Source organism: Nicotiana tabacum, chromosome 13 (genome assembly GCF_000715075.1).
Source record: "Nicotiana tabacum cultivar K326 chromosome 13, ASM71507v2, whole genome shotgun sequence".
Classification (NCBI taxonomy): Eukaryota; Viridiplantae; Streptophyta; class Magnoliopsida; order Solanales; family Solanaceae; genus Nicotiana; species Nicotiana tabacum.
Genome location: NC_134092.1, coordinates 75,287,751 through 75,359,839, shown reverse-complemented (window position 1 = coordinate 75,359,839; position 72,089 = coordinate 75,287,751).

Genomic DNA, 72,089 nt, shown 5'->3' with positions numbered 1-72,089 from the left:
AAAAATATAAAATGCTATTTTGACATAAATAATATAAATAAAGAGCATTTATGTATGAATAAGGGTTATTACTGTAAAATTGTGCAAATAGCCTTTAAAATACTAATGTAATTATATAAAAATATGAAGTAAAATATTTGAAACCTGTGTTAAGGTGTAAATAATAATTTTAGGTAACTAACAACAACAACAACAACCCAGTAAAATCCCACTAATGGGGTCTTGGGAGGGTAGTGTGTACGCAGACCTTACCCCTACCCCGAAGGAGTAGGAAGGCTATTTCCGAAAGACCCTCGGCTCAAGAAAACAAAAAGACAAAAGGACAAAAGGAGACAATATTAGTATCACCACAGCAATCATAGGAAAAATAGGAACACCATGAAATGCAGAAGAAAGATGCAAAGCAAAAACGATAGCTAGTAAATATGATATGCACTAAAAAGCGAAGTAGTAAAACACAACATTGTCACTAGCTATCTTAGACAAAAACCCTACCTGGCTAGTCCCATAATGATACGAAGTAAGGCAAGACTCAACTACATCCTAACCTACAACTCTAATACTCGACCTCCACATCTTCCTATCAAGTATCATGTCCTCGGAAATCTGGAGCCTCGCCATATCCTGTCTGATCACCTCTCCCCAATACTTCTAAGGCCGCCCTCAACATCTTATCGTGCCCTCCACAACCAGTCGCTCACACCTCTGTACCGAAGCATCTAGGCTTCTCCTTTGAACATGTCCGAACCATCTAAGCCTCGCTTCCCGCATCTTGTCATCAATTGGAGCCACATGCACCTTCTCCCGAATAACATCATTCCTAATCTTATCTATCCTAGTGTGCCCGCACATGAACCTCAACATCCTCATTTCTGCTACTTTCATCTTCTGGATATGTGAGTTCTTAACAGGCCAACGCTCAGCCCCATACATCATGGCCGGTCTAACCACCGCTTTATAGAACTTACCTTTGAGTATTGGTGGCACTCTCTTGTCACACAGGACTTCAAATGCTAACCTCCACTTCATCCATCCTACCCCAATACGGTGTGTGACATCCTCGTCAATCTCCCCTCCCCCCTGGATAACCAAACCAAGGTACTTGAAGCTGCCTCTACTCGGGATGACCTGTGATTCAAGCCTCACATCCACGCCTACTTCCCCCAACTCAGCGCTGAACTTACACTCCAGGTATTCCGTCTTCATCCTTCTCAGCTTGAAACCCTTAGACTCAAGAGCCTGTCTCCAAACATCCATCCTCTCGTTAACACCGGCTCGCGACTCATCAATCAGAACTATGTCATCGGCGAATAACGTGCATCATGATACTCCCTTTGAATATGGTGTGTTAACGCGTCGATCACCAGGGCGAATAAGAACGGACTGAGCGCAGAACCTTGGTGTAACCCCATTACAACCGGAAGCCCCATCATACATGTCCTTAATCGCAATAAGGTAGGGAACCGACATACCTTTTGCCTCCAGGTATCTCCAGAGAACTTCTCTAGGAACCTTGTCATACGCTTTCTCTATGTCAATAAAGACCATGTGCAGATTCTTCTTCCTCTCTCTGTACAGTTCCACCAACTTCCTAACAAGGTGTATAGCTTCTGTAGTCTAACGACCCGGCATGAACCCGAATTGGTTGTCGGATACAGACATTATCATCCTCACCCTCACTTCAACCACCCTCTCCCACACTTTCATGGTATGACTCAATAATTTGATACCCCTATAATTATTACAACTCTGGATATCACCTTTGTTCTTATACAATGGGACCACCGTACTCCACCTCCACTCATCCGGCATCCTCTTCACCATAAAAACAACATTAAACAACCTAGTCAACCACTCCAAACCTGTTATACCCACACACTTCCAAAATTCCATCGGAATCTCGTCTGGCGTAGTCTGCTCCAACTCATCTTACGCATAGCTCCCACGACCTCTTCAACCTCGATACACCTGCAGTATCCAAAGTCATGGTGACTCTCGGAATGCTCCAATTCGCCTAGCACAATATCCCGATCCCCTTCTTCATTCAGAAGTTTATGAAAGTAAGTCTGCCATCTCCTCTTAATCTGGGTATCTTCCATCAATACTCTACCATCTTCTGCCTTGATGCATCTCACTTGGTCCAAATTCTGAGCCTTCCTCTCTCTCAACTTGGCTAGACGGAATAACTTCTTCTCCCCGCCTTTTTTACTCAGTTCCTCGTACATACGACCATAAGCCGCAGTCTTAGCCTCTGTGACCACCAGCTTAGCCTCCTTCCTAGCTATCTTATACCTCTCCATGCACGCTCGCCTCTCCTCCTCACCTATGCTCCCCACTAACTTCAGGTACGGCACCTTCTTCGCTTCCACTTTACCTTGGACCACTTCATTCCACCACCAGTCTCATTTTTGCCCACCAGAGACACCCATCGAGACTCATAACACCTCTCTCGTAGCCTCCCTAATATAGTCTGTTGTCGCTGAACACATAGTGCTCGCGTCACCACTGCTCCTCCAAGCTCCCATTGCCGACAACCGCCCCTCCAACTCTTGGGATTTATCCTTAGTTAAGGCTCTCCACCTAATTCTCGGTCTTCCTCGAGTAGACTTTTTCCTCCTCTTTAACATAATACCAACGTCCATCACCAAGAGCCTATGCTGAGTCACGAGTATCTCACCCGGAATCACCTTGCAATCTTTGCACAATCCTCTCTGACCCCTCCTGAGGAGGAGATAGTCAATCTGAGTCTTTGCCACCGCATTTTGAAAAGTAACCAAATGCCCCTCCCTCTTCAGAAAGCTAGAGTTCGCAATCACCAACCCAAAAGCCTTAGCGAAGTCCAACAGCTATGTACCTCCTCTGTTCCTCTCCCCAAAACCGAAGCCTCCATGAACCTCGCCATAACCACCTGTAGTCAACCCAATATGCCCATTGAAATCCCCTCATATGAATAGCTTCTCAGTAGGCGGAACCTGGCACACAATCTCATCTAACCCCTCCCAGAAGCGCCGTTTAACCTCCTCATCTAGGCCCATATGCGGCGCATAGGCGCTCACGACGTTTAGGTGCACTCTCCAACCACCAACTTAATAATTATCAATCTATCATTCACTCGTCTAACCTCGACCACAGACTCTCTAAGTTCCCTTTCCACCAATATGCCCACTCCATTCTTACCTTTCTGGACTCCTGAGTACCAAAGTTTATACCCGTCTGCGTCATTCGCCCTCGACCCTACCCACCTAGTCTCCTGGACACACGCTATATTGACCCTCCTCTTCTGGAGGATCTTCGCCAACTCTATAGACTTACCCGTCAATGTACCTACGTTCCATGACCCAATTCTCAACCTACAGACACCCTTGTTCCCTTTACCTCCCTTGCCTCCTGCCCCACCCCCTAACCCCTTCCCTACCTCCCGCCCCATCCCCCAAGGACATGACCTCACTCGACCATCCCAGACCACAATCACTATACCTACGGCAGAGTAAAGGGAATCACTATCACACACAAGGCAACAGACCAAACCAGAAGAAGACAAGTTGCAACTACAAGCACACTAATACGGTGAATAAACTAATATGAACTAAGATGATAGCAATTTAACTAACACAACAAAGGGAAACTGGAAAATGGTAGGTACCAACTCATGCGAGTCCAATATTACCAAATAGCAAATTCTAAGCAAGAACAATAGAACCTGAAGTCACAACGAGTGCCGAGAAAGGTGTTGTCCACAACAGCTATATTTTGGAAGTTCCCGCCTGCTTCGCCCGAGGCTCGCTGGAAAATTGTCTCAGCTGCCGCCGCTAGGCTACGTCAGTACGCCAGAAAATAGGGGGACCAGGGTGAAAGAGACGAGGAATAGGGGAGAGAGAAAGAAGGGTGAAGAAGAAAAGGGAAATATAAAAGGGGGGGGGAGATCTTGAAAGCAAAAGGGGGGGACAAGAAGACAAGAAAGAAAGGGAAGTAACGGGGAAGAAGAAGAAAGAAGGAGAGAGAAAGAGAGGAAAAGAAGATATGGGGTGGGGTGGGGTGGGGTGGGAGTCTTACCTGGTCCGGTGGTCGCCGGAGGTCCGGTGATAGGGATGATGGAGAGATCGGAGAAAGATGTTAGAGAGAGACGCGTTAAAGTTGGAAAGTACTTCTTGAAAATGTTTCCGAACTAAAAGATTTTAAGTTGGTGGTAATAATTAGGTAACTAAGTCATCACAAAATAATTTGAAGGAGTAATTAATAATTATTCAACTAATTTAAGTACAGGGAAATCAATTTAAAAACTCTAAAAATTATGAAAAATTATAGAAAATGCTCGTATAGATTTGTAAACTAAATAATGATGCGAAAAATGATATTTGAAAGTATATATATTATTTAAGAAAATATGAGGGTAAAATTGGGTATCAACAGCCGCCCCTCTTTACCTGGGAATGATGAAAGAGCTGTTGGGTAAAGAAAATGATGACAAATTTTGGCCGAATTGAGTGAGAAATGATTTGATCTTAAAAGTTGGGGCCGACCCCTAGTTCCTGAGTTGCCTACATATCTCTGGTGTTACGGGAATCAGGCCGTATGTAGTTCTGGATCAAACGACAAACGAAACCGAGGGAGTTGTTATAAGAATGATCGTATGTTTTTGGAAAGGGTTCTTTTGGGCATGATAGTATCGGATGTATTTATGCGAAATCATGAATGTGAATTTGAAATGTTGCAGATATATCACTAAACAAATATTTGAACGGTCATAGAGTGAAAGGCAGGAATTGATGGTGGTCGGTTATGTTTGAAATAACTGTAGGATGTGAACGTTGTGAACGGAAACTGGAGCGAAGATTGCTACCGTTTGGAGAACGGTTACCTCCTAGATTACCTGCAAAACTTAAAACATGGTGCATGCAAATATATACGGGTTATTGCGAGAATTTAAACGTTATGCAAATTCCCTTCGGACCATGAAGGTTGTCTTTGGACGGTGAGGATAATATCCTTAGACCATGACGTCCTGGGCCATGAAGCGCGTGATAAGGGATTCGCAGGCCATGAGATGGTGTCCTCGGGCTGTGAGGATGGTGCCTCTGGACTATGACGCCTTTGACTAATGGTGTGCAATTTTGAGAGATCCTCACGCCATGGAATGGTGTCTCCCGACTATGAGGATGATGCCTTCGGACTATGGCGCCTTTGGACAAACTGGCGATGTTTCAGCCCATGAAATGTAAAGATATGATGCTTGGTCATATGCGAAATGAGACAAGACAAGGCTTAGTCTTGTGTAAGATGAGGGCAGTGCATAGCCCTAGGTGAATAGAGGATAGTGCCAAGTCTTAGATAGCGTAATGGAGATAGTATTTAATCTTATGCGAGGAAAAGGCAGTACTTAGACTTATGCAATTAGTGAGGCAATGTTCAATCTCGATGCGAAGAAAGGCAGTGCTTAGCCTTATGCAATTAGGGAGGCAATGTTTAGCCTCATGCAATTAGGGAGGCAACGTTTAGCCTCATGCAAAGAGGAGACAATTCTTAGTCTCATGCAGGTAAAGGAAGTGCTTAGCCTTATGCGATTAGGGGGGCAATGCTTAACCTCATGCAAAGAGGATACAATGCTTAGTCTCATGAAGGGAAAGGCAGTGCTTAGCCTTATGCAATTAGGGAGGCAATGCTTAGCCTCATGCAAAGATGAGACAATGCTTAGTCTCATGCAGGGAAAGCAATGCTTAGCCTTATGTAATTAGGGAGGCAATGCTTAGCCTCATGCAAAGAGGAGACAATGCTTAGTCTCATGCAGGGAAAGGCAGTGCTTAGCCTTATGCAATTAGGGAGGCAATGCTTAGCCTCATGCAAAGAGGAGACAATGCTTAGTCTCATGCAGGGAAAGGCAGTGCTTAGCCTTATGCAATTAGGGAGGCAATGCTTAGCCTCATGCAAAGAGGACACAATGCTTAGTCTTATGTAGGAATACGAGACAATTCTCAGTCTCGATGCAAAGAAAGGCAGTGCTTAGCCTTATGCAATTAGGGAGGAAATGCTTAGCCTCATGCAAAGAGGAGAGGGAGCTTAATCTTTTGGAAATGATGAAAAGGCGGTGAGAAAGTAAGGTATTTCTTAGCTGGAGGTATTTGCGCTAGGTAATTTGTCGCCATGAAGGTAGTGACTTGATGTATCTGCGGATAATGTTGTTTTATCGTGCCTGCATCCAAAGAAAAATCGTAAATTTTATGGGGGGAAGGTTGGTTCGTGCTTTAGTCTTCTTGCTTTGTCTTTGCTCCTACCTTGAGATCCTGTTTGAGTTACCCTAGTTACATCTGGCTGTCATAGAAATAAAGTTTTCCAAAAAATATGCATGCATTTGATAAATATAGTTATTTGAAATGTAGTAGTATGCGATATCAAGTAATTTAGATGAACCGATGACTGTGACATATTTTAGAGACATCGTGACCTCCTTGCCTCAGAATTTTGAGGGTCCTAGTTTAAATGCATACTTTTGACAATACTTTTGGTTGTTCCGCATATGACGAAGTTGGCTGAACTTGCGATTTTGCCCCAGTTTCTAATCGGGGGGAAAATGAAGATTTTATTAAGATGTGACCGAACCCACATGGCTGCCTACGTATCCCCTCTTTAACAGGAATCAGGTCAAGCGTAGTTCAGTTACATCAAATGTAGAAATGTAAACAATCCTAAACATAGTATCTCTTGACTGCGTCTGAGTTGATAGGTTTTGGCCAAATCTCTCCGTCCATTTCTACAAATATAGGTGCTCCTCCTATTAATACTCGATGAACCATGTAGGGACCTTGCCAATTGGGTGAAAATTTCCCTTTAGCTTCATCTTGATGCGGGGAAATTTTCTTTAGCACCAATGCCCCTGTGCGAATTGCCTTGGTCTGGCCTTTTTGTTGAAAACTCTTGCCATTTTATTATGGTAGATTTTACCGTGACATACCGCATTCATTCTTTTTCCATCGATGAGATCCAGTTGTTCATATCGGCTCTGTACCCATTCTGTGTCGTTGAGCTCAGCTTCTTGTATAATTCTTAAAGAAGGGATCTCTACTTCGGCAGGAATAACCACTTCAGTACCATAAACCAATAAGTAGGGAGTTGCCCGGTTGATGTGCGAACCATTGTACGATACTTGAGCAGAGCAAATGGCAGCTTCTCGTGCCATTGTTTGTAATTGTCTACCATTTTCCTTAGTATTTTCTTGATGTTTTTGTTGGCGGCTTCTACAACTCCATTCATCTGCAGCCTGCTTTGGAGTTCTTATGCTTGATCTTGAAAGTTTCACACATGGCTTTCATTAAATCACTGTTGAGATTGGCGGCGTTGTCGGTGATGATTGACTCTGGTACTCCAAACCGACAAACAATGTGATCCCGAACAAAATCTGCGACGACCTTCTTAGTTACAACTTTGTAAGATTCGGCCTCAACACACATTGTGAAATAATCTATGGCCACTAGAATGAACCTATGCCCATTTGAAGCAGCGAGTTCGATTGGACTGATGACATTCATGCCCCAAGCGGAAAAAGGTCAGGGTGCACTTGTTGCATTGAGTTCATTGGGCGGCACTCATATCATATCAGCATGTATCTGGCACTGGTGACACTTCTGGACATACTTGATGCAGTCTGTTTCCATAGTCATCCAGAAATATCCTTCTCTTAGTATTTTCTTGGCTAAGACAAAGCCATTCATGTGCGGTCTACAGGTTCCAGCATATATTTCCTCGAGCAATTTGGATGCTTCCTTGGCATCGACACACCGTAATAATCCTAGATCTGGAGTCCTTCTATATAGAATTCCTCCGCTTTGAAAGAAATGGTTGGCTAACCTTCGGAGTGTGCGCTTCTGAGTATGAGTTGCATATTCCCGATACTCTCCCTTTGCCAAGTATTCGTTGATATCGTGGAACCAAGGATTCCCATCCCTTTCTTCTTCAACATGAGCACAATAAGTCGGTTGTTTATGAATTCCTATTGGGATAGGATCGATGAAGTTCTTGTCTAGGTGTTGTATCATGGAAGACAAAGTGGCCAATGCATCTGCAAACTCATTTTGTATCCTCGGAACATGTTTAAACTCTATGTTCGTGAACCTCTTGATCAGCTCTTGTACAAAGTACAAATATGGTAATATTTTGGTGCTCTTGGTAGCCCACCCCCGGCATAAAGGATGTAAGTACTGTCGAATAGCACTAGTATGTATAACTCAACACCCTCTCAATAGAATGACAAATAATACAAACAAGATTATCATAATGTTAATGGAAGCTTTAATCAACATCAAACCTCAATTTAGGATCAAGACAGTGTTTTAATCAATTTCCATATTTCACATTGGGAGAGTTTTAGTATCGATATACCATTGTCCACAATACCATTATTCACAATACCAATACCATTATTCACAATTCTAATACTATTATTCACAATACCAATACCATTATTCACAAATACCAATACCATTATTCACAAAACCAATACCAGTGTACTCTTAGCACGGAGTCCAATCATGACCCGATCAGCTAAGCTATCTTATTAGAGACATCAACCACAATTACTTTCAGTATCAGTACCACCGTCATTAACACGGAGTCCGATCACGACCCGATCGGATAGACTATCCATTAGGGACATCAACCATAATCACAATTTCAATTACAATTTCCAGCACAATCACCAACATGTGTGCGGCATGGTGTCCGATCACGACCCGACCGGCTAGGTTGTCTTATTTGAGACATCAACCTTTTTATATCAATCACCACATTTCACATTACTTTCACATCTTTTCGTTTTATTGGCACTAGTGGCCATAATTTATAAGATCATTCATGGCATGTTGGCCATATTCAGTATTTCATGCTCACCTTATCAATTTCAAATATCATCATCATCAACAAAAACCAATACAATTCAAATCAAGGTGTGTAGTACACATGTGAGCAATTTAGAGTCTAAGGCACATAGAGATATTTCACAAAATTTGGCGTAATAGCCTTCGTTTGAACTTGACTTAAAGTCGAAACATTATTAATGCATAGCCCATATTTTAACACATTATTAATACATAGCCCATATTTTAACACATCGCATATATTTGTGGGTTGCGCATGTGGCGAGACAAGGTGGAAACATTGTTATGCACGTGTGGTGAGACAAGACGGGCACTTACTTTATTATTGCACACGTGGCGAGACAAGGTGGGTTGTGTCAGGGATTGATTTGTGATGATTTGTGGCCTGGGGGCATTCTTGTTGTTGATATTTTTGTAGTGGTATACGTACCTGTGTGAGCTTTATTTTGTGAAAGCTGTGAGAAAATATTGTACGTGTTGGCCATTTTTTTTCCTTATGCTTATTTGCTGATATGGACTATGGTAGGACACTTGCACAAGCATACACGTAGTTAAGCACTCTTATCAGATAAGAGGTGTTCTTGATATTGTTGAGCATAGATGCTCACCCTTGTTTACTTGCCTTCTATGTGAGAATGGCTCTATTCGCACGTGAGTCGTCAGTGCGGTTATGAGATGTTATGAGGGCACAGGATGCCAAGTGTTAGGGTTCAGGTATTGAGACCCGTGAGTTGTGATTTGTCCGAGGTTCGGTACCTCGTGGAGTTGTTGACTAAAACCTAATGTAAAAGCGATTGTAGTTGCTGAGTTATTACTTGTCCTTGTTGTATTTGTGATTTCGGATTTAGGTTGTGTTCCATTCACTTTTCTGTGTCATTTTCATGATATTCCCCTGATACTTGTTGTTTCCTTCCTTATTGCCATTACTGTATTGTGAGCCATATTGCAGTCTTTATGTAGACATCATACTTCTGTTGTTCATATACTTATACATGTTCAGTTTATTAGACTAGTGGGTGTCTTGATTGTTCCTCGTCACTACTCCACTGAGGTTAGTCTGGATACTTACTAGGCACCGTTATGGTGTGCTTATTCTACACTTCTGCACATTTTTGTGCAGATCCAGGTACTTGTTCATTAGCTAGCTGTGTGTACTGTTGTTGTGGAGACTCAAGTTAAACTTGTTGCTGCGTTCGCAGGCTTCGGAGTCACCTTCAAATTTTTATTTTGCACTGTTTATTCTTATTTCTGGACAGTTGAATTTAGAAGTTTTCTAGCAAACACTCTGTAGAGCTTATGACTTGTACTACCGATTTTGGGAATTGTAAATTTAAGGGATTTCTGCTTCAAATTGTTAGATGTTATTTAAATAATGTTGTTGCTTCAATTAATGTTAGGCTTACCTATTCCCTAAGACTAGGCGCCATCACGACACCCAACGAAGGGAAAATTGGGTCGTGACATGAGGTAAGTCCGTTGTGCTTATTTTTGATCAATAATCTTGCTTTCCCATTTATTTTCCTACCTAGTTAGTGTGTATTTAAGGTGAAAATTGGGAGTTGGAGGCTAGGGATTTGAAGAGTTTGATTTGGGGTTTTGAGTGGTCATTTGAGGTCGGATTTTGATAAATTTGGTATGGTTGGACTCGTGAGTAAATGGGCTTTCGGATTTTGTGATTTTTTTTCGATTCCGAGACGTGGGCCCAGGTCGACTTTTTAGGGCAAATTTCAAACTTTTTGTTAAAGTATTGATTTCATTAATTAGATGAGTCTATTATAGTTGTATTTATGATATGCAATTGTTTTTGGCTATATTTGGGCCATTCAGAGTCGGATATTCGTGGAAAGGCATTGTTACCGATTGATTGAGCTTGGTTCGAGGTAAGTGGCTTGCCTAACCTTGTGTGGGGGAACTCTCCTTAGGATTTGGTACTGTTTTTGATATATGAGCGCCGTGTATGTGAGGTGACGAGTGCGTACACGGGCTGTTGTTGCAAAACTCCATTTTCATTAAGTAAAATACTTGTCTTCCGTTAACTGAGCTATACTAGCATATGAATTATCCTGTTTAGTCTAGGACAATATGTCTACGTGTCTTAATTGCTTATGTGAACTCTGTGCAGCATGCTTTGTGAATTTCCTGCCTCTTTCCTTGACTGGTACTTAGTCTAAATCGTAAGATTTCGTGATGTAGTTGTATTTCTATGGCTTGCGCTGCATATTTACTTTGGGACTACGGAACGGTATGCCAGTAGATCCCCCTGCTCCGCATATTTACTTTGGGACTACGGAACGGTATTCCGGTAGATCCCCCTGCTCTACATATTTACTTTGGGACTATGAAACGGTATTCCGGTAGATCCCCCTGCTCTGCATATTTACTTGGGGACTATGGAATAGTATTCCGGTAGACCCCCTGCTCTTCATATTTACTTTGGGACTACGGAACGGTATTCCGGTAGATCCCCCTGCTCTGCATATTTACTTTGAGACTAAAGAACGGTATTCTAATAGATCCCATGTTGTTATTTCAGTGTACTGAGTTGTTGACTTGCTACGATTTCATTCTTTGTTCAATTTTAGTACTTATTTTACTGCAATATTTCATTCTGTCTTAGTTTATTATATATATACCAGTAGGGCCCTGACCTGATCTCGTCATTACTCGACCGAGGTTAGGCTTGGCACTTACTGGGTACCGTTGTAGTGAACTCATGCTACTCTTCTGCACATATTTTGTGTGCAGATCCAGGTACTTCTTATCAGCCCCGCTACTAGTTGAGAGTGCTTGCTGCTGTACGGATACTTCAAGGTATATCTGCCGCGTTCGTAGACCTCGAAATCCCCCTCTATTCCCTCCTATGTCATTTACCTTCCTTACTTCTGTTATTAGACTCTGGTGTATAGAGATACTAGTTTCCTTTGTAGCTTGTGACTTATGATGTTCCGGGTTATGGAAATATTATGTATTACTGGAGTGATGGCTACTGTACATGCCAAGCGGCATTGTTACCAGTCATTTAGTTACTTGTTGCAGATAGTCGTTAAGTTTTGTTTCCATTTTGTTATTTCCGCATTTCGTTAGGCTTACCTAGTCGTAGAGACTAGGTGCCGTCACGACGTCTTACAGAAGGAGAATTGGGTCGTGACAGAATGTTTCTAAGGAGGGAAGGATGTTACACCCCTCTCACGACCCCAAAACCTAACGTGTCGTGATGGCACCTATCGGTGCTACTAGGCAAGCCGACCTTCCCAAAAATACTTCCAAACTAAATATAAAAGTAAAGTAAAGCTTTCCATATGAGGAATTTTTCGTAAAATCAAAGTTAAACTCAAATTTGGAACAAAGTGCGAAAAAACGAGCCCCAAACATCGGGGTGTCATCCAAGTCATGAGCGTCTAAGTATTTAAAACTATTACAGCCAATGTCTAAATATCAATACAAAACGGCAAGAAATGTGGAAAGAGTAACAAGGTCCTGCGGACGCTGGCTATCTTGCAGTCTCCGAAACTCAAACAGGCCTGGACTCAACAATCTTCGTGCTCAGACACACCTGGATCTGCACATGTAGTGCCGGGGTGTAGTATGAGTACAACTAACTCAGCAAGTAACAGAAATAAATAAGGAATCGAGAAGTAGTGACGAGCTATACAAAACAATTCAGTTGATAATTTTCACAGTTAAGAGTAAACATGAGTAAAAGATCAATTGCATAATTAACAATTCCAGCCAAACAATTATCAGCTAGATGCAGCAACAAAGTGAAATAGATGAAACCTCACAGACACTGTCACTCAAACCCTCAATAACTCGACACTCAACTCTCAGCCCTCAATGCACACGCTCAATAGGTACCTGCGCTCACTGGGGGTGTTCAGACTCATGAGGGACTCCTACAGCCCAGGCGCTATAATCTGCACGGACAACTCACGTGCTATAATATCATATCTGGATCCGCACGGACAACTCACGTGCTACACGGACAACTCACGTGCCATAGTATAAACATAAGGATCCGCACGGACAACACACGTGCCATATAACTGTCACGCGCCAAACTCAGGGAGCGCGACCGGCGCTCAACTGAGAGAACCCGGCCGAGCAAGCCTATTAGACTTCCTTCTACCCAAACTCATCCATGAATAAAGAGGAGATGTACTCCATTAATCAATCACTGAAAAGATTTTATTAACAACTTCCTTTTCATTCCCATGAGTAGCTCCATTCATAATTTCCAAAACATTACGAGTTTATAGAATTAATGAAAAACATAATTTCCAAGTACCAACATTTCTAGTTCAATTCCCAACATCAACCATAACCCAACCGGTCTACGGAGCCTCTAAGTACAACTGAAGAGTAATATGGAAATACCGGCAACAAGGCTCCGGCTATACCTCAACCACAAAGTACATGAGAAACAAAAGATACATGACCCCAAAATGAAGTGGGGCTCACCAAATCGGCTGAAAGGAGTGCACTACTATCACTGATCAATGCCACCTACTGTAAAACCACCTGCATCCATTATAGATGCAACGCCCCCGGCAAAAGGGACGTTAGTACTGTCGAATAGCACTAGTATGTATAGCTAGAAATCCTCTTTCAAAATAGAATGCCCATATGATCTATACGTAGAACACATAATATAATGTAATTGAAACAACCTGTACAAATAAGGACAACAAAAGGGGCACCTATTGTCTGCATTAATAATGTGTCTCATTAGACCGTCCACAGGATTTCATCACACAATATACCTATGCGTTTCATAGACCGTCCATAGGATTTCATAACACAGTATACCTATGCATTCATAGACCGTCCACAGGATTTCACAACATACTGTACCTATGCATTTCATAGACCGTCCACAGGATTACATAATACAATGTACCTATGCGTTTCATAGACCGTCCATAGGATTTCATAACACAATATACCTATGCGTTCATAGACCGTCCACAGGATTTCATAACATAATGTACCTATGCGTTTCATAGACCGTCCACAGGATTTCATAATACAATGTACCTATGCATTTCATAGACCGTCCACAGGATTTCATAACACAATATACAGGTGTTCATAGACCGTCCATAGTGTCTCACAACACATTGGAAATAAAAGTACAAATACGTACATCTCATAACCTTTCATATCACCTAATCTGTACTTTCAACCACTTACAACATTATTATTTCATTAGCTTTCTTGGCCATACATATGATTCTTTATTCATGGCACAATGGATGTATTTTATATTCCACACTTTCATTTCTTCCCTTTCATAGATCATCATCATAATTATCAACAAGTAGAATATTTCGGAAATCACAACTTTAAGTTCATTAGTAATGAAGGCTTTAAACATAATCGATTTCTTTCCAATAAATGGAGTAAAATGATTGGCAATCGAAGAACAAATTATAATCATACACAATTTTCACTCACGAATGTGTAAGAATGCAAAGCACATTGAAAATTACTTACAAAGCATAGCATTAGCTAAAACAGACACATATGGGCATCACTTGAGTTCATAAACTTTTAGCAGATTATATTGTTGAAGTAAATTTTGGAATACTTGAGTCAAAGTTCATTTCATAACCTTTCTCACATTATTTCATTACATCGGCACCATTGGCCACAAGTATACCTTTCACTATTGGCACGTTGGCCACACTTTATATTCCCAGTTCACTTATTTTACTTCCAACCATCTTTATAGGTTACCAACAATAAGACATTCCCAATCAAGACTTTAGGTACACATATGAGCAATTAAGAGTCTTAAGAATATTGAGATTTTCTCACACAATTTGGCATACTAGCTTTCTTTTGAAATACGATTCAAAGCCACAACATTCTAATACGCAACCCATACTTTGAAACTCACGGTAACATTATGGAATTCAATTCCAAGAGAGAAGGTTTAGCCAACATACCTCAATTGAGCTTTCCTTAAATTACTACAACATTCCGAAAATTCTAGCAATCCCAATCTATTTGAGACATAACAAAATTGAACCATAATTAGGAAGATATTCATGGTCTCAGCTCATTTGAGCATTTTATCACACACTAGGTGTGCAAATTTAACCACAAGGTTCACCTACAAGATTTCCTTCACTGCACAACCCAATCCTTACTTATTTAAGTTCAACAATCCTCCCACCATTCTTGTTGGTACATGCATGTATAAAGAATACTCTCATACCCATGAATCATACTCCTAATCAACCATCTTTTACCCAAATTCGAAATTGAAAATTAGGGTATGGAACCTTACCTCTTAGATAAAGAACTTGTGAGTTTCCCTTGCTAATCTTCCAGGATTTGAGCAAGACTTGAAGAACAATTATTGAACAACACCTTCTTACTCTAGGGCACTCTCTCTCACTCTAAAATATCAGATTATGTCTCAAAAATGGCACAAAGAGTGTATTTAACGAAATAGGGTCGGGTTTTAAAAACCCAAAAATGAAGCTCCAGACAGGTTCTGCGGTCGCATATGCGATCGCATATCGGTCGCATAATTGGTGTCCAAAATGACCAAAAATCTACCTAAGTTTGCGGTCATTATGCGGTCCGCATAACAGTTATGCGGTCGCATAGTCGACTGCATAATTGCTTCCAACATACCCAAACAACTGTGTCACTCTGCGGCCATTATGCGGTCCGCAGAGTGATTCTACGGTCGCATAATGGACCGCATAAATGCACAGTTGCGTCAACAATATTCCTTTACTTTCCCGTGCATTGTTCAACCAAAAAAGTCTGGGCTTCTATAATCCTCAAACACGTAAGCCTAGTCCGGCACCATGAAACATTATTTTCTTTGCAAATTTTATCGGGCTTTACACTTAAGTTCTTCAAAATTTTTCGGCGTGTTACAATAACAATACCTCACAACCAGGCCCTCGGCCTTACTCAGTCATGAACCTCTCTAGTCTCGTAGCTCTCAATAAAGAAAGAAAAAATAGACCAAATCAAAGTGTTACAGTATATCATCAGGTAAAATAGCAGAGACTGAGGTAAACATGTACAAGAATCACTATGACTGAATATAACTACCAGGAGCAGGAATATAGCCTAAGCATGATTTCTAACATGAAAGGAAGTCAAGTTCTAGTAGACAATAATGCATACAAACACAAATAAAGACTATTAGACTCACAGTCTCCCGGGACAGACCAAAGTCGCAATCCCTCACGGCGTACATCCTCACGCCCATCACCTAGCATGGGTGCCAACTCCAAACAGTCACATTATACCAAACTCCGGGTTTCACACCCTCAAGACAAGATTTAAAATTGTTACTTACCTCAACAGTGTAGAACTCCTACTCCGGAATGCTCTTTCCTCTCTAACCGGCCTCCAAATGACCCGAATCTAGCCACAAGCAATAAATACGATCAATATGAGCTAAAGAATGAATCCCACAAGGAAAATACCAAATTATAGGCCAATTCCCGAAATTCACTCAAACCCGGCCCCCGGGCCCACGTCTCGAAATCCGACAAAAGTCACAAAACCCGAAAGCCCATTCACTACGGAGTTTACCATACTAAATTCATCAAAATCCGACCTCATTTGGTCCCTCAAATCCCCAAATTACTCTCTAAAATCCCAAGCCCTAACCCCATATTTTCACCCCTAAATTCCACTAATTAGATGATGATACAATGGGAAAACACCATAGATAGGAGTATTAGAGCCCAAGCAACTTACCTCACTGAAAACCCTTGAATCTCCCTTCAAAATCACTACAAAAGCTCTAAAAACCGACTTGAAAATGGTGGAAATGAACCAAAATTCGCGAAGTGTTCTATTTATAGTTTCTGTTTCGCACCTGCGGCTAAATATGCGCACCTGCGGTGCCGCCTCTGCACAAGAACCTCCGCACCTGCAAAAAATCATTAAAACCCCCAACTTCACACCTGCGATCCATATTCACATCTGCGACCACGCAGGTGCGGAAAAGCCCTCGCACCTGCAGCCACTGCCTGACCTCCTCACTTCTGCTTCTGCTGGCACTTATCCGCATCCGCGGACTCGCAGATGCGACCTCTCCTACGCACCTGCGGACTACCTCAACACTGTACGCACCTACAAACTCCCACGTGTGCCTGCGACCTCGCAGCTACGGCTCCCCTTCCGCAGGTGTGGAAATCACCAGCAGCTTCAGAAACCAGCAAACCAGTTATCTCCCAACACCAATAAATGATCTGTTAACCACCCGAAACACACCCGAGGCCCTCTGGATCTCAACCAACCATACCAACAAGTCATATATCAACATATGAACTTAGTCGAACCTTCGAAAAACTCAAAACAACATAAAAATACCAAATTACCCTCGGATTCAAGCCTAAGAACTTTTAAACTTTCAAATTCCGCAAACGACGCTGAAACCTACCAAACCACATCTGAATGACCTCAAATTTTGTACACACGTCACAAATGACACTATGAACCTACTTCAACTTCCAAAATTCCATTCCGGCCCCGATATCAAATTTTCCACTGCCGACCAAAATTGCCAAATTTCCAACTTTCGCCAATTCAAGCCTAATTCTACTACGGACCTCCAAATCACATTCTGGACGCACTCCTAAGTCCAAAATCACCTAATGGATCTAACGGAATAATAAAAATTCAAATCCGAGATCGTTTACACATAAGTCTACATCTGATTGTCTTTTCCAACTTAAGCTTCTACTTTAGAGACTAAGTGTCTCAATCCACTCTGAAACCACTCCGGACCCGAACCAACTAACCCGGTGTAACACAATATAGCTAAATTAAATAAAAAGAAGCAGAAATGGGGGAAACAGGGCTATAACTCTCGAAACAACCGGTCGGTTCGTTACAACCCCGTACTTCAGACGTCACTATCATTATAAGATAATCTTACGTAAGCTCAAAAAATATGAAATTCTTCTACAAGGATAAGGAAGGTTTATCGAAGTCTTAAGTAAGTTAAGATGAATGAGACTTGGAAGAAAAATAAATGAGATAATTATTACATTTTGTGCATCCCAAAGTGATGTATAATGAATATGAGACTTGTTAAGCATAATTTAAATGAGTGTAAAGTCATAATATGACTATATATAATGTTTGGATATAAAATATAAAGCTTGGGAGAAATCGGATTTAACTTACGGAAAAATTGAGTTAAGATTTGCCTTGTAACGAGCCGTTTTGAGAAATAAAATTCGTAAGCTTTATGATGTCATTTTGGGACATATCTCATACCAAAATGAAGGTCTTGGAACCTATTTTTCAATGGTCCAAACCATTTATTAATACGACATCAGGGGTAGAGAAATATGAATTTTTAAAGTAGGGTCACCAAGTCACATTGCCGTACTTCGGAGAAACTGACAGGTTTATAGGCCAGGTTGCGAGGCCGTTTTCTCCCAATATATTGAGAGTTATAGGGAGATCTTTATATGGAATTAAATTCCCATGTGTCTAGTTTCCAACGCTGCAAATCATTTATCAATACAATTTTGGAGTAGAGAGATACAAGCGTCCGAAGTTTCACCGCTCAAGCTGCCAAGCAGGCAGCTTCCCCACCTGCTTGGAAAATTGAGGCGGTGGGCTTATAAGTGATCTTTTCCCATATATATCTCGTCAATATTCAGAGAACACTTACCGCAAAACACTCTCAACCTCTCCAAGGCTGTTCCAAGAAATTCCAAGCAAGATTAAGATCCCAGGTACAAAATCAAGAAGCTATAACATTAGAACGATCCCTATGATGTAAGTATCATTATACCGCCTCTCTTTTTCTTTGTAGTTTGAGTTTTGGAAGGTACTTCATAATTTAAAAAATGCTTAATTTCTATATTTAAGCTTTTAAATATCAAGGAAGGTTGATAAATTCAATTCTTAATAGTTAGAACTCACGGGACGGTGATCGACATCTGTGAGTTCGATTTATTCCACTTTTAGCGGATTGTTTTGTGTCCTCTCGTGTTGGCCTCTTGTGCTGCTGATTTATGGAGTTTAGAAGGATAAATGGCATGGAGAAACTCCACATATGGTAGGGTAGTGGGTTGGTCGCTCGTCGTTGCAATTTCAGGCTAATTGAATTTTTTTTGATTGGGTGTGTAATGGTATATTTAGGGTTTTTGTTGTATTGAAGGTCCCGAATTGTTGTTGGGTTGTTTTTGAGTAGTTGATTATATGGTGTTTGTATCTCGCCTATTATAGGTTTGAGGGAGCAGTAAAATCAGGGGGAATGCTGCCCGTTTTATTTAGAATCAAGTTATCATTTGAGATACGTGATATACTAGCGCCATCTAAGTTGTACATGTATTTCTTGGTTATAGGGATGGCGTGCTAGTTAACATAAGCTTGTTGTTGAGTTGCATTGAATACTTGAGGTATGTTAAGGCTATTCCTTCTTCCCTTTTGTCATGATCCATATGATACAAAAGAAATTAGTAAACGCACAACTTTCATAAATGGCTCTATTCATAGGAGTACTAGGAGTGCCTATATTCTTGATTCCCCGTGTGTTCTATTATTATATTATCTGTTCATGGGTCTTAGAAAAATATGTAAGTTGATAAAGTTTATCCGAGAGATTTTATTGACTTACTTCGTTATGCATTGCATTCATTTATACATGTACATTGACCATGACCAGATGGCGTTATATATGCGTATATTATATGTATATGGGATAGGAGGAAAGGTTATGGCGTTATATATGCACCACCACCTGATCATCTCGTATACGTTGATGATTTCTCCCACAGAGGCTGAGATGATATGATGGGATGCCCTCAAAGGCTTGATGATGTTAGGTACGCATATACCTATGCATGATGTGACATTTATATGCATATGCATGACATTATAAATGTTTCATGATTCACACATCTATTCAGACTTACAGGTTGAGTTCTTTACTCTATATTTCTTTCATGTCTTTTATATACCATTTTCATGCCTTACATAATCGATACTTTATTTGTACTGATGTCCTTTTTGCCTGGGGATGCTGGGTTTCATGCCCGCAGGTCCCGATAGACAGGTTGAGAGTCCTCCTAGTACGCTATCAGCTCAGCGGAAGGTGTTGGTGAACTCCACTTGCTCCAGAGTTTCCTATTTGGTTAGTTTGATTTGGACATGTAATTGATTGGTATGGCGGGGCCCTGTCCCAACCTTTATGGCATTTATGTAATCTTAGAGGCTTGTAGACAGATGTCATGTATATGAATACTTGTATGGCCTTGTCGACCTATGTTTTGAGTGTACAAATGATCATGTCGGCCTTATAGGCCTGTATGTCACATGTATAAGTTTGTATTTCATGTTGGATCGTCCTATGTCGAGTATCCCCTTATGTTTTATTCTGGTTATATCATGACGACCCTTCTTGCCACCCATGATGGTATGATAAGAAAGATACATTACGTTGGTGCTCGGTTGGGTAAGGCACCGAGTGCCCGTCGCGGTCCATCGGTTTGGGTCATGACAAAAGTGGTATCAAAGCAGTTTTGTCCTAGGGAGTCTACAAGTCGTGTCTAGTAGAGTCTTGTTTATGCACCACAGTTATAAGCATAAGGCTACAGGGCATTTAGGACTGTCACTCTTTCTTCTTACTCTAAATCGTGTGGTAAAGCTCAATTGTAAGAATTCTAAATCCTAAATTCTATTTTATTCGTAAAACAATGATACCTACATCTAGAAAAATAGCTGGTAAGAGAGTGACGGTGGCTGTGGCTGTGGCTGTGGAAGAGTTGAGTCAGAGGAACTCAATTTTGCATCAAGCTTATGATGAGTAAATGTGAGGTCTTCAGTAGATCATGTGTGTACTAAGACGTGTAAGCTTCTTGATAAGGAGCCCTAAGGCATGAATATCTATCCACCCATATGGTTTAAAGCAACGAGAGAATCAGAAGTTAGATACAAATTTCAACAAGTAAAACAAGCAAAGTGAAGAAGGGTACGAGGTACCCAATTAGTGAAGATTATCAGTATTTACAATTCAGGCAGAGAAATATAAGCATTTTGAGTTACCTTCAATTGTAACAGAGGTATGTACAATTGGCACACCCATCTCAGTTATGCTCCATGGGAGCCAACAGATGTAGTTTAAGAGAAGGACAGGATATCAGGATCCAGCTGGGGTTAGATTAACCCAAAATGGTGGATGGATTGTTAGCGTTAGCTGACATTTCCGAAGGATTTTATAATAGTCGGCATCATGAGAATTTCATAGATAGCGTTCAGGAAATAATAGAATGGATAACAAAAGAATAACCTTTAAAGTTCATTAAGAAAGATGCTTCCGTAAAGCAAGCACTGTGAGCAGAGTTAAGCTTAAGGGACTAAGTGTGCCACTTACACTAGGTGTCACCCTCGTGAATAAGAAATTTCGTAATCCTTGATATAGAAGGATTACCGCAAAGCGAGTAAGAGTAAGTGAATATGTAAAAAGATGCTAAAGATGAATAGAAGGGGAAAGATGGTGTGATATGGTATTAAGTAGGATTTATATGGTTCAGGGAACTATGGAATAGTAAAAGAAAAATGCGATAAAATGAGAAAGGGGTGAGGTTGCACTTATTCAAATCCCACAGATAGGTTACGACTCCAGAACATTACGCAAGCACGACGGTAGGAAGGGGCAGTAAAGGTTCCCGACCAGGATGTTATTGATAAATAAGTACGAATGAATACTTGATACATAAGTAGCCATTGCGAGAGGTAAGTTAAGACAAAGGACATATCCCAAGAGATATTACGCGGAATATAGATATGAGAATGGACCAACGAGTAGTTAGTAGTTAATTTAGGAAGAGCCTAGTTATGGCTAGACAAGAGGATACAGACAAATCAGTAGATCGTGCAAAATAAACATAGTGAAACCCAATATGGTGAATTCAGTCTCGCAGTTATGACATTGTAATCCTTGAGAAATATTCGGATAGGTGTTACGGAAATAAAAGAGAGTGAGTGCCACTGGGAAGACAGTCAAAATATCAGTTCAGAAACAACCCTACAAGCACAAGGGCATGGAGGTAAGTAATTAAGGATAATTATAGGCGAGGAAGAATATTAAAATATTCTGTCGAGTATACGATGTAATAAGCTCGCAGCTTTACATGAGTCAGAGGATCTCCCCTAAGTACTACAACGAAAGACTAGCTGAGGAAATAAGGAAGAAGGCTTCAACCTAAGCATAGTAACTTGAAGAAGAAATGGTTTTATAATAACAGTCTCACTACAACAACATTGTATGCACTCCATAAGAAAGTGGCACCTATCGTGACTAATGAACTGGAAGTCAAAAGTGATATTTGAGATCATATTTGTTACAGGGAATTCCAGTATTTGTGGGCACTAAGATAAGCCAAGTATCCATGCAGCAAATGGCGGGACGACCAGGAAAAATAATTGCTTACATTTAAAGACAACCGAGAAGGCACGAAAGGAAATTTATGGTGCTAGCAAGTTAAAGGAAGATTGCGAGTAGTATAAATAGATATGTGTAGGTCAGAAGCTAAAGTATGGTAGAGCGACAAGGTTTTAGGTAGATAGGAGTATGGATAAGAAAAGGTGAGTGAGAAGGTAACAAGAATAGGTAAGGCCTCAGAATTAAGCCCATCAAAATAAGAGAGCTGATGGTTTCCGTAAGTTATAAAAACTCAATACAGCTTGAATGAACTTAGAGGAGTTTAAGAGTAGGAGCATTTAAAAAATAGGGAATGCTACCCTGGTAGTAGAATAAGGGTGTAATTGTGACAAATGATGAGGGGATGAAATTTAGGCCTTCGATTGAGTAATAATTCAAAGAGAAGTCATTTCATGAATTGCACGGGATTAGAATACCCCCATTAGATGAATCACGTTGGGATGATATGAAATATGGTTATTGAAGTTTAGTATCATCCCTAGGTGGATCAGGCAAATAATTGCAGATGTTCCCGATGAGACATGAGCCCTAGTGAAAATGTATTACGTAAGAGGTTTCAAGTTATCAGTGGTAGATTATAGATCAACATTAAGGTGAATCAATAATAGATGGATAAAAGTTACAAAGTATGAGATGAGATTAGGTTGTCATTCTTAAGATGAACAGTAATGAGGAAGCATTAAAGGACTTAGATTTATACATATAGGATAAGCAGCGAGAGAGTAACTTGGAGTTGGGTAGCTGACCTCGGTAATAATAAATCGAAGTAAGTGTTATGGTATAGTCTGAACAACCTAGATGCAGTAAAGCCATAAGCATAGATAACCGAGGTTATGAAACAAGATATAGCAATAGTCGTAAGTTTGAAAAAGTACCGAGCAAATAACGTCAATACACATATAGGTGCCTAGAGGGACAACTTGTCATAGTTCTGTATATGTTTACAAAGTGAGGCCTAGATATTGGCTAAAAGCTTGAGGAAAAAGGAGAGAAAAGTTGCATAGGCGCACATACAAGGCTAGTGTCGTACAGGCTGCATCACATAAGGTAGCAACAGTTACGAGATTGGAAGAATCCCGATCACAAGTGGTAGTGTGAGAAAGAGGCCTAAAGGGGGGAATGCCCTGACCTTTGGATTTATTCACACCACAGCTGCCTAGATGGCAAAGGACAATATTAAGTATTTGTAAGAGCCATAGGTTATGAGAACGATAAGTGTATCAGCCAACATTCGAGGACGAATGTTCCAAAGGGGAGAATGATATTACGCGCCATTTTCGCAAGCCTTTAAGAGTTAACATTTGGGGACGAATGTTTCTAAGGAGGGAAGGATGTTACACCCCGTACTTCAGACGTCACTGTCATTATAAGATTATCTAATGTAAGCTCAAAAAAGATGAAATTCTTCTACAAGGATAAGGAAGGTTTATCGAAGTCTTGTAAGTTAAGATGAATGAGACTTGAAAAAAAACAAATAAGATAATTATTACATTTTGTGCATCCCAAAGTAATGTATAATGAATATGAGACTTGGTAATCATGATTTAAATGAGTATAAAGTCATAATATGACTATATATGATGTTTGAATATAAAATATAAAGTTTGAGAGAAATAAGATTTAACTTACGGAAAAATCGAGTTAAGATTTGCCTTGTAACGAGCCATTTTGAAAAATTAAATTCGTAAGTTTTATTATGTCATTTTGGGACATATCTCATACAAAATGAATGTCTTGGAACCTAGTTTCCAATGCTCCAAACCATTTATTTATACGATATCAGGGGTAGAGAAATATAAATTTTTAAAGTAGGGTCGCCAAGTCACATCGCCGCACTTCGGAGAAACTTGCAGGTTTATAGGCCAGGTTGCAAGGCCGTTTTCTCCCAATATATTGAGAGTTACAGGGATATCTTTATATGGAATTAAATACTCGTGTGTCTAAATTCCAACGCTGTAAACCGTTTGTCAATATGATATCGGAGTAGAGAGATACAAGCGTCTGAAGTTGCACCGCTCAAGCTGCCAAGCAGGCAGCTTACCCACCTACTTGGAGAATGGAGGCGGTGGGTTTAGAGAACACTTACCCCAAAACACTCTCAAGCTCTCCAAGGCTGTTTCAAGAAATTCCAAGTAAGATTAACATCCCGGGTACAAATCAAGAAGCGATAACATTAGAACGATCCCTACGACGTAAGTATCATTATACCTCCTCTCTTTTTCTTTCTACTTTGAGTTTTGGAAGGTACTTCATAGTTAAGAAAATGTCTACTTTCTGTATTTAAGCTTTTAAATATCAAGAAAGGTTGATAAATTCGTTTCCTAATAGTTAGAACTCACTGGACGGTGATCGGAAGCTGTGAGTTCGATTTATTCCACTTTTAGCGGACTGTTTTGTGGTTCACTCGTGTTGGCCTCTTGTGTTGCATATTTATGGAGTTTAGAATGATAAAGGGCGTGTAGAAAGACCACATGTGGTAGGGTAGTGCGCTGGTCGCTCGTCGTTGTAATTTTAGGCTAATTGATAACTTGTTGAGTGGCTATGTTATGGTATATTTGGGGTTTTTGTTGTATTGAAGGTCCCGAATTGTAGTTGGGTTGTTTTTGAGTTGCTGATTGTATGGTGGTTGTATCTCTCCTTTGGTAGGCTTGAGGGAACAGTAAAATCAGGGAAAATATTGCCCGTTTATTTAGAATCGAGTTATCGTTTGAGATACGTGATATACTAGCGCCATCTAAGTTGTACATTTATTTCTTTGTTATATGGATGGCGCGCTAGTTGTCATAAGCTTTTTGTTGAGTTGCATTGACGACTTGAGGTATGTTAAGGCTATCCCTTCTTCCCTTTTAGCATGATCCATATGATATAAATGAAACGAGTAAACGCACAACTTTTATAAATGGCTCTATTCGTAGAAGTATTAAGAGTGCCTATGTTCTTGATTTTCCATGTGTTCTATTATTATATTATCTATCCATGGGTCTTAGAAAAATACGTAAGTTGATAAAGTTTATCCGAGAGATCTTATTGACTTACTTCATTATGCATTGCATTCATTTATACATGTACATTGACCCATGACCAGATGGCGTTATATACGCGTATATTATATGTATATGCGATATGGGGAAAGGTTACGACGTTATATACGCACCACCACCTGATCAGTTGGTATACGTTGATGATTTCGCCCACAGAGGCCGAGATGATATGATGGGATGCCCTCAAAGGCTTGATGATGTTATGTACGCATATACCTATGCATGATATGACATTTATACGCATATTCATGACATTATAAATGTTTCATGATTCCCACAGCTATTCAGACTTACAGGTTGAGTTCTTTACTCCATGTTTCTTTCATGTCTTTTATATACTATTTTCATGTCTTACATACTCGATACTTTATTTTTACTGACGTCCCCTTTGCCTGGGGATGCTGTGTTTCATGCCTGCAGGTCCCGATAGACATGCAGAGAGTCCTCCTAGTAGGCTATTAGCTCAGCGGAAGGTGTTGGTGCACTCCACTTGCTCCGAAGTTGCTTATGTGGTCAGTATGATTAGGACATGTATTGATTAGTATAGCGGGGCCCTGTCCCGACCTTTATGATATTTATGTACTCTTAGAGGCTTGTAGACATATGTCATGTATATGGATACTTGTATGGCCTTGTCGGCCTATGTTTTGAGTGTACAAATGATCATGTCGGCCTTATTGGCCTGTATGTCACATGTATAAGTTTGTATTCCATGTTGGGTCGTCCTATGTTGAGTATCCCCTTATGTTTTATTCTGGTTATATCATGACGCCCTTCTGGCCCATTTACCCATGATGGTATGATAAGAAAGGTATGCTACGTTAGTGCTCGGTTGGGAAAGGCACCGAATGCCCATCGCGGCCCATCGATTTGGGTCATGACAATAGCTAGATCCCAATGTTATTTTAATTACTTGCCCACTTATTTTTGGAAAATTACTGAAACCGAAAAATTCATCACGAAACTTCATTAAACTCAGCATCACACATGGCCCGTTGTTCCAAGTCTTCTCAAAGAAAGCGTAGAAACTCCACTTTGTTTTTCTTTCTTCTTTTGTCTGTTTTGTCTAATTTGTCTGCGGTTCTTTGTTTAGCTCAGTTTACCAAACCTACCTAACTCTTTATTATTAACAAAAAGTAAAAATAGTAAATCTCGAAATCAATCAGTGGATAATAATTTTTTTTTAATGGCGCTCATTACTGAGTAAACGGAACATCTATTTAGAAAAGGATAATACATAATTACCACATTAGGGTTGTCCTACTTTACCAGTTGCATCCTCGTATTTTACGTGGGTCCTATGACCCTCGGTTAGGGATGTAAATGGGGCAGGGTAGGGTAGGGCAGGGCAGGGTGATAGCATCCTAGGAAGCTCAAATCTATCCAAGGACAAGAATGAAGCTTTAGAATTTCAAGGAGGGCCTTTAACAAGATGTCAAGCTAAAGAGTGGCAAAACAAGGTCATTAGACTTCAAGTGCAAATAAAGAAGTTGTTCATTATGGTGGAGAGCTCAAGAATAAAAGATATGAGTTGTCTAAGTGTTATAATAATTTTATGGCCCAAATTCATGTCTAAGAAGAGGTGGATTAGATCCCAAGAAACATCCTCTGAAGAAGGTCCAAATCAGGCCACAATTGGACCTATTTGGCACCTAAAAATGTGTTCAAACTTGCAACCCAATAAGTCCTACATGAAGCCACATTTTTATAACATAAAAAGAACTTGCTTGCTGCCCAAGAAAGGTTCAATAGGCGTGATAGAAGTTGGGTACAAGTTGCTTGCAAGTTGCCTTCAAGATTTCCAAGATCCTATCCATGATTGGTTTGGGACTTTCAAGATTCTATCCAACATTGGTTTTTAACTTATTTCCATATATTTTGGTATTATATTTATTGTTTTCCTAGGTAGTTAAGGTTATACTTTCCTTTTCCTAAGATTGTTGGAGTTACTTTCCAAGATTGACTTGATTTTTGTTTCCTAGTATTTTTTTCTTTTCCTAAGGTATTTGGACATGTTATCCAAAGTAGTTTAGGACTTTATTTTCTTAATTTTTAGGTAGGAATTTCGTGACCCCCTCTCTATATAAAGGGGTGTCTTCTTTGTTTTTAGATGTTAGATTATTATAGACAATATCAATAAAAATTGTGAGATTTTTCTTGCACTCTTGTGTGTGGCTACTCTTGGATTTATTCTTCAACCTTCAAGACTCAACTTAAGGTGGTAAGATTAAACTCTTTTGAAATCTTAGATCACTTGTACGTATTCAAGAAAGGTGATAAGTTTAGGCTTATTGTTGTGCTTGTTATTCTAAAGGGTTAGGTTTCACAATCTATCTCTTGTTTTTAATTCTCTACCAAAGGCGATTAGTTCTTTGTTAGCTAATTGTTGTTGTTAGGATTCAACTTCAAGAATAGACTTCTTGAATTCAAGCAACTCTTTCTTGAATTCAATCTATCTTTAATTTTCCGTCGGTTTTCTGTTTCTTTATTTTCTTTTAGCTTCCGCACATTTTTTGATTTTCTTTAGTAATTCTTGAACCCCTATCGTATTGTTATCAAGTGGTATCAGAGCCAGGTTAATCAAGATTTTAATCTTGATAATCTTGGAAGGTTCTTGAGCAAAACAAAACCAAAAAAAACACCAAAAAAGAAAATGAAAATCAGTCAAAAGAAAAGCTTTATGGCTCATTATTATTTGTAGAATCCAAGTGTTATTTGGTTTCCAAGTCAAGAAAGGAAACAAGAAGAGGGGATCCTAGTTCTTGAAGATTAAGGTAACTTCTTTCCTTATTCTTGTGGGTTTTGGATTTCTTAAATTCTTTCCTTATTTTTTCTACATAACCAATTCCTATTCTTGCAAGGTTTGGTCCTTCACTTTTCTTTTCTTTTTCTAACTCCACATTCTTATCACTAAGAGTTGTGACTAGTAAGGATTATTAATAAATCTATAGTTTAATGACCAAGAGTTGCTTTGAGTGAAAAAAGGCATGAGAGGCGAGAACATTAGAGGAAAAAGCCAAAGTTTAAGAGATACATAAAAGTCAAGATGTTTCAAACATGTAGTTATAGTGAAAGGAGGCGAGTTATGACTCAATAACTTGAAAAGTCAAACTTACAGTATACCGAATGGAAGGAAGACAATGGTAAAATTAATTTTCAAACAAGAGCTAAAGTGATGTCTGTGATTTGTGCCCTTAGAATTGACAAAGAGTTTGACTATAACTCAATTAGCACTTATATGGTTGAAAAATTAAACTTATCTTGTGTTGAGCATATTGAACCCTACATGTTGAGAGGAGTAAAGGTAGATAAGAGAGTGTTATTACTATTCTCTATTGGAAGGTATGAGGAAGCGATCTGGTGTGATGTGATTCCCATGAATAATTATCATATCTTGTTGGGAAAGCCATGGTATGCTTATAGAAGAGCTTCATATAATATGGTAAAAAAATAGATACTCTTTTGAGGTTAACGGGAAGAAACTTATTCCTGGACCTTTGACTCTCTCACAAATTTATGAAGATGAAAAGAATGTTAAAGAGAATATGGAAAAATATGAGAGAGAAAAGAATGAGAGGAGTAAGGGAGTGCAGGTTGACATCCCAACAGAGGAAAAAGGAGAGGTTGTATTGAGTGAAGAGAATGGGATGTCAATTGAGAAAAAAAGTGAGCTTGAGGGAAAAGAAATGAGAGAAGGCAATGAGATAAGAAAAGTCTTTAAGGTAGAGAGAGAAAAATAAGAGGGTTTGAGCAAAGAAGAAGAAAAAAAACTTTAGTGAGAGAAAAGAGGCTAAGGGTGAGGGAAAATTTAGTTTTATGATAAAAGCCAAAAAGAGTGTAAGCAAGAAAATATTTTCTTTACTTCCTAACCTATTAAATCTTTCTTGTTTTAGTTCTTGTGATTTTGTAAAACCATATGTAGAAAGACCTTTTGAAAGGGGAGGTGAGACACAAGAGATGGCAGCAAAGGATCCAATCGAATTCCAACATGAATTTAGAGAAATCAATTCTTGTTGGATGGTGGAAGATAAAAGCTTGGTTAATTTTTTTGTTGTTGAACCTTTTGACTATTTTGATCCTTATTTACAGGTTTATAACATGGAGTTCCCTAAAGGCATTGCTAAGTTAGAGCCATTGCATAAGAGAATAAAAGGTGATGTTGTTCCATTAGTAAATAAGTCCAAGTATGGTATGTATAATTGTTTCATTCACATTCTTGGCCTTTCTAGAACACCTAAAGTATGTTTGGAGGTAATGAACTATACTCTTATTTCTTATGTTGGTGACTTTATAATTTTTGTGGATGATGATATTTTGATGCATATCAAGTCATTAACTATAATATCTAAGTTAAAGTGCAAGAGTAATTTGCTTCCTTTTGAAATTGAGTATGACATAGATGATTATGCATTCCAACTTGGTGGAAAGAGGCATGAAATTTATGAGAAGAGGCTTGCTAATGAGTTAAATGTTCTTTCTTCTCTTATTCAAGTGTCTAATGAGTTTTTATGTGATAAATTGCTAGAATGTGAGTTTTGTTGTTTGATGGAAAGTCATGTTGATTGTTGATTGTGAGCCTGTAAAAGTGTTTGCTACTAGTAAAGAGGATATGCATGATTATTGTGACGTTAGTGATCAAATACTCTTTCATGAACCTATCTATGACTCTTTCTGTGACAGTTTGAGCAATTATGTAGAATCCATTGATGTTGCGAATATTATTGGGAAAAGTTATAATCATGAGCTTGAATGTATTGAAATTTGTATTTTGGAATTTATGGGTTCTTCTGACCTTTCTGAGAATTTATGTGCTTCCTTGAATTACTTACATGTAGAAGAATCCATGGGATTTACAATTGATACTTGGCTATATCATAAGAATGTCTTATTTGATACATGTGGCAGAGATACTTGTGTTAAATGGATGCATGACCAATATTTTGTAATTTTTTTGACATGCACATGTTTGGACTACCTTATTGACAAGATCACATTGCAAATTTCATTACATAGTGCATCTAAGAGAGGTTTTTATTGGACAACTCTAAGTAGGCATAAATTTTATTAGGATGATGATGTCCATATGCTTTATAAAGGAGTATTTACACCTATTAGGCTTAATTGGATTAAGTGGACACATGGTCACTATCTTGTTTTATTCCTACCATTTTTTCAGATTAGTGGATGCCATTTACTAGTGCGTGACTTCTTTTTCTTGCAAGGTCGAAACATGTAATACCAACTTATCCATAAGACATATGACCTATAAGACCAAAATGATCACTCGTACCCTTAACATAGGCCGATAAGGCCATACAATCTTTCATATACATGACATCTATCTACAAGCCTCTAAGAATACATAATTGTCATAAAGGTAGGGACAGAGCCCCGCCATACCAATCAATACATATCTTAATCATACTGACCAAATAGCAACTCCGGAGCAAATTGAGCGCACCAACACCTTCCACTGAGCTGATAGCCTACTTGGAGGACTCTTGACCTGTCTATTGGGACCTGCGGGCATGAAACGCATCGTCCCCAGGTAAAAGGGACTTCAGTACAAATAATGTACCGAGTATGTAAGGAATAAAAATCAGTAAATAAAACACAGAGAAACATGGAGTAAAAGACTCAACATGTAAGTCTAAATAGCTCTGCGAATCATTTCATATTTATAATGGCATGAATATGCATATAAATGTCGTACCATGCATAGGTATATGCGTACATAACATCATCAAGCCTCTGAGGGCATCCCATCATATCATCTCGGCCACTGTGGGCAAATCATCAACGTATACCAGCTGATCAGGTGGTGGTGTATATATAACGCCATAACCTTTTCCCATATCCCATATACATATAATATACGTGTATATAACGCCATCTGGTCATGGGTCAATGTACATGTATAAATGAATGAAATGCATATGAAATACGTTAATAAGATTTCTCGGAATGTCATAAAATCAATATGCCTTTCGGATAAACTTTATCAACTACATATTTTTCTGAGACCCATGAACAGAAAATATAATAATAATTCGCATGGGGAATCAAGAATATAGACACCCCTGGTACTTCTATTAATAGAGTCATTTATGAAAATTATGCGTTTACTCATTTCGTTTGTATCGTATGGATCATGCCAAAAGGAAGAAAGGTATAGCCTTAACATACCTGAGCCGATTCTCTTGACAATCCTTCCAACACACGTCAAATACAACAAAACATGTAACGGCGGATCGAAGTAGGGAAAAATCCGTATGATATTCTTGAGAAAGATTGTACCGTACTCTTTTAGAATTGAAAATCCCGTTGCTATTACATTACGTAGTCTCGTATTAATTTTGTGGCTTTCATCCGATAGCTTAGCAAACATAAGCATCTCACTTCTTAATGATATAGGAAAATCTTTTATAATTGTTGGTTCATAAGAGCTTTTGGGTAAAGCTACATCTGTTGCCTTCTAAACATATGTATTTTAATGACTTATGTTGGTGTCTTCTTCAAAGAGAGTGGGCCCCACTTTAAGGTGACTTAGCCACAAAAATCCTCAACATATGCCTCCTTGCTATATGATTCAAGAGTCACATAGTTGGGCTTTAATCAAGTCCCCTTGGCTGCCACATTAAAAGTTCCTTAGGCTTATCCAAGATTATCATTAATTATCCATTAATCTCTTAATTAACTAGTTAATTCCCCCATTAACCAATTATCCACATAAATAAGAATTATCTCAACTTACTTAAAATACTACTCACTTTTAACCCACTTTATATATCTTTCTATCATGGTCATGTGGTACCTTGTATGGCACTAGTCCATAAATACGGGGTATTATAGCCCGGACCGTATTCTATCCCAAATTGACAAACTTCGACGAAACTCATTTTCTTCGATTTTCTTACCCTCTCTCCTTCACGAATTTACTCATCACTTGTTTAAAATAGCATAATGCTTATAATCTCAAAATAATCTCATTCCCGAACTTACGTCGATTAACTTACGACGAAACTTTAACATACGAAAATGCGGGATGTAACATCATTCCCCCCTTTGGAACATTCGTCCTCGAATGTTGACTGATGCACTTATCATTATCATAACCTATAGTTCTTGCGAATACTTTAGTACTCTTCTTGCCATCTAGGCAACTGTTCTGTGAATAAATCCAAGGGCCAGGGCATTCCCCCTTTTAAGCCTCTTTCTCACACCACGACTTGTGGTCGGAATTCTTCTAATCTCGTAACTCTTGCTACCTTTTATTATGCAGCATGTACGACTCTGACCTCGTAAGTGCGCCTATGCGATTCTTCTCTCCTTTTTTCCTCTAGTTTTTAGCCAATCTTCAGGCCTCACTTTGTAAACATATACAGATCTTGACAAGATGTCCCTCTGGGCATCTATAGGTATACTGAAGTTCTTCGCTCGGTACTTTGTCGAACTTACAAATATTGATATATCTTATTTCGTAGGCCCGGTTATCTATCTGTATGACTTTACTGCATCTAAGTAGGTCATACTATACCATAACTCTTACCTCGATTTTTCGTTACTAAGGTCTGCTACCAAACTCCAGGTTACTTTCATTGCTTATCCTATATGTATAAATCTAAGTCCTTTAATGCTTCCTCATTACTGTTCATCTTAAGAATGACGGCCTAATCTCATCTCATACTTTGTGACTTTTCTCCATCCATTGTTGATTCACCTCAATATTGATCTACAATCTACCACTGATAACTCAAAACCTCTTATGTAATCATTAGGGCTCACGTTGCATTGGAACATTTGAAGTGATTTTCCTGATCCACCTGGGGGTGATACGATACTATACTTCCATAACCGTATTTCATAGCATCCCAATGTGATTTACCTTGCGTGATATTTTAATCCTGTACAATTCATAAAATCATTACTCAATCGAAGGCCCAAACAGTATCCTTCATCTATCACAATTACACCTTCATTCTACTACCAGGGTAGCATTCTATCTCTTCTAAATGCTACTAGTCATAGTTTCCTTTGAGTTTATTCAGGCTATACTGAGCTTTCTATAACTTAGAGAAACCATCAGCTTTCTTGTTTTCATGGGCTTAATCCTGAGGACTTATCCATTCTCATCACCTTCTCACTCTCCCTTTCTTATCCTTACTCATTTCTTCCTAAAACCTTGTCGCTTTACCATACTTAGCTTGCGACCTACACATATTCATTTATACTACTCGCAACCTTCCTTCAACTTGCTTGCACCATAGATTTCCTTATGTTATTCTAGAACATCAAGCGAGACATCACATCGTCTCAAACTCTTATTTACTCATTTAACTAGACCTCTCGATACCTAGAAACCATAGGTTGGAAGATATGCCACTAATGACACCGTTATCCTTCCTGGATACTGAATCCCAACGCTTCTAGCCCTCTATCTGAAGTATGGATTATTCACACTCTTCTGCACCTGAGTATCTCATACATTGTTCACCTTTACCTTACTTACCTTAAAATCTCGCATCACATCTTCTATCTATTTCATGACTTCCCTTCAACATAGGTATAATTCACGTCCACAACCTAAAGCTCTATTATAATACTTGCACCACTGGTGCATACACAATCCGGTTGGAGCTTCATACTGACTTCTTATAAGGCTGGTACTCTTCTAACTGGCTTTATCATAGAGCCGTTATAGACTATGGTTGTTGTACTATCTCCCTTGTACCTCTGATATTAATGGTGATCCTGTAATGTTCTCAATCACGATTTCTATAATTTCCTGGGTCCAATAATCAAACTCCCGATTTACTTGATTGATGTAACTCTTTAGTTTCCTCTTTCTTCTGATCAGCCTTTATGTAGGCTTAAGCTATCTTCCGCTCTGCGGCTCCTGGTATTAGTTATTTCTTTAGCCTTTCATGGGCTCTATGGAATATCCATGATACAATCTTCTAAAAATTCAATCCTTTATCTATGACTTGGACTCAATTCTTTCTTTTAACTTATACCGGAGTCTTCTACGGCTGTATCATTATCAACATATATGTTGCATGGATAATACTCTGAAATCTTAAGTGCGTTCATAATGTAACTAACTCTGGATCATTGATCGAATAATTCCTTTTATTCCTTCTCAACTTTCTTTAAATGTAAGCAATTACTTTTCCTGGTCGTTTTGCCATTTGTTGCATGAATACTTGGCTCATTTTAGTGCCCACACATATTGGAATTCCATACAATCCATATGATCTTGAATATCACCTTTTGATTTTTTTCTTCTTCCCGTTCATTAGCCACGATAGCTGCCACTTTCTTATGGAGTGCATACATTGTTGTTGTGAGACTATTGTTACAAGACCATTTCCTCTTTAGATCACTGTGCTTAGGTTGAAGCCTTCTTCCTTATTTACTCAACTAGTCTTTCGTTGTAGTACTTAGGTAGACCTTCTGGCTCTTGTAAAGTTACAAGCTTATCACATCGTATACTTGACGGAATTTTTGATGTTCTTCCCCGCCTATAATTATTATCCGTAGTTACTTATTTCCACGTCCTTGTACTGGTAGTGTTGCTTCTGAACTAATATTTTGACTGTCTTCACAATGGCATTCTCTTTTATTTACCTTTAACTACCCATCCTATCTGAATATATCTCAAGGATCACGATGTCATATCTGCGAGACTGAATTCCCTATGTTGGGGTTCACTGTGTTCATCTTGCACAATCTGTTGATTTGTCTGTGTCCTCTTGTTTAACTATAACTAGTCTCTTCCTGGATCAACTACTAACTACTGGTTGGCCCATTCTCATATCAATATTCCGCGTAATCTTTCTTGGGTTATCTCCTTTATCTTAACTTATGTCTCGCACTGGCTCCTTTTCTATTAATAACATCTCGGGCAGGAACCCTTACTTTCTCTCCTTGACGTCGTGTTTGCATAATGTTCTAGAATAATAGCATATCTATAGGATTTGAATAAGTGCAATCTCATTCCTTTCTCATTTTTATCGCATTCTTCCTTTACTATTCCATAGTTACTAGAACCACTTAATTCTGACTTAATGCCACATCACTCCATATTCCCCCCTTTAGGGGAGTACTAAGATTTAGTGTTACGACGAGCTACCTATAGATGTTTTATCTCTTCATCTTTGGCGTCTTTTCACATCATCGATGACCCTTACTCGCCTTGCGGTAATCCTTCTGTACCAAGGATAACAAAATTCCTTACTCGTGAGGGAGACATCTAGTGTAACTGGCACACATAGTCCCTTAAGCTTAACTTTGCTCACATTTCTTTCTTTAGGAAAGCGTCTTCCTAAATGACCTTTAAAGGTTATTCTTCTATCGTCCATTCTATTATTGCCGGAACGCAATCTGAAATTCTCATAATGTCGACTATTATCAAATCACTCAGTCCCTAATTCATGTTCAGTTTATCTTGTTCACCAACCCATACCGATTTCTATTATTCTGGGGTCTAACTTTTCCTTCTGGTAGCCGTATTGGAGTCACGAACTTATTTCTCGAAATAAGGATATGACTTTATGGCCTATACTCTTTTGTTGTCTCAAAGCCTGTCACCTCTCGTCTTTTCCTTCACTTGACTATAGACTCTATAATACTATTTTTTTTTATCTACCGTTGTTATCCATGTATCACATCTTACTCATAATGCTTCATTAACTCTCTTCTTATTTCCCTGCTAACATTTTTGTCTATTACTTTATTCAGAAAACTTCAACAAGACATCCTTTTGCTTTTAGCTCCCCTTGATCCATCCACCGGCTCTTCGGGTTGCCTAACATTCTCTCTCTACTAGGGACGGGAGCCGCACTAAGGTCATATTTATCCCTTCAAGGCTTCAATTGCCTATCTTTGTAGTACTCATATCTAGCTGTACTATTTTAGAGTGTACCATCTGGGTGTCTCACAAGGAGATCTATTAGCACATTTGCAATATCCTTCGGAAATGTCAGCTAACGCTAACAATCCATCCACCATTTTGGGTTACCCTAACCCCAACTAGATCCTGATATCCTGCCTTCTCTTATACTACTTCTGTTAGCCCCCATACGGCATAAATGAGATGGGTGTGGCCAATTGTACATACCTCTGTTATTGTTGAAGGTAACTCAAAAGGCTTATATTCCTCCGCGATAATCTTCATTAGCTGGGTACCTCGTACCCTTTTTCATCTTGCTTCTTTTACTTGCTGAAACTTGTGTCTACCTTCCGATTCTCTTATTCCTTTTTACCGTAAGAGTGGATAGACATTCTTGCTTTAGGGATCCTTACCAAGAAGCTTACACATCTTAGTACACACATGATTTGCTGAATACCTCATATTTATCCATCATAAGCATGATGCAAAAATTGAGTTCCTCTGACTCAATTCTTCCACAACTATATTTCTTACCAACCATCTTTCTGGATGTAGGCATCGTCGTATTATGAATAATATAGAGTTTAGGAAATTGAGTTCTTATAACTAAGCTCTACCACATGATCTAGAGTAAGAAGCAAGAGTGATAGTCCTAAATGCCCTATAGCCTCCTACTTATAAGTGTGGTGCACAACACACCCATAAACAAGACTCTACTAGACACGGCTTGTAGAACTGCTCTGATACCACTTTTGTCACGACCCAAACCGATGGGCCACGACGGGCACTCGGTACCTTACTCAACCGAGTACCAACATAATGTATCTTTTTGTATCATACTATCATAGGAAAATGAGATGGAAAGGCTTCCACGAGATAACTAGAATAAAACATATAATACCAACTTAAACATAAGACATACGACATATAAGATCAAAATGATCACTCGTACACTGAACATAGGCCGATAAGGCCATACAATCTTTCATATACATGACATTTGTCTACAAGCCTCTAAGAATACATAATTATTGTCACGCCCCAAAACCGAGGAGCGCGACCGGCGCTCAACCGACTGAGCAAGCCTATTAGATTTCCTTCTACCCAAACTCATCCACAAATGGGGATAATACATATTTTCATTAATTAGACAAAAGGTGTTCACGTCTACAATACCAATTCATTTCCAATAGTTTCATCATTTTTAAAGTCTCAAATGGACAAGTAATACAACCACAACATAATATATATTTTGACTTTACCAGCACCAATACACAAGCCACACTATATCTACGGAGCCTCTATAGATAAAGAAGAGTACAATGATAATGCCGGCAACAAGGCCCCGGCTATACCTCAAGAAAAATAATCAAAGTACAAAAGATTCATGACCCCAGAATATAGTGGGGCTCACCAAGTCAGCTGGGAAGAAGGTGCACTGCTATCGCTGATCAATATCTCATGCTGTGGAACCACCTCCTGCTGTGGAACCACCTGCATCTATTGAAAGATGCAGCGCCCCCGGCAAAAGAGACGTTAGTACCGTCAAATAGTACTAGTATGTATAACTAAACACCCTCTCAATAGAATGACAAATAATACAAACAAGATTATCATAGTATCAATGAAAGCCTTAATCAACATAAAACCTCAATTTAGGATCAAGACAGTGTTCAAATTAATTTCCATATCTCACATTGGAAGATTTTTAGTATCGATATACCATTGTCCACAATACCAGTACCACTATATTCTCAGTACGGAGTCCGATCACGACTCGATCGGCTAGGCTATCTCATTAGAGACATCAACCACAATTACTCTTAATATCAATACCACCATCTTTAACACAGAGTCCGATCACGACCCGATCGGCTAGGCTATATCCTTAAAGAATCAACCATAATTACTATCAGTACCAATACCACCGTCATTTTAGCAGGGAGTCCGATCACGACCCGATCGGCTAGGCTGTCTTATTTGAAGACATCAACCAAAATCTCAATTTCAATTACAATTTCCAACACAATCACCACCATGTGTGTGGCATGGTGTCCGATCACGACCCGATCGGCTAGGCTGTCTTATTCGAGACATCAACCTTTTTATATCAATCGTCACATTACATACTTCTTTACATCTTTTCATCTCATTGGCACTAGTGGCCAAAATTATATAAATCATTAAGGCACGTTGGCAATATTCAGTATTTCATGCTCACTTTATCAATTTCAAATATCATTATCATCATCAACAACAAATACAATTCAAATCAAGGTGTGTAGTACACATGTGAGCAATTTAGAGTCTAAGGCACATAGAGATATTTCATAAAATTTGGCATAATAGCCTTCATTTAAACTTGACTTAAAGTTGAAACATTATTAATGCACAACCCATAATTTAACACATCCTCAATTGGTAACATAACATGAATAAAGCATTTGGGATGCTTGTTGAACATATATCTTTCAACCCAATCTTACTCAGAGTAGCCAGTTTCATAATGAATCACTCGGGACTTACATAATTTACATGAATATCGTGGGATTCAATTCTAAGAGAAGAATTTAGCCAACACATCTCACTTGAGCTTCCTTAAACTCTAAATGTTCCGGAATTCTTAGCAACTTCAACCTATTTTAGAAATATAACAAATTGAACCAAAATTAGGAAGATGATCATGGTTCTAGCTCACTTGAGCATTTTATCAAACACTAAATGTGCATAAGGTTTCAAGGTCCTTTTTATGAAGGATTCCATCATCCCACAAACCCAATATTTACCATTTTTAGCTCAACAATCTTCTTACACCCTTTGATAACACATGAATGTAAAATAAACAATCCCCATGCCCAAATATTATCTTGCTAATTATCCATTCCTACACGAAATTCGAAATTGAGGGTTAGGGTGTAGAATCATACCTTTAGGATGAAGACCTAGTGAGTTTCCCTCCTTAATCTTCCAAAACTTGAGCAAGAATTGAAGAACAATTATTGAAGAACACCTTCTCACTCTAGGGAACTCACTCTCACTCTAAAGTGTCAGATTATTGCTAAAAAATGGCCCAAAGAGTGTATTTAACGAAATAGGGTAGGGTTTTAAAAACCCAAAATGGAGCTCCGGAATGGTTCTGCAGTCACATATGCGACCGCATAATGGATATGCGGACCGTATATCGGTCGCATAATTGCTGACAAAAATGATCAACAATTTGTCTGTGTATGCGGTCCGCATAACTGTTATGCGGACGCATAATGCACCGCATAATTGTTATGCGGTCGCATAATCAACCGCATAGCTGCTTCCAGAATTTCCCTCTCCTGCTCACTTCTGCGGCCATTGTGCGGCCCGCAGAGTAATTATGCGGTCGCAAAATGGACCGCATAAACGCACTTTTTCACCAATAATTTTCCTTTACTTTTATCAAACCCGTAAGCCTAGTCCGGCACCATGAAATATTATTTTCTTTGCAAATTTTACTGGGCTTTACACTTAAGTTCTTCGAAATTTTCCGAGGTGTTACATTCTCCTCCGCTTAGGATCATTCGTCCTTGAATGAGGGTAAAAATCCGTCATTAGCATCTTATGCAACTCTGTTTGTTTTATACCACAAACTAGCAGCCCCAAATTTGACTAACTCCCTAAATTTCCAAATATTTCGCTAGAGTTTCCTTTGTAATTAGGCCTATCCACCTGTCAGAGAGCCCTAGAAACACATCCTAACAGCATATACATAATCCAACGACATAACATAATATGAAACAACACCAACTGTGGCCTCATAAGCAATATATTTCCAGAACGGAACACCCTCAACATTAAATGTACAAATCATACATAATTCATAGAAAGTAAGTCTTATAATTTTCCTAGATCACAACTTTATAAATACATGGTCATTCAAACAAATAAGGATACTTTTTCTTCATTTCTTCCTCAGCCTCCCAAGTAGCCTCTTTAACCTGTTGGTTTAGCCAAAACACTTTCACGGAGGTAATTTTTTTATTTCTCAATTTCCGGACTTGGCGATCAATAATAGAAACCAGAATCTCTTCGTAAGTCAATTTCTCATTTACCTCAATAGTCTCAACCGGAACAATGAGTGACGGATCTCCAACTACTTTCTTCAACATAGACACATGAAACACCAGGTGTACTAATGACATCTCAGGTGGTAGCTCAAGCTTGTACGCCACCTCACTGATCCTCTGAATGATTTTGTACGGTCCGACATACCTCGGACTCAATTTCCCTTTCTTACCAAATCGCATTACACCCTTCATGGGGGAAATTTTCAAGAATACCCAATCATCTTCTTTGAACTCCAAATCCCTACAACGAACATCCGAATAGGATTTCTGATGACTCTGAGTAGTCTTTAACCGCTCCTTAATGATTTTAACTTTTTCCATAGCATGATGCACGAGGTCTGGCCCTATCAACTCTGCTTCCCTAATTTCGAACCACACAATGGGAGATCTACATCTCCTACCATATAAAGCCTCGAACGGTGCTATTTGAATGCTAGCATGATAGCTATTGTTGTATGCAAATTCTATGAGTGGTTAATAAGCATCCCAGTTACCTTTGAAGTCTAGAACACAAGCACGCAACATATCCTCAAGCTTCTAAATAGTCCGCTCTGCCTGCCTATCAGTTTGCGGGTGAAAGGCTGTACTAAGATACACCTGAGTACCCAAACCTTGCTGAAATTTCTTCCAAAAGTTAGCAGTGAATTGTACTCCCCGATCAGAAATGATGGAAACTGGGGTGCCATGCAACCTGACTATTTCTTTGATATACAACTGAGCATACTGCTCCGCTGTGTCGGTAGACTTAACCGGCAAAAAGTGTGCTGATTTCGTGAGTCGATCCACAATCACCCAAATTGAGTCAAACTTGCACGGAGTGCGCGGTAATCCTACCACAAAGTCCATATTAATCATTTCCCACTTCCACATTGGAATTTCTATGTTCTGTGCCAACCCATCGGGTCGTTGGTGTTCGGCCTTCACTTGCTGACAATTCGGACATCTTGCCACAAAGTCCGCCATATTCCTCTTCATATCATTCCACCAATAGACTTCCTTAAGATCGTGATACATTTTTGTAGAACCTGGGTGCACGAAATGCCTTGATGTGTGAGCTTTAGTCATAATCCTTTCCCGGAGACCATCCACATTTGGAACACATAGTCGCCCTTGGTACCTTAGTGTACTATCATCCATGCCGAGAGAAAAGGCCATGGTCTTATGTTTATGAATTCCCTCTCTCAACTGTACCAATAATGCGTCGTGGTATTGTTTTTCTTTGACTTCCACTACAAGTGATGATTCAGCCCTATTTTACACAATTACCCCTCCTTCACTAGAGTCCGCAAGACGAACTCCCAAACTAGCCAATCGGTGAACTTCCTTGGCCAATGGCCTTTGATATGCCTCCAAGTGTACTAAGCTACCCATAGATTTTCAGCTAAGAGCATCTTCCACAACATTAGCCTTCCCCGGATGGTATAAAATATCAATGCCATAATCCTTGAGTAATTCAAGCCACCTTCTCTGCCTCAGATTCAATTCCTTTTGTTTGAAAATATATTGAAGGCTCTTATGGTCCGTGAATATATTTACATGGACCCCATATAAATAATGACGCCAAATTTTCAATGCAAATACCACTGCTGCAAGTTCTAAATCATGTGTTGGATAGTTCTTGATAACAACAAGGTCGGGATTCCAAACTAGAGTAAGAATTTTAAAAGTAAATGCGGAAGCAATAACAATAAGGAATTGAACAACTAGAACTAAGGGGAAGAAAATAAAGGATATGGGAAAATTCAAGGAAAGAATTCCAAAGAACTTCCAAGAACGCAAGTTCTATAGCCTTGACAAGATCAAAGCAACAACGTCTTGATTTATTGAAGAAATCAAACACCTTTACTTAAAAGCAAATCAAAACAATAGATTCGGATCTTGACCGCTTTACGAGTAACTTGAGACAACAATTAATAACTAGTATTAATCGCCTTCTAAGAATACCACAAAGGAATCAAAGATATCACAATAGAGAAGTAATCTTACTACCTTGAACTATGAACTACTAAAGGTTGAAAGATAAATCTCAAAGCACAAGTAACAAAGGTTCAAAAGAACTCTCAAAGATGATATACTTAATCAATAATGAAGTCTCTCAATGAATGAGAAGAACTCCATATTTATAGGAGTACTAAGGCATAAAAAGTCATTACAATTAGGTAGGGTGGTTGCTAAGGAGTAACAAAAGTCATCAAATTAGGTTGGGGCTGCTAAGGGGTAACAAAATCATCAAAATTAGGTAGGATGGATGCTAAGAAATAAGAAAAGTCACAAATTAGATAGGGGGCGGCCAAATCCTTTTGGGGCAGATTTGGGCCTTAAAAGTACTAGTTTGGGCCATTGGTTTGGACTCCAATTGGGCTCCATTTCAAACACCCCCATTTGGACCTCTTTTAAGCTCATTTTGGGCTCTTCTGGGTGCCCTTTTGCTAGATTTCAAGGGCCGAGTTCGGGACCCAATCTTCCTCCTCTTGGACTTCAATTTGGGCCACCAAATAATTGTATATCTTGTAAAATTTATCTCCTTTGGTCTTGAGCTCGTCCTCCACAATTAAAAGCTTCTTTATTTGCACTTGAAGTCTAATGGCCTTGTTTTGCAACTCTTTAGCTTGACGTCTTGTTAAAGGCCATCTTTGAGATTCCAAAGCTTCATCCTTGTCCTTGAATAGAGCTGAGCTTCCTAGGATGATATCAGTTCTTTTCATGATTCTTGAGTTGCCTGGAAGTATAAGCTATCACCTTCCCATGTTGCATTAATACACACCCAAGCCCAATTCTTAAAGCATCACAATATACCATAAATCCATCTATACCCTCTGGCAGAGTCAACATCGGTGCCGTAGTCAATCTTGCTTTCAATTCTTGGAAACTCTTTTCACAAGCATCTGACGATTAGAACTTAATTGCCTTACGCGTAAATTTAGTCAATGGGGAGGCAAGAGTAAAAAAAACCCTCCACAAACTTTCTGTAATATCCAGCTAAGCCTAAGAAACTGTGAATCTCTATTGGAGTTGTAGGCCTCGACCAATTTTTCACAGCTGAAATTTATTGAGGATCAACCATAATTCCTTCATTAGAGACTACATGACCCAAGAATATGACTGATTCAAGCCAAAATTCAGACTTTGAAAACTTTGCATATAACTGGTGCTAATGCAGGGTTTGCAGAACTACCCTGAGATGATCGGCATGGTCTTCTCGACTTCGTGAATATACGAGAATATCGTCAATAAACACAATCACAAAAGAGTCGAGGAATGGCTTAAAAACGCGATTCTTAAGATCCATGAAGGCTGCTGGGGCATTTGTTAGCCCAAAAGACATCACCAGAAATTCAAAATGCCCATACCAAGTCCTAAAAGCTGTTTTCGAAATATCCCGCTCCCTGATCTTCAATTGGTGATACCCGGATCTTAAATCAATCTTGGAGAAGTACCGGGCACCTTGCAATTGATTAAACAAGTCATTTATCCTTGGCAGTGGGTACTTATTCTCGATTGTGACTTTATTAAGTTGCCGATAGTCAATACAAATTCTCAGTATCTTTCTTTCTTACAAAAAGGACCGGTGCGCCCCAAGGCGACACACTCGGCCGGATGAAACCCTTTTCTAACAAATCTCTTAATTGTTCCTTTAGCTCCTTCAATTCTGCCGGTGCCATTCTGTAGGGTGGAATAGATATAGAATGTGTGTCTGGCATCACATCAATTCCAAAATCAATCTCCCTGTCTGGTGGGATCCTAGGGAGTTCATTCGGAAAGACTCCCGAAAATTCATTCACAATAGGCACGGACTCAAGTGTAGGTGCCTCAGCATCGGTGTCTGTAACCCGGACCAAATGGTAAATACATCCCTTGTTGATCATCTTTGTGGCCTTAAGGTAAGAAATAAACCTACCCTTCGGCACTACATCATCACCCTTCCACTCAATAACTGGCTCATTTGTAAATTCGAACCTAACAGTCCTGGTTCGGCAATCAAGCTTGGCAAAACATGAATAAAGCCAATCCATCCCCATTATCATATCAAAATCGACCATTCTCAATTCAATAAGATCGGCCACGGTGTTCCGACCACGCAACGTGACAACACAATCCCTATAAACCCGCGCGGCCAAAATAGACTCACCGACCGGAGTAGATACAGAGAACGGCTCATAAAGATGTTTTGGTTCTATCCCAAATTCCATAGCAACATAAGGTGTGACATATGACAAAGTGGAACCGGGATCAATAAGAGCATATACATCATGAGATTGGACAGTCAATATACCTGTGACAACATCTGGAGAAGCCTCTGAATTCTGGCGACCCCTCATAGCATAGAAACGGCCGGATCCTCCTAAACTCTGTGCTCCACCCCTAGCTGCACCACACCCTACGGGTGTTGGAGTGCCTCGAGCTGGAGGAGGTGCTGCGGATGTAGTAGCTGCAGAATTGGATGGCTGAGCCATGTCCCTGCCCGTACCCTGGCGGGACGAATGACAATCCCTCTGAATATGACCCCTCAATCTGCATCCGTAGCATTTGGGTAAGTCCATGTAGCATATTCCTAGGTGCATCTTTCCACAATAAGGACATGGGGGCCTCCTCTGCTGCTGGAACCTACCACCATGACGACCCTGCTGATATGAGCCCCTATTTCCCTGACTGGGTCTGAAACGGCTCAATTGCTGTTGCTGACTAGGCCCTGATGGCGGTGCACTAGCCGAAGACTGAGCAAAGGACTGTGATGGCCCTAACGATCCTCCTCTAAATGTTGACTTGCCACCACCCGAAGAACCACCAAAATTGCCTGTAGACTGGGCCGCCTTATTACCCTCTCGCTCCATTCTGTTCCTTAATTTTCGGGTCTCTGTGGCTTGAGAGAATACCACCATCTTTCCATAGTTCATATCAGAATTCAAGGTAGTTGTAGCAGCCTCATTAATTACCAAGGGACTAAGGCCCTATACAAATAGGCGCACTCTAGCCTCCATAGTGGGCAACATGTAAATAGCATACTTAGACAGGTACGCAAATCTCATATGGTAATCCCACACTCAGGCTACTTTGCCTCAAGTTCTCAAACTTAGCCTCACGGGCTACCTTAGTCTCGGCAGGCAAGATATGATCAATGAAGGAATCAACAAACTCACCCCACCTCGCCGGAGGGCTCCCTTCTTCACGGGACTCCTCCCATAGTTCAAACCAAGAATATGCCACCTCTTTCAGGCGGTAGGAGGCCAATTCCACTGCCTCTGTTTTAGTAGCACGCATAACTCTGAGAGTCTTGTGCATCTCATCCATAAAATCCTGGGGATCTTCCTCTGGGTTAGTACCCGTGAACACTGGAGAATCCAACTGGAGAAACCTGTTCACCCTAGAACCAGTAGAATCCCCTGGCTGACTAGAAGAAGTGGGTGCAACATTAGACCTCTAGGTCTGGGAAGCCACTATTTGAGCCAACATCTGTATGGCTCCCCTAAGATCAACATCAGAAACACCAGAATCAGAAGCTGGAACTGGAAGTAGAACTGGTATATTAGTTGGAGTAGGGACAGGTGCAGTCTGATCAGTTGTAGTAGGGTCAGGTAGTGTAGTAACTGGAGGAATATCCTCACTCCTTGGGTGCTCACCTGCATCATCAATTATACGATCAACTATCACTCCTGGGGTGACATTGGCTCTTTGGCCAGTTCTTGCCTTCTTCTTAGGTGCCATGTACTGAAAATCAGAGCAACTTAGGAGTTAGAGGAGGAACAATCTTACAACCAGCTTTGTCGCACGATCAAGAACATGAAAGAAGGGTATTATTCCTAAATGTCCATGTGGCATCCTAATTATAGATGTGGTCGACAACATACCGATAATAAGGACTCTACTAGACACGGCTCCGAGATATCCTAGGACACATTAAAACTTTAGGCTTTGATACCAAGTTTGTCATGCCCCAAAACCGAGGAGCCCGACCGGTGCTCAATCGAGTAAACCCGACCGAGCAAACCTGTTAGATTTTCTTCTACCCAAACTCATCCACGAATGGAGATAATACATATTTTCATTAATTAGACAAAAGGTGTTCATGTCTACAATACCAATTCATTTCCAATAGTTTCAGCATTTTAAAGTCTCAAATGAACAAGTAATACAACCACAACATAATGTATATTTTGAGTTTCCCAGCACCAATACACAACCTACACTATATCTACAGAGTCTCTATAGATAAAGAAGAGTACAATGATAATGCCGGCAACAAGGCCCCGACTATACCTCAAACAGAATACACAAATTACAAAAGATTCATGACCCTAGAATGAAGTGGGGCTCATCAAGTCAGCTAGGAAGAAGGTGCACTGCTATCACTGATCAATATCTCATGCTGTGGAACCACCTACATCCATTGAAAGATGTAGCGCCCCTGGAAAAAGGGACATTAGTACCATCGAATAGTACTAGTATGTATAACTAAACACCCCCTCAATAGAATGACAAATAATACAAACAAGATTATCATAGTATCAATGAAAGCCGTAATCAACATCAAACCTCAATTTAGGATCAAGACAGTGTTCAAATTAATTTCCATATCTCACATTGGAAGATTTTTAGTATCAATATACCATTGTCCACAATACCAGTACCACTGTATTCTCAGTACAGAGTGCGATCACGACCCGATCGGCTAGGTTATCTCATTAGAGACATCAACCACAATTACTCTCAATATCAATACCACTGTCTTTAACACGGAGTCCTATCACGACCCTATCGGCTAGGCTATCTCCTTAGAGAATCAACCATAATTACTATAAGTACCAATACCACCGTCATTTTAGCACGGAGTCCGATCACGACCCGATCGGCTAGGCTGTCTTATTTGAAGACATCAACCAAAATTTCGATTTCAATTATAATTTCCAACACAATCACCACCATGTGTGTGGCATGGTGTCCGATCATGACCTGATCGGCTAGGCTGTCTTATTCGAGACATCAACCTTTTTATATCAATCATCACATTACATACTTCTTTACATCTTTTCATCTCATTGGCACTAGTGGCCAAAATTATATAAATCATTCTTGGCACGTTGGCCATATTCAGTATTTCATGCTCACCTTATCAATTTCAAATATCATTATCATCATCAACAACAAATACAATTCAAATCAAGGTGTGTAGTACACATGTGAGCAATTTAGAGTCTAAGGCACATAGAGATATTTCACAAAATTTGGCATAATAGCCTTCATTTGAACTTGACTTAAAGTCGAAACATTATTAATGCACATCCCATATTTTAACACATCCTCAATTGGTAACATAACATGAATAAAGCATTTGAGATGCTTGTTGAACATATATCTTTCAACCCAATCTTACTCGGAATAGCCAGTTTCATAATGAATCACTCGGGACTTACATAATTTACATGAATATCGTGGGATTCAATTCTAAGAGAAGAGTTTAGCCAACATACCTCCCTTGAGCTTCCTTACACTCTAAATGTTCCGGAATTCTTAGCAACTTCAATCTATTTTAGAAATATAACAATTTAAACCAAACTTAGGAAGATGATCATGGTTCTAGCTCACTTGAGCAATTTATTAAACACTAGGTGTGCATAAGGTTTCAAGGTCCTTTTTATGAAGGATTCCATCATCCCACAACCCAATCTTTACCATTTTTAGCTCAACAATCTTCCTACACCCTTTGATAACACATGCATGTAAAATAAACAACCCTCATGCCCAAATATTATCTTTCTAATTATCCATTCCTACACAATTCGAAATTGAGGGTTAGGGTGTAGAATCTTACCTCTAGGATAAAGACCTAGTGAGTTTCCCTGCTTAATCTTCCAAAACTTGAGCAAGAATTAAAGAACAATTATTGAAGAACACCTTCTCACTCTAGGGCACTCTCTCTCACTCTAAAGTGTCAGATTATTGCTCAAAAATGGCCCAAAGAGTGTATTTAACGAAACAGGGTCAGGTTTTAAAAACCCAAAAATGGAGCTCTGGAACGGTTCTGCGGTCGCATATGCGACAGCATAATGGATATGCGGACCGCATATCGGTCGCATAATTACTGACAAAAATGATCAAAAATCTATCTGTGTATGCGGTCACAATGCGGTCCGCATAACTGTTATGCAGTCGCATAATTATGCGGTCACATAATCAACCGCATAGATTCTTCAAGAATTGCCCTCTCCTGCTCACTTCTGCGGCCATTATGCGGCCCGCAGAGTGATTATGCGATCGCATAATGGACCGCATAAACGTACTTTTCTGCCAAAAATTTTCCTTTACTTTCCTCAAACACGTAAGCCTAGTCCGGCACTATGAAACATTATTTTCTTTGCAAATTTTACCGGGCTTTACACTTAAGTTCTTCGAAATTTTCCGGTGTGTTACAATTGTCATAAAGGTCGGGACAGAGCCCCACCATACCAATCAATACATATCTTAATCATTCTGACCAAATAGCATCTCCGGAGCAAATGGAGTGCAATAACACCTTCCGCTGAGCTGATAGCCTACTTGGAGGACTCTCGACCTGTCTATCGGGACCTGCGAGTATGAAATGCAGTGTCCCCAGGTAAAAGGGACGTCAGTACAAATAATGTACCGAGTATGCAAGGAATGATAATTAGTAAATAAAAGACATAGAGAAACATGGAGTAAAAGACTTAACATGTAAGTCTGAATAGCTCTATGAATCATTTCATATTTATAATGTCATGCATATGCATATAAATGTCGTACCATGCATAGGTATATGCGTACATAATATCATCAAGCCTCTGAGGGCATCCCATCATATCATCTCGGCCACTGTGGGCAAATCATCAACGTATACCAGCTGATCAGGTGGTGGTGCGTATATAACGCCATAACCTTTTTCCATATCCCATATACATATAATATACACGTATATAACGCCATCTAGTCATGGGTCAATGTACATGTATAAATGAATAAAATACATATGAAATACATTAATAAGATTTCTCATAATGTCATAAAACCAATATGCCTTTTGGATAAACTTTATCAACTACGTGTCACGACCCAATTTTCTCTCTGTTGGGTATCGTGATGGCACATAGTCTTAGGGACTAGATAAGCCTAACATTAATTGAAACAACAACATTATTTAAACAACATCTAACAATTTGAAATAGAAATCTCTTAAAAATTTAACATTCCCAAAATTGGTAGTACAAGTCATAAGCTCTACAGAGTGTTTGCTAGAAAACTTCTAAATACAATTGTCCAGAAATAAGAATAACATTGCAAAACGAAAACTTGAAGGTGACTCCGAAGCCTGCGAACACAGCAGCAGGTTTACCTTGAGTCTCCACAGCAATGACCTGCATAGCTACTAATGAACAATACTTGTATCTGCACAAAAATGTGCAGAAGTGTAGAATGAGCACACCACAGCGGTGCCCAGTAAGTATCAAGACTAACCTTGGTGGAGTAGTGACGAGGAATAGTCAAGACACCCACTGGTCTAATAAACTGAACAAGTAAAAGTATATGAACAACAGAAATATGATATCTACATAAAAACTATGCAATATGGCTCACAATATAGTAATGGCAATAAGAAAGGAAACAACAAGTATCAGCGAAATACCATAAAAATGAAACAGAAAAATGAATGGAACACAACCTAAATCTGGAATCACAAATACAGCAAGGACAAGTAATAACTCAACAACTACAACCACTTTTATATCAAGATTTAGTCATCAAACTCCATGAGGTACCGAACCTCGGACAATCACAACTCACGGGTCTCAATAACTGAACCCAAACACTTGGCATCCTGTACCCTCATAACACCTCATAAATGCACTGACGACTCACGTGCCAATAGAGTCAGTCTCACATAGAAGTCAAGTAAACAAGGATGAGCATTTGTAAGGCCCCGTAAAATATTTCCTAAAAACCCAGGTTTCGTGATGCCGCGGTTCGTACTTTTTGGATTGAACAGTACGCTGGGAGTTGAAGAAAAATGTTGGGCAGAAGTATGCATTTCTGTAGACTACAAACTGGTCGCAGAGTGGGGCAGATCTCTAGGGCATTTTGATGCCCAATTTCGCGGCCGTTATGCGACCGCATAACCGTTTCGCGGGCCGCATTCTTGTCGCATATCCCGCCTTAGGATTTTTTGGAGGGAAGTTCTGCGGTGCATTATACGACTGCAGAACAGGTCTGCGGGCCGCATAGTGACCGCATACCATATCAGTACTTTTCCAGTTTTGCCCCCTCCCCCCCTCCCCAACCAATTTTAGCTGTCATTATGCGGACCGCAGAACTCGTTCCGGAGCTTCATTTTTTGGGGTTTTTAAACCCGACCCTATTTCGTTAAAATACATCCCATGGACCATTTTGATCATATTTTCAGATATTTTTAGAGTGAGAGTACTCCACCTGACATTCCGATTCCACCTTCAGCCCCAGCTTTCGGCTCTGGTATTTTTGATGGGGATCTTAGGGGAGCTATACAGATGCTGACTCAGAGAGAGAGAGGGTCCTAGAGGGAGAAGTGATCTTCACCAAATTGTTCTTAAATTCTCACCTAAAACCTTGAGGATTATCAAGAGAGGGACCTAGATCTTCTTCCTAAGAGGTAAGATTCTATCACCCAAACTCTTAATTGCAAAATGTGACTAGAATGGGCCATTAGTAAGATAATTCACGAGGATGGGGTGCTTACTTTGGATGCATATGTTCCTAAGGTATGTGGGAAGATTGTGTGCTAAATATGATAGAGAATGGGTTGGGAAAAGAGGGAATCTTCCACAAAAAGGGGCTTAAAACATTGATGCACACCTAGTGTTTGATAATATAATCAAATGAGCTAAAACCATGTTCATCTTCCTAATTTTGGTTCAATTTTGTTATATTGCTAAAATAGACTGATGTGGCTAATATTCCGGAACATCTTAGAGTTTTAAGAAGCTCAATTGAGGCATGTTGTCTAAACCCCCTTCTTCTTAGAATTGAATCCCACGGTGTTCGTGTAATTAGAGTAAGCCCTTGATTATTATAGAATTGGCGATTTCTAATGTGTTTGTGTTGAAGGATGTAAGTTCAATATTTATTCTAAATGCTTCATCATGTTATCTTGTTATTGAGGATGTGTTAAAAAATATGGAATATGTGTTAGAAATGTTAAGATTTTATGTCAAGATCAAAATAAAGGTTGTTATGCCCAATTTGTATGAAAAGTCTCTATGTGCCTAAGATTCCCAAATTTCTCATATGTGAATTTAATGTCCTAAATGCGAAGCCTTATTGTTGTTGATGATGAAAATGATATTGAATGTGGAAAAGAGGTTTGGAGTTATGAAATACGGCCAAGTACCAAGAATGACCTTGTAATCATGATCACTAGTGATAACAATATGATAGGGGTCCAAGAATTACTAAAGAAAATCAAGAAATGTGCGGAAGCTAAAATAAAATAAAGAAACAATAAAACAACGGAAAATTAAAGATAGATTGAATTCAAGAAAGAGTTTCTTGAATTCAAGAAGTCTATTCTTGAAGTTGAATCCTAACAACAACAATTAGCTAACAAAGAACTAATCACCTTTGGTAGAGAATTAAAAACAAGAGATAGATTGTGAAACCCGACCCTTTAGAATAACAAGAACAACAATAAGCCTAAACTTATCACCTTTCTTGAATACCTAGAAGTGATATAATATTTCGAAAGAGTTTAATCTTACCACCTTAAGTTGATTCTTGAAGGTTGAAGAATAAATCCAAGAGTAGCCATACACAAGAGTGCAAGAAAAATCTCACAATTTTTATTGATAATAGTATATAATAATATCCCAAATCTAAAAACAAAGAATATACCCCTTTATATAGAGAGGGGGTCACGAAATTCCTACCTAAAAACAAGAAAATAAAGTCCTAAACTACTTTGGACAACAAGTCCAAATACCTTAGGAAAAGGAAAAATACTAGGAAACAAAAACCAAGTCAATCTTGGAAAGTAACTCCAACAATCATAGGAAAAGGAAAACATAATCTTAACTACCTAGGAAAGCAATAAATCTAGTACCAAAATATATGGAAATAAGTTAAAACCAATCTTAGATAGAATCTTGAAAGTCGCAAACCAATCATGGATAGGATCTTGGAAATCTTGGAGGCAACTTGCAAGCAACTTGGCACCAACTTGTACCCAACTTCTATCACGCCTATTGAACCTTTCTTGGGCAGAAAGTATGTCCTTTTTATGTTATAAAAACTTGGATTCATGTAGGACTCATTGGGCTGCAAGTTTTGACACATTTTTAGGTGCCAAATAGGTCCAATAATGGCCTGATTTGGACCTTCTTCAGAGGATGTCTCTTGGGATCTAATCCACCTTTTCTTGGACATGAATTTAGACCATAAAATAATTATAATACCTATACAACTCATATCCTTTATCCTTGAGCTCTCCATCCCAATTAACAACTTCTTTATTTGTACTTGAAGTCTAATGACCTTATTTTGCAACTCTTTAGCTTGACATTTTGTTAAAGGCCCTCTTTGAGATTCCAAAGCTTCATTCTTGTCCTTGAATAGATTTGAGCTTCCTAGGATTCTATCATTATCCTCTTCTTGAAGAAAATTCATCCTCGAATTTCGACCTTGCAAGAAAAAGAAGTCACGCACTAGTAAATGGCATCCACTAATCTGAAAAAATAGTAGGAATAAAATAAGATAGTGACCATGTGTCCACTTAACCCAATTAAGCCTAATAGGTGTAAATACTCCTTTATAAAGCATATGGACATCATCCCAATAAAATTTATGCCTACTTAGAGTTGTCCAATAAAAACCTCTCTTAGATGCACTATTTAATGAAATTTGCAATGCGATCTTGTCAATAAGGTAGTCCAAACATTTGCATACCAAAGAAATTACAAAATATTGGCCAGGCATCCATTTAACACAAGTATCTCTACCACATGTATCAAATAAGACACTCTTATGATATAGCCAAGTATCAATTATAAATCCCATGGATTCTTCTACATGTAAGTTATTCAAAGAAGCACATAAATTCTCAGAAAGGTCATAAGAACCAATAAATTCCAAAATACAAATTTCAATACATTCAAGCTCATGATAATAACTTTCCCCAATAATATTCGCAACATCAATGGATTCTACATAATTGCTCAAACTGTCACAGAAAGAGTCATAGATAGGTTCATGAAAGAGTATTTGATCACTAACGTCACAATAATCATGCATATCCTCTTTAATAGTAGCAAATACTTTTACAGGCTCACAATCAACATGCCTAGAGGAATGACTTCCCATCAAATAACAAAACTCACATTCTAACAATTTATCACATGAAAACTCATTAGACACTTGAATAAGAGAAGAAAGAACATTTAACTCATTAGCAAGCCTCTTCTCATAAATTTCATGCCTCTTTCCACTAAGTTGGAATGCATAATCATCTATGTCATACTCAATTTCAAAAGGAAGTAAGTTACTCTTGCACTTTAACTTAGATATTACAGTTAATGACTTGATATGCATCAAAATATCATCATCCACAAAAATTATAAAGTCACCAACATAAGAAATAAGAGTATAGTTCAATACCTCCAAAAATACCTTAGGTGTTCTAGGAAGGCCAAGAATGTGAATGAACCAATTATACATATCATACTTGGACTTATTTACTAATGGAACAACATCACTTTGTATTCTTTTATGCAATGATTCCAGCTTAGCAATGGCTTTAGGAAACTCCATGTCATAAACCTTAGGGCGACCTCTACCTGTTTGACCTCCACCTCTAGCTGGTTATGCAAGTGGAGTAGTAATTGGTGCAGTAATCATGGCCTGAGAAGCCTGGGGGCCCTATGAAATGGGTGGGGCCTAAGAAATATGTGGAGGTGCACCCCTCTTAAATCTGAGCAATCCCTCATTATATGACGAGTATCACCACACTCAAAATAAGCCCTCGGAGGACGAGGCTGTTGGGAGTGGCTCGGGCCTGATCGACTGGAATGACATTGAAAATGAATCAAATAGTATGTCACATTTAATGACACCAAATAATTGCAAATAATATCTCGTGGAAATCAAAACAGAATTTCCTTCAACTTTATGAAAATCACAATAATAATCAAAGGCAACTACGGCCATAAATCAATATCAACAAGGGCACTCCCGAGGTACCGCCTCGTAGTCCCAAATCATAAATAAATTCACAATATCTCATTTCCTTATATCACCGCGGGAGCCTTCACAATTTATTTAAAGAAAATATTTTTCCCGAAATAGCATCCCGCGTTTTAGCCACCCTTATCACACCGCATGACTTCTAGTAGTTCCCCTACTAGCCACGCGTATCAAGCCACCCTTATCTCACCGCATGCGTTTCAACACCCAGACCTTATACCACCGCATGCGTATCAATATCACAATATATCACAATTTGTACCTCAAGTGCCCAAATATTTCAACTTGTCAAAATAAATCAACAACAACAATATTTTTCATAATAAGAAGCTCACGGCTTAATCACAATGAGTACAAAATCTCACAAAATATTCAAGAATGAATAACTCAGCAAAATAATATTTCACAAATTTAACACCTTACCTTAATATCAAAAATTTTAAATGTAAAATACTTTATTTTAATAAAATTTAAATTAAGAAATCCAACCTTCAAATAATGCACAGAACAAAAGAAATAGAGTTTCAACTAAACAGGTAAAACACTAGCAGGAACAGGTCAGGTAAATTTAAAATATAAAAATAGATCAATGATGATGAATATAACCGGATAAAATAATTTAATTAATGTGTAACAAAGATCTACACAATTTAAAACTACAGTTTTCCACATATAGCCCGTGTACACACTCGTTACCTCGCGTACATGACTTTCCACACATCACAATTATCATATAAATACCAATCGTAAAGGGAAATTTCCCTCACACAAGGTTAGACAAGTCACTTACCTCAAATCTCGCTCAATCAGTCAAGTAGTTTCCCTTTCCCTCGATTTTCGAACTCCGATCATCTCGAATCTAGCCAAAATAATTTCATACTATAAATATAACTACAAAAAACTAATTTAAATAATGAAATTACGACTTAAGCAAGGAATCGAAAATTCGGCCCAAAAAGTCGACCTAGGCCCACATCTCGGAATCGGGTAAAAGTCATAAATTATGAACACCCATTCGACCAAGACTCCAACCATACTAGTTTTACTTAAATCCGACTTCGGATCGACATCCAAATCTCAAAAATTCATTTTATAAAATTTCTACAATTTTTCCCAAATTTCTATCTCAAAATACTAATTAAATGATGAAAACAATGATATATTCGTGTATATTGACCAAATCCGAGTTAGAATCACTTACCCCGATAATTTCCTTGAAAATCTCTCGAAAATCGCCTCTCCCCGAGCTCCAATTTGTCAAAAATGGAAAATCAGAACTTAAAGTTTTTGTCCAGGCGTTTTTCTTCTTCGCGAACGCGTGCAATAGGTCGCGAACGCGTGCCTCCGATCGCGAACACGTGCCCCCAGTCACGAATGCTTAGCACAAAATGGGCCAGTCCAAATTTCCTCTTCGCGAACGGATGAAGGAAACCAGATACAAACATCAGAAAAATTCCAGCAACTGTTTAAGTCCAAATTTCGATCTGTTAACCATCTGAAACTTACCCGAGGCCCCCGGACCTCATACAAATACACCAACAAGTTCTAAAACATTATACGAACTTAGTTGAAACCTCAAATCATATCAAACAATGCAAAAATCACAATTCACACCCCAATTCAAGCTTAACGAAACTAACGAATTTCAACTTCTACATTCGATGCCGAAACCTATCAATTCAATTCCGATTGGCCTCAAATTTTGCACACAAATCATAAATGACATAACAGAGCTTTGAAAGTTTTCAGAACTGGATTCCAACTACGATATCAAAAAGTCAACTCCCCGGTCAAATTTCCAAACTTAAATTTCTATTTTAGTCATTTCAAGCCTAATTTAGCTACGGACTTCCAAATAAATTTCCCAGCACGCTCCTAAGTCCACAATTACCATACAGAGCTATTGGAATCATCAAAACTCTATTCCGGGGTCGTTTACACATAAGTCAAATTCCGATCAACCTTTTCCACTTAAATTTTCAACCTTAAGACTAAGTGTCTCAATTCATTCCAAAATCTCTCCGGACCCGAACCGACTACCCCGGCAAATCACATAACAGTTATAAAGTACTAAATGAGCATTAAATAGGGGAATGGGGCAACAACTCTTAAAACGACCGGTCGGGTCGTTACAGTTTTGACAAGGACTGACTCAGAGTGAAGGACACAATGATGCAAAGAAACAATATTAACAAGAAATGGACCTGTCGGGAAGGACAGAAGGAAGAGTTTTTTTTTTCAATAACTAGCCTTAATGATCATGACATGCATTTTGGACTTAACGGCCTGATCTATCAAACTAATGAAATCTTCCCTTTTACCATTCTTATGATCTTTGAAGTTGGGCTTGTTCGTTCCAATCGTTTGCATCAACTTCACGACTCACTTTCGACTAGTGGTGCCCCAAGGGATTTTCACCAACAAGTCTCTTTCACTTATTTATCTCTACTTACTGTCGCCTTACAGTACCCGTGAGGGTTTTTCACTAGTAAGACTCTCATTTTTCTTTATTCTTTTTTTTTCTTGATCTTTTGCTTTCTTATGTGAGCAACTTGACAGTGTTCTATGTCGTATGACAATCGTTGCTCATTGCATGGTTCTCTTGGCATTCTTGAAGGCATATCGGGAGGTCTTTATTTGGAAGATTTTTGGATAGGGTTGGAAAGAAGGGACGGCATGAAGGCTCAAAGTAGACAAAATGAGGGGGTTGTAGACTTACAACTCTTGGAATCGACTCTTTCAAAAGTGAAATAAAATCTTTGCCCTAGTTTCAGACATTAGAAATGTTTTGGAATTTTTTTTGACTCTTATTTGATTGGACCAAACCGTGTAAGGCTGCCTACGTATCCTTTTTTAAAGGAATCAGGTCAAACGTAGTTCAAACATCAGACCTAACTAAAAAATTTCATCTTTCTTTCTTTTTCATTGTCTTTTTATTTATTTTTTCTTTTCTTTTTATGTTCAAAATAGGTTGCCCTAGCTTCTATTTTCTGGAGGCAAGGACTTTTCTATTCATTTTTTTTTTTTTGGACTTTTAACTCGAAACTTGATTCCAAAAGAGGGTGGTCAAAGAAAATAACACAAACTCAAAAGGGGTAACAAATGGTATAAAGTGTTTGGATAGTAGAAAAAGGGCATCCCAGCCTCAAGAACGCCAAACATAGTATCCTTTCACAGCATTGATGAACATGTCTATCTTCTTGGTGGGTCGTGGTCGAAAGACACTTTCCATCCATTAATATCAAACTTTCCACCAAACTTCAATTGGTTCTTCCTCAAACCCGACTTTCACAATGATTTGAAGGTAAAGATCATTAACCTCTACGGGTATGACTATTCTAGTTCCACATGAATTTGAACCGAGCTTAATTCCAAAGTGTTTTGACTCTTTATTCACCCTCAGAAATGTCGTTTTCTCAGTTATCCAATTAAAGACTAGATCAATTTTATAAAAGTCGGCCGAAAATTCTGCATGCATGTCATGTCACTAGAACTAGCGTGAAAAAAACTATGCACAAAATGGACACAAAATGACAGACTATTGTTTTATTGAATAAAGGATAGCAGGGTCCGTTAACACAAAAAGAAGAAGAAAAGACGACAAAATAAGCTATCATGGCTAAAAAAGGAGTGACTTTTCAGTTACTAAGCGACATCTTAGCCACACATTCGCACATCAGCATTACTACGACATTTAACCATTTTGATTGCTTTGGATTCAACACTCAAATTTTAACCTTGATCAAATCGTTCCCCATATTGGCCATCGGATTTAGGACTGACAGCATAGGAAATTTCATAGTAACTAATTTACAAAGAAAAACTTCTAAAGAAGGAAAAAAATATATTTTTGAATTTCCACCATCCATCCATTAATATCAAACTTTCCACCAAACTTCAATTGGTTCTTCCTCAAACCCGACCTTCACAATGATTTGAAGGTAAAGATCATTAACCTCTAAGGGTACGACTATTCTAGTTCCACATGAATTTGAAGTGAGCTTAATTCCAAAGTGTTTCGACTCTTTATTCATCCTCAAAAATGTCTTTTTCTCAGTTATCCAATTAAAGACTAGATCAATTTTATAAAAGACGGCCAAAAATTCTGCATGCATGTCATGTCACTAGAACTAGCATGAAAAGAACTATGCAAAAAATGGACACAAAATGACAGACTATGTTTTATTGAATAAAGAATAGCATGGTCCGTTAACACAAAAAGAAGAAGAAAAGACGACAAAATAAGCTACCATGGCTAAAACAGGAGTGACTTTCTAGTTACTAAGCGGCATCTTAGCCACACATTCGCACATCAGCATTACTGTTACATTTCGCGTTTTCATATGTTAAAGTTTCGTGTAAGTTAATCGACGTAGGCTCGGGATGAGATTTTTTTTTTCAGGTTATAAGTATTTATGCTATTTATAACAGGTGACAATTAAGTGCCGTGAAGGTTAGAGGGTAGACAAATCAAAGAAAATGAGTTTCGTTGAAGTTTGACAATTTGGAATAAAATACGGTCCAAGCTATAATACCCCGTATTTATGGACTAGTGCCATACAATGTACCACATGACTATGATAGTAAGGTGTATAAAGTATGTTAAAAGTGATTAGTATTTTAAGTAAATTAGGATAGTACCTAATTATGTTGGTAATGGGTTAATTATTAATTTGAATGGGAAGTTAACAAATTAATTAGAAATTTATGGATAAGTTTTTGGTGGAATCATCACCCCAACGTGGAAGCAAGGTGGTTATGTTTGCTAAGACCAAACAATGACTCTTGGGCTTATGTGGCTAGGTGGCATATTTAGGAGATTTTGGCAAAGTAATCCATATCAAGCGGGGCCCACAACCCACTATGATAAGAGACCTCCCTAATTCATTAAAGGGAGATACATATATCTGCTAAGTAGAGGATGAAAGATACAAAGGAATTCATACAAAACTACTTAATGTAATAGCAACGTGACTTGCAATTCTAAGGGAGCACGGTATAACCTTTCTTAAGAATATCATACGGATTTTTCCCTACTTCAATCCGCCATTACGTGTTTTATCACAAAAGACGTGGGTTAGAGGGATTGTTAAGAGAATCGGCCCAGGTATGTTAAGGTTATCCCCTATCCTTTTGGCATGATCCATATGATACAAACGAAACGAGTAAACGCACCACTTTCATAAATGCCTCTATTCATAGAAGCACTAGGGGTGCCTATGTTCTTGATTTCCCATGTGTCTTATTATTATATCTCCTGTTCATGGGTCTCAAAAAAATATGTAGTTGATAAAATTTATCCGAAGGCATATTGATTTTATGATATTACGAGAGATCTTATTGACTTACTTTTTATTGCATTCATTTATACATATACATTGACACATGACTAGATGGTATTATATACGCATATATTATATGTATATGGGGTATGGGGAAAGGTTACGGCGTTATATACGCACCACCACCTGATCAGTTGGTATACGTTGATGATTTTGCCCACTGAGGCCGAGATGATATGATGGGATGCCCTCAGAGGCTTGATGACATTATGTACGTATATACCTATGCATGATACGACATTTATACACACATGCATGACATTATAAATATTTCAGGATTCACAAAGTTATTTAGGTTTACAAGCGGATTCATAAATACTCGGTACATTATTTGTACTGACGCCCTTATTTCCTAGGGCCTGCATTTCATGCCCGCAGGTGCAGGTAGACAGGCTGACGGTCCCCCTTCTTAGGATCCTTGTTCAGCGATAGTTAGTGTGCTCCATTTGATCCGGAGTTACTTTTGAATTTTGGTACGATATGTTTGTATACATATATGGGTATGACGGGGCCCAGTCTCGTCCTTTATACAGTTGTACACTCTATTAGAGGTCTGTAGACAGTCATGTATAGTTGGATAGTATGTTGCCTTGTCGGCTTCTAGTTTTGGATATATAGTTGTCTATAGCAGCCATGTCGGCTCTCCCTACCATATTCCGCTTGTATATGTATATATGTCTTTTGGACATGTTTTTCTCACTTATGTTATTGACGTGATTGAGTAGTTTATTGACAGATGTTATTCATGACCTACCCTTAATTCATGTTTATATATTAGATACATGCTTAGGGGTGTTCGACAGGTAGGACTCGGGCACTCGTCATGGCCCATCGGTTTGGGTCGTGACAAAAGTGATATCAGAGCAGTTCTGTCCTAGGGTTGTCTACAAACCGTGTCTAGTAGAGTCTTGTTTATGAGTGTGTTATGCACCACATTTATAAACAGTAGGCTACATGACATATAGGGTGTTATCCTCCCTTCTTATCTTAGATCGTGCGATATAAGAATTCATTTTCCTAACGATGTGTTATGTTTTCACCGATGCCTAAAAACTGTGGCTGATGAGACTACTAGTCGAGCGCCATGAGTTACCAGGGCTCGGGGAGAGTCTCATAGTGAGATTCCGTCTCAGATTTCACATACCCCGCCCTCTCCAGAGGAGCTCCGAGGGGCACCAGCTCCAGCGCCTGCCCCTGCACACCCAGCTCCTCAGCCAGATGCACCAGGTCAGGAGATGAGATATGTTATTCAGCTATTGACTCGATTAGTAGCCGCACAATCTCGGCGTCAGGAAGTAGGTATTGGCTATGCAGATAGGGCCATCAGAGCGAGGGTTTGTGATTTCATTAATTTGGACCCTCCGGTATTTACTGGAGCAGATCTAAACGAGGACCCTTAGGTATTTATAGATAGGATGCAGAGGACTTTGAGGGTAATGAAGGCCACTGTGACTGAGTCAATTGAGCTAGCTTCCTATAAACTTCAGGATGTTGCAGTTAATTGGTACGAGTCTTGGGAGTTGTCTAGAGGTGAGGATGCCCCTCCAGCAGTATGGCAGGAGTTTACAGAGGCTTTTCTTCGTCATTATCTGCCACCAGAGCTTAGAAGGGCCAGAGTTGATAGGTTCTTGACCCTTCGGCAAGATAATATGAGTGTTCGGGAGTACAGTCTTCAGTTTGATTCGTTGGCTAGGTATGCTCCCACTATTGTATCTAAGATGGAGGATCAGGTTCACCGGTTCATGATGGGGTTGGAGCCGCACATGCTTAACGATTGTATGTCGGTTTCCCTTCAGCCTGGCATGGATATTTCTCGTATTCAGGTATACACTCAGGGTGTAGAGGAGCGTAAGCAAAACCAGAGGGCCGATCGTGAGCATGATAGGGGCCAGAGTAAGAAAGCGAAATCTTCGGGTCCTTATGGTGAGTTTCGAGGTGGTCAGAGAAAACAATACCTGATGTATCCAGCCCAGCCATCGGCTAGTGCACCCCCTCAGTTTGCCGATAGGAGATTTGATCGTTCCATATATTTAGGGCCTAGTCAGAATTCCAGGGCCTCTAGTTCTCAGTATAGGGGTGAGTCAAGTCAGATAAGGCCGCCCTTGCCACGATGTGCTCAGTGTGGTAAGCAGCATGCCGGGCAGTGCCTTGTGAGGTTGGGTGTTTGTTATACTTGTGGTTATCCAGGCCACATTATGAGAGATTGTCCGACGAGAGGTGGTGCAGGTATAGTTCAGCCAGCGGGATCTTTAGTTGGTTTTTCATCATCAGTATACCCCCTAGGCAAGGTTCACAAGCACCAATCGATCGTGGTAGAGGCAGAGGTGGAGCATCTAGCTCGAGCGGTCCTCAGAACCGTATTTATGCATTAGCAGGTCAACAGGATCAGGAGTCGTCACCTGATATTGTTACAGGTATATTACCAATCGCCTCATATGATGTATATGCATTGATTGATCCAGGTTCCACCTTATCGTATGTCACTTCGTTGGTTGCTAGTAAGTTTGGGATAAAACTTGAGTTGGTTAAACCATTTGAGGTGTCCACACCTGTTGAGGATCCAGTGATAGCTAGGCGGGTATATAGAGATTGTATAGTAGTAGTTCATAGTTGTTCTACAGTAGTATACCTAATTGAGTTAGATATGGTAGAATTTGATGTTATAATGGGTATGGATTGGTTGGCTTCTTGTTATGCAAACATTGATTGTAGATCAAAGATGGTTCGATTCTAGTTCCCTGGGGAGCCTGTTTTGGAGTGGAAAGGAAATACGGCATCGCCGAGAGGTAGGTTCATTTCCTATCTCAAGGCAAGGAAGATGATTAGAAAGGGATATATTTATCACTTAGTTCGGGCACATGATGTGAAAGTAGAGTCACCAACCGTTCAGTCTATCCCTGTGGTTAATGAGTTTCCCGATGAGCTTCCGGGTCTTCTGCCAGAGCGAGAAATTGAGTTTGCTATTGACATATTACCAGATACTCAACCAATATCTATTCTTCCCTATAGAATGGCACCTGCAAAGCTGAGAGAGTTAACAACTAAGGTACTTGCTTGAAAAAGGCTTTATCAGACCTAGTACATCACCGTGGGGAGCACCTGTGTTATTTGTGAGGAAGAAAGATGGTTCCTTGCGGATGTGTATTAATTATAGACAGTTGAATAAGGTGACGATCAAGAATAAGTATCCGCTCCCGAGGATGGATGATTATTTGATATGTTGCAAGGTGCCAAGTGTTTCTCGAAGATAGACTTGAGGTCCGGGTACCATCAGGTAAGGGTTAAGGAGAAAGATATTCCAAAGATAGCATTCAGGACCAGATACAGGCACTTTGAGTTTTGTGTTATGTCATTCGGTTTGACCAATGCCCCAGCAGTATTCATGGACTTGATGAACCGTGTGTTCAGACCCTTTCTAGATCTGTTCGTGATTGTATTTATCGATGATATATTGGTTTATTCCCGTTCAGAGGCTGAGCATGCAGATCATTTGCGTACAGTGCTCAGAGTTCTACAAAAAGAGAAGTTGTACGCAAAACTCTCTAAATGTGAATTCTGTAGCTTTCCTTAGGCATATTATTTTAGGTGAGGGTATCCGGGTTGATACCCAAAAGATTGAGGCAGTGAAGACTTGGCCTAGACCCACGATACCGACGGAGGTTCGTAGCTTCCTCGGTTTGCCAGGTTATTACAGGAGATTCGTAAAGGGATTTTCTTCTCTTTCAGCACCATTGACAAAGTTGACTCAGAAGGGAGCTAAGTTTCAATGGACTGATGCTTGCGAGCGGAGTTTCCAGGCATTGAAGGACAGATTAACTTCAGCACCGGTTCTAACATTCCCAGAGGGAACTGATGGTTATGATATCTATTGTGATGCTTTGGGCATTGGATTGGGTTGTGTATTGATGCAGCATGGTAAGGTTGTAGCTTATACTTCTAGACAACTAAGAAAGCATGAGAAGAATTACCCCACCCATGATTTAGAGTTAGCGGCGGTGATTCATGCACTAAAGATGTGGAGGCACTATTTGTATGGCATTCATGTTGATATCTATACGGATCATAAGATCCTTCAGTATATCTTCAAGCAAAATGAATTGAATTTACGCCAAAGGAGATGGTTGGAGCTACTGAAAGACTATAACGTTGATATTCTATACCATCCAGGAAGGCGAATGTAGTAGCCGATGCCCTCAGCCGTAGATCTATGGGTAGCCTGTCATATTTACAGCTAGAGAAGAGGGGGATAGCCCATAAGATTCATCATCTAGCTAGTCTTGGAGTTCGATTACTGGACTCAGGTGATACCGGAGTTACTATTCAAGACACGGCAATATCCTCTTTAGTAACTGAAGTGAAGGAACGCCAGTACGAGGATCATGTGTTAGCTCATTACAGAGATACAGCCCCTCAAAAGGAGAAGATACCATTTGAGATTACAGGAGATGGAGTCCTCAGATATCGAGGATGATTATGTGTCCCCAATGTTGCAGGGCTGCGCCGGCAGGTTATGGGAGAGACTCATTATTCTCGTTATTCTGTCCATCCAGGAGCAACAAAGATGTATCATGATATCAGGAAAATATATTGGTGGGACAAAATGAAAAAGGATATAGCGGAGTTTGTTGTCCAGTGCCCTAACTACTAGCAGGTTCAGATTGAGCATCAAAAACCTGGTGGATTATTGCAGGCTATAGAGATTCCGACTTGGAAGTGGGAAGTAATTAATATGGATTTCATCATAGGCCTACCTCGTACCCAGCGTAAGTTCGATGAAAGGTGTTATGAGGTTTGGTAAGAAAGGAAAACTTAGCCCTCGGTACATTGGACCATATAAGATCATACGCAAGGTAGGCCAGGTAGCATATGAGTTAGACTTTCCTTCTGACTTGGAGTCTGTACATCCAGTCTTTCATGTGTCTATGCTCCGTAAGTATATCAGAGATCCTTCTAGAATCGTGCCAGTTGATGATGTTCAGGTCACAGAGTAGTTATCATATGAGGAAGCTCCCATTGCTATACTAGATAGACATGTTCGGAGATTGAGAACTAAGGACGTAGCTTCGGTTAAAGTACTTTGCAGAAACAATAATGTGGAAGAAATGACATGGGAAGCTGAAGAAGACATGAAGTCTAGGTATCCTCACTTGTTTCCTCTTCCATAGGAGGATCCGACTGAGACATCACAGCCTTAAGGTGCGTGTATGGATTCTTGTGTTAGTTATTGTCATTGGTCGTGTGAGGCCGTTGTCATTATTGATGATTGTGGCCCTATGTGGCATTGAGTTATTGAGTTTTCTACAGGAAGGGTTGGTAGTAGTACTGTTACAAAGGCGATTCTGCCAAAATTTATATAGATCCCGGGAAGTTAAACATTCGAGGACGAATGTTTCTAAAGGGGGGAGGATGTTATATTTCGCGTTTTTGTACGTTAAAGTTTCGTCGTAAGTTAATCGACGTAGGCTCGGGGATGAGATTATTTTTTTGAGGTTATAAGTATTTATGCTATTTATAACAGGTGATAAGTAAGTGCCGTGAAGGTTAGAGGATAAACAAATCAAAAAAAATGAGTTTCGTTGAAGTTTGACAATTTGGGATAAAATACGGTCGAAGCTATAATACCCCGTATTTATGGACTAGTGCCATACAATGTACCGCATGACCATGATAGTAAGGTGTATAAAGTATGTTAAAAGTGATTAGTATTTTAAGTAAATTAGGATAGTACCTAATTATGTTGGTAAGGGGCAGTTTTTAAAAGACGTGGGCGTAAGGCGAGGTATTTTACATATGCCTCAGTGAGGCGTAAGCCCCATAGGTATTTAATTTTTAATATTTTATAAAATAATATAATGACAGTAAATATTTATAAACAGGTAAAATTGCATAAAAATTAAAGAAAACTATAAATATGTGAAATATATATAAGTAGCGTATATGTGTGTGTGTGCGTGCGCGCGCGCGCGCGTGCGCTCCGTCCCCACAAAAAACTAATCAAAATAATTTATTATACGCTACTTACAAGAACAAGTCATTTGAGTCTAAAAGAATAAAGTTTTCTATATGGAGGAACAAAAAGGATGATTAACCTGCAATTTGAACTTTGAACTTGCTGCTATGAAGGAGAATGTAGTTCTCTTTGTATTTGTAAAAAAAAGTAAATATTTGTTACTTTTGGGAGATATTAGCAGACTAGCGGACAAGATAAGAAATTGGGAAATACCTTGAATTAGAGCTTCAATCAATAAAAAAGGTCTTGACTTTTAAATTTAATACTTTTGAGTTCCTTTTTAAATATTTTGAGTAATTACCAAACAGACTTTTAAGAATTTGGGTATTATATGTAGGACTTATTCAATAAATTTTATTTTAATTTGAAAAGGTCTCTGGGGCTTACTCCTCACTAAAAAACATGCCTCGAATGCCCTGGCGTACGCCCCGGGCGTACGCCATAAATTGTTGGGCGTACACCTCTTGAGACTTTAGCCCCACACCATCGCCCTGGGGAGTTTTTGGTAAACCTCGCCCCGGGACTCGCCCCAAAAATGCCTTTTAAAACAGTGGTAAGGGGTTAATTATTGATTTTAGTGGAAAGTTAACATATTAATTAGAAATTTGTGGATACGTTTTTGGTAGAATCATCACCCCAACGTGGCAGCAAGGTGGTTATGTTTGCTAAGACCAAACAATGACTCTTGGGCTTATGTGGCTAGGTGGCATATTTAGGGGATTTTGGAAAAGTAATCCATATGAAGTGGGGCCCACAACCCAAAATGATAAGAGACCTCCCTAATTCATTAAAGGGATATACATATATCTGCTATGAAACGGATGAAAGCTACAAAAGAATTCATACGAAACTACTTAATGTAATAGCAACGTGATTTGCAATTCTAAGGGAGCACGATATAACCTTTCTCAAGAATATTATATGAATTTTTCCCTACTTCGATCCGTCGTTACGTGTTTTATCGCAAAAGATGTGGGTTAGAGGGATTGTTAAGAGAATCGGCTCAGGTATGTTAAGGCTATCCCTTCTTTCCTTTTGGCATGATCCATATGATACAAACGAAACGAGTAAACGCACAACTTTCATAAATGCCTCTATTCATAGAAGCACTAGGGGTGCCTATGTTCTTGAATCCCCATGTGTCTTATTATTATATCTGTTGTTCATGGGTCTCAGAAAAATATGTAGTTGATAAAATATATTCGAAGGCATATTGATTTTATGATATTTCGAGAGATCTTATTGACTTACTTTTCACTGCATTCATTTATACATGTACATTGACCCATGGCCAGATGGCATTATATACGCATATATATATATATATATATATATATATATATATATATATATATATATATAGGGTTTGAGAAAAGGTTACGGCGTTATATACATAGCACCATCTGATCAGTTAGTATACGTTGATGATTTCGGGTTTGAGGAAAGGTTACGGCGTTATATACACAGCACCACCTGATCAGTTAGTATGTGTTGATGATTTCGCCTACTGAGGCCGAGATGATATGATGGGATGACCTCAGAGGCTTGATGACGTTATGTACGCATATACCTATGATATGACATTTATACGTACATGCATAACATTATAAATATATCAGGATTCACAAATTTATTTAGGCTTACAGGCGGATTCCTTTACTCCATACTTCTTTTATGTCTTCTATGTACTGATTTTCATGCCTTACATACTCGGTACATTATTCGTACTGACGCCCTTATTTTCTGGGGCCTGGGTTTCATGCCCGCAGGTGCAGGTAGACAGGCTGATGGTCCCCCTTCTTAGGATCCTTGTTCAGCGAGAGTTGATGTGCTCCATTTGATCCGGAACTGCTTTCTTATGCATTTCATTCATTTATACATGTACATGTGTGTGTGTGTGTGTGTGTGTGTGTGTGTGTGTGTGTATATATATATATATATATATATATATATATATATATATATATATATATATATATATATATATATATATATATATATGGGGTTTGAGGAAAGATTACGGCATTATATACACAGCACCACCTGATCAGTTAGTATACGTTGATGATTTCGGGTTTGAGGAAAGGTTACGGCGTATATACGCACTACCACCTGATCAGTTAGTATACATTGATGATTTCGCCTACTGAGGCCGAGATGATATGATGGGATGCCCTCAGAGTCTTGATGACGTTATGTACGCATATACCTATGATATGATATTTATACGTACATGCATGACATTATAAATATATCAGGATTCACAAAGTTATTTAGGCTTACAGGCGGATTCCTTTACTCCATACTTCTTTTATGTCTTCTATGTACTGATTTTCTTGCCTTACATACTCGGTACATTATTCGTACTGACGCCCCTATTTCCTGGGGCCTGCGTTTCATGCCCGCAAGTGCAGGTAGACAAGCTGATGGTCCCCCTTCTTAGGATCCTTGTTCAGCGAGAGTTGATGTGCTCCATTTGATCCGGAACTGCTTTTGGGTTTTGGTACGATATGTTTGTATACATATATGGGTATGACGGGGTCTAGTCACGTCCTTTATACAGTTGTACATTCTATTAGAGGTCTGTAGACAGTCATGTATAGTTTGATAGAATGTGGCCTTGTCGGCTTCTAGTTTTGGATATACAGTTGTCTATAGCAGCCTTGTCGGCTCTCCCTACTGTATTCTGCATGTATATGTATATATGTCTTTTGGACATATTTTCCTCACATATGTTATTGACGTGATTCAGCAGTTTATTGACATATGTTATTCATGACCTATCCTTAATTCATGTTTATATCTTAGATGCATGCTTAGGGGTGTTCGACAGTTAGGACTCGGGCACTCGTCATGGCCCATCGGTTTGGGTCGTGACAATTACTACGGCATTTAACCATTTTGATTGCTTTGGATTCAACACTCAAATTGTAACCTTGATCAAACCGTTCCCCATATTGGCTATCGGATTTAGGACTGATAGCATGGGAACTTTCACAGTAACTAATTTACCGAAGGACTTGGACGAATTCTCATGTCTCCCTATCATCACAGATCATCCAAGCAGAGCATGTCCTGTTGCTCAAAACTGATAGAAGTTAGCCAATATTTTCCTTCATTTTTATTTTTCACCGACAACTTGCCTACTTGCCTTTTAGTGACCTTAGATCAACAACAGTGGTACTTGTTCCATTGGTTGAGAAGATGCTTTTATTTCTGAGGGATCTTGGATTATTTTTGTGACTCGCCATTGCAAACCAACAAACCGACCACCTTTGACTAGCTTTTATTTCAAAACAACAAACATGTTAGAATAAACACTCTCTTTCTTTTTCCCTTTTTTCTCTTTTCTTTTTTTTTTTCTTTCCTTTTTTTTCTTTTTTTTTTTTAAAAATTATTCGATCGAACCTGATGTGTGTTGCCTACGTATCATGTGGGAACATGAATCAGATCTTGCGTAGTTCGGAAAGATTAGGAATAAAGTAAATAAACTAACTCTTTTTTCTGGATGCTAATTTTTTTTTTCAATTTCCGAAAGAAAGACTTATAAAGAAGAAAGAAAATATTTTTTGAATTTGATTTGTTTGTTTTTTTTTTGTTGAGAATTTTTTAAACGAAAGACTTCTAAAGAAGAAAGGAAATATTTTTTTTTAATTTCACTTTTATTTTATTTTTTCCGGAGAAAGTCTTCTAAAGAAGGAATATTTTCGAATTTTGATTTGATTTTCTTTTTCGAATGAAAGACTTCTAAAAAGAAAGAAAATATTTTAGGTTTTAAAATTTTTTTATATTTGAAATTTTCTAAGGAAAGACTTCTAAAGAAGGAACTAAAGGAAAATATTTTTGAATTTTTAAAAATTGGGGCCGGAACCGATGAGGTTTGCCTATGTATCTCACATACGGTGAGAATTAGACCCGCGTAGTTCGGTCAGAAGCGTGGAACAGTTTGAAATTTCAGCGTATTTTTCAAAACATTTGGAGTAAACTCTCTTATTTTCTCTTTTCTTTGTGTTTCTCATTTTTTTCTTTATTCTAGAAGCCAGTCAACATGCAAATCAGATAAAACAAAATGCACAAGTAGCACGTAGGATGCATCAGTATGGTCTTTTATTTTGGGTACACCTGTTCTAGACAAACCCAGCCCCTGTGTTAAGTCCCCAAAGTCAAATGCACGTGATGCAAACAAACGTTCCTAGTAGGGATCCGGCAGGAGGCTATGTTATTCTAGGTTTAAATCCTGGGGGAGTGTTTTAGACCTGGCTTACCCAAGCAGACAGCTCGAGCCGAGGTGGGGGCAACGTACCGGGAGCATGAAAGTCTACCCGGCCTAGTTGTTGACCTAACCTCGTTCTAATTGGTATGACATCTAACAGAAAGAGAGGCCACGCGCACGTGTGCACCAATAGTTCAGAAGACTCAGAACGGAGGCGTAAGAAGGCAGTTTATACAGTTCACATAATATCAAAGCGATAAATAAGCGGAAACTAGCACATTAGGCCCACAAACACAGTAATATCAACAGTAATCAAGAAAGCCAAGTATATATCACATTACAAGCTCGAATTCTGAACCCTGAACCAGAGATTCTGCATTCGGTCCCCAGCGGAGTCGCTAGAGCTGTCACACCTCCTTTTTCCGAGGAATGGGGAGTTTTTCCAATTAAAATAATATTATTAAAATAGGATTATTTTATTTTATTGTTTAGAGTCGCCATTCAGAATTATTTAATTACGGTGTTCCGAGTCACTATTTATTTTAAAATCTCAAATCAAGGAAATTGACTCTGTTTAAGTCCGCGAAACCAGAAGACCTGGGGAAGGAATTATGTTAACCCGGGAGAAGGTGTGAGGCGCTCCCGAATTTCGTGGTTTTAGCACGGTTGCTTTGCAATTTATACCTGGCTTAATTAACGGATTATTACGTGTTTTAGAACCTATGTGCATTTTACGTTTATCGCATTTAAATTGTAACGTTAAGGATTTATCTTTTGAAACGGATCACATGTGCGTAAATCTGCTTTATTTAGTGCGCTAAAATTATGTCACGCGTACGTGTACACAATTAATAATACTTTATTAGTTATTAAAATTGTTTGGCCAAAGTCGCGTGAACGCGTACTTTGATTTATTTTGGAAATCATAATTATGTCACACGAACGTATACACAATCACAATATTAAATTAAACGCGTGACTAAAGTATTCTACGAATTAAGAATTATTTTTTCCTAAACTAGTTTTGGAATTATTATAAGGTCATGAATTATGGAAATTGTTGTGGATAAGATGTGTGTGGCTTAGCTATTGGAATTATAAGAATCATTTACTCTATGTAGTTTCCGTTTGCATCTTAAAAGTTTAACGGCTAATGTAACAAATAAAGACACTAATTTTGATAACTATGTAAATTCAAAGGGAAAAAATGTACTTATTCAACGATCTTCAAATAATCAGAAGGCCCTCAACTTAGACACAGGTACCAACTAACCAAAGATAGTAAAATACTTTATGTGAACTAAACACTGAGGTGTAAAATCCATAACAACAAAGAAAAATTCAACTAAGAGAAGACCACATCGATGCAGTAAAGTATCAAAATGCTAGCAAACAGAAGCTGACCTTTAAATGAACAGAAGCTTTAAAATTTGATTAAATATTAAATCTCTCTGAATACATCAAGGAAGAGAGTACCGATATAACTTGAACACTACCCGAATCATCAACCAAACGGAAATCTCGAACCGGGGTACCTCGACGACCTTGACCGACTGAGTTCAACTTAAGAGAACAATAACGGTTAGTGAAGGTGGAGCTGCTGCGTTTATAGTGAAAGAAAACAGGTCGGATACGGCGAAACTCCGGTGAAACGCAGGCAAGGCAGTGAACTAGCGGAACTGCATTTACATGGCTTCGGAACTGATTTTAGAAATGGAATTTGAGAAGCCAACTGCTGCTACATTTTGCTAGAGTTGCTGTTGCGTTTTCTGCTGTGTTTGAAGAGCTTTTTGGAGGTGATTTTGCTGGGTTTTGGAGCTATTTTTTAGCTAAATTTCATGGAGGAAGACAGTTGATATCATGGCTGTTTTCTGATTTTGAAGATAGCTTGGTTTATGGAGTTTTTCAATGGCTACAATTTTGGGTCTCGCTATCAAAAGCTTGAAAACGCAGAAGAAGACCTTCTTTTTTTC